The sequence below is a fragment of the Maylandia zebra genome, linkage group LG3, assembly GCF_041146795.1.
Source record: "Maylandia zebra isolate NMK-2024a linkage group LG3, Mzebra_GT3a, whole genome shotgun sequence".
Taxonomy (NCBI): Eukaryota; Metazoa; Chordata; class Actinopteri; order Cichliformes; family Cichlidae; genus Maylandia; species Maylandia zebra.
Window position 1 is genome coordinate 15310747 of NC_135169.1, and position 72089 is coordinate 15382835.

The 72089-nt window shown below is 39.4% G+C and overlaps 2 protein-coding genes, 1 long non-coding RNA gene and 4 other non-coding genes across 8 annotated transcripts; 1 reads left to right on the plus strand and 6 right to left on the minus strand.

Moving 5' to 3' along the window:
* Positions 1-1108: 1108 nt before the first annotated feature.
* rnf175 (ring finger protein 175) lies at positions 1109-12537 on the minus strand. Of its 2 annotated transcripts, XM_024799875.2 has the most exons (9): positions 12377-12536; positions 12004-12041; positions 11673-11814; positions 5754-5908; positions 5128-5235; positions 3535-3655; positions 3095-3228; positions 2325-2426; positions 1109-1995 (listed from the first exon to the last, which is right to left on the minus strand). In XM_024799875.2, the coding sequence occupies exons 1-9, from the start codon at positions 12395-12397 to the stop codon at positions 1875-1877; spliced, it is 942 nt and encodes a 313-aa protein (XP_024655643.2). In that variant the 5' UTR covers positions 12398-12536; the 3' UTR covers positions 1109-1874. The 2 variants fall into 2 exon arrangements, with proteins under 2 accessions (XP_024655643.2, XP_024655640.2); XM_024799872.2 differs by lacking the exon at positions 2325-2426 and having other exon boundaries at positions 12377-12537.
* Positions 12538-13071: 534 nt separating this feature from the next.
* LOC101469815 (uncharacterized) lies at positions 13072-17233 on the minus strand. Its single transcript, XR_013095585.1, has 8 exons — positions 17166-17233; positions 15961-16036; positions 15642-15752; positions 15028-15151; positions 14713-14774; positions 14428-14505; positions 13902-13960; positions 13072-13699 (listed from the first exon to the last, which is right to left on the minus strand). It is a non-coding gene; the product is annotated as an uncharacterized LOC101469815 (long non-coding RNA).
* On the minus strand, positions 13764-13856 carry LOC111500557 (small nucleolar RNA SNORD14). The gene has a single exon (XR_002721159.2). It is a non-coding gene; the product is annotated as a small nucleolar RNA SNORD14 (small nucleolar RNA).
* On the minus strand, positions 14576-14668 carry LOC111500555 (small nucleolar RNA SNORD14). Its single transcript, XR_002721157.3, has one exon. It is a non-coding gene; the product is annotated as a small nucleolar RNA SNORD14 (small nucleolar RNA).
* LOC111500556 (small nucleolar RNA SNORD14) lies at positions 14881-14972 on the minus strand. The gene has a single exon (XR_002721158.3). It is a non-coding gene; the product is annotated as a small nucleolar RNA SNORD14 (small nucleolar RNA).
* Positions 15239-15331, minus strand: LOC111500558 (small nucleolar RNA SNORD14). The gene has a single exon (XR_002721160.1). It is a non-coding gene; the product is annotated as a small nucleolar RNA SNORD14 (small nucleolar RNA).
* Positions 17234-17653: 420 nt separating the features above from the next.
* trim2b (tripartite motif containing 2b) lies at positions 17654-37869 on the plus strand. Its single transcript, XM_024801484.2, has 14 exons — positions 17654-17759; positions 27558-28235; positions 30051-30199; positions 31309-31489; positions 31633-31892; positions 33059-33197; positions 33293-33478; positions 34067-34262; positions 35086-35189; positions 35270-35437; positions 35561-35729; positions 36622-36692; positions 36831-36971; positions 37084-37869. Exons 2-14 carry the CDS (start codon positions 28137-28139, stop codon positions 37234-37236), a joined length of 2016 nt encoding a protein of 671 aa, XP_024657252.1. The 5' UTR covers positions 17654-17759; positions 27558-28136; the 3' UTR covers positions 37237-37869.
* Positions 37870-72089: the final 34220 nt, after the last annotated feature.

The window sequence follows — 72089 nt, forward strand, 5'->3', positions numbered from 1 at the left end:
ATTATTGCAAAATAAGCCAAACCCATCTGTTCTCTGATTGGATTGTTTAATTTGTGATTGACATGACATTGACCAATCAGCTTAAAGGAAGAAAAATAGGGTCAAAATTCGTACTTGTAACTTGCAGGGTTTTTTTTGGGCTAAGTCCACACACAAATCTTTTTTACACATACAACTCTTTTTTACGCATGCACAAATTTTTTTACACATACAAATCTTTTTTACAAGTACAAAACCGATTTACAAATACAAAATATTTATGACCACATTTTGAGCCCATAACTATGAGGACTGCCTCGTTTGTAGAGCCTAAAATGGCCACTAAAGGAACTACAGTGTTTGGCACTTGGCCACTTAATTCATTTTAGTTCTGGAGTTTAATGCACCTAACATCTCATCAAGCTGTACTTATTCGTTTCCATGACAACAGAAAAAAATGTTTTCTTTCAGTAACCACAATCTTCCTTTAATATGAAAATCCTGAATCCAAGAAAACAACTTTTCATTAGGTTTTACAGAACTGGTGGTTGATGGAAACAGTATCACCCCTCCAAGTAAACAACAAATATATAATATAAAGTAGTTTGTGTGTGGCAAAGTTTAACTAGAAAAAAAAAGACATTTTGAATGTGCCAGTGCAATGCGTGTTATATAGCTGGACCACATACTAATTTTTCATGATCCTGGAGATATTTATATGGACATGGCTGCAGGAAAGGGATGCTATTCTTCAGATTTTCAGCTGAAATTTGGAAACCGTTTATAATGGGCCTCCCTAGAAGAGAACCTGGAGGACACAATAAGCTGTTAGGTGATTTGTATCAGAACAAGAGTAACATTAGGTGAAAGCATGATAGAAATCCCAACATTTAAGTGTGCACTTTGTGACTATAGAGGCATGAAACAACCAGAAGACAATGTCAGAAATCCAGGCTGAGAATTCAGAATGATTAATGTCATCCGACTGTGGCTGCACAGTCAAGGGAAAACTATTTTTCATCAAACCTGAACTGTGACTTTGATAAACATGATTCACTTATTACAAGTCTAACACCTGATGAGACCTGTTGAAACTTGGAATGACACATGATCAAATATGCCAGAGAGCTAGTGCATAAGAGCAGATTTATTTTCACTTTCATTAACATGGCAGGATAAATTACAACACCTTATGAATTCTATGAAAACTGTGCAACAAATTGCTACCGAGAGTCACACCAGACCTTTGCGTTTTATCAATGCTGTGGGAGACGTATTCTTTCATTTCTACCACAGTTCAGCATAACAAACAGAATCAACATTGCACATAGTACACAGCGTACTTCAGTAATTTGCATTGGCACAGTCAAATACTGTCATGTTACAATTAATCAATGTGTCCAAATGTTACCCAGAGTTGTCCTTATCATAAGCAATGTGCAAAGAGCTACAACAATCCAATACAGATAAAGTCTAATGAGAAAGAGAAATTTTTATTTAAAAAAAAAGAAACAAAAAAAAGGGGAGTGTGCAAATTAAACACGAAAATCTGTGAGACGGAACAAAGTAAAGCATCTTTCAGCTCAACAGAAACAGCATGCATGACAGCAACACTTCCAGACCAAACTAGATTCATCTGTCAAACTACTGGCTCTGTGCTCCAATCACTCTGTTTGGGTTGGCAGCAGTTTTGGGGTCGTGTTGAGACTCTGACGCTTTCCGTTTACTCTTCAGTAAGTAAACCATGCGAGAGTTTAGTCCGAGAACACGAAGTGAAAAACTTTGAAAGCAGCTGCATTCGGTTCCTTGTAGCGCCTACTGTGACAGTTTGCTATCACACGTGTCCTGAGTGTAACTCGACTCCAGTCGTACTTATGGCGGTGTTCCTCGGGGCTTTACTCCAGGCCCAGGGAGAAATTAATGCCGTGAACGATACCAATGATGATGGGTTGCCAAGCAACCAAATATCTGAGCCAGTCGAGAAGCTGCCCGTAAAGGACATGCGTCTTCTCCCAGCTGGAAATTGAGGAATTAAGGACAAAAATCATGTTTTCTAGACAAATGTCAGGGGTGCACTGTACTGATAAAGAACAGTGAAATCAAATAAGTAAAAGCACATTATGTTGAATGTTACAAGGGCAATGTTAATACTTTATGCTTTTTCAGTTATTTGGAGATGACTTGCTTCATAGAAATCACTTAATATGAAGATCTTAAGAAGTTTCTACTTTTTTGTTCATTAATTCAATGTTATCTTTTCTTAAAAAAAAAAAACAAAACAACATATAACAAACCCCCCCAGCAATACTTCAATTGTCAGCCCTTAATGGACAGCAAAAGGATACGGGTTGTTCATCATCCTCTTCAAGTCAACCTTCTCATTGCAGTAAGGACACGTCTGCTTTTTACCCACAATGCACCAGCCACGGATGCAGAACTCGTGGAACCTATTGGTTGAGGATCGAGTTAAGGCCGAAAGAGCAACCTGTTTACTGAAATAAATCATCATCATATAAACTCCATCTGTGTAACTAAAGCCATTTTGATTTACAGGCGGCTCCCTGACATAGGCAGCTGTAGCTGCTACTTCTCTGCTAAGCTTGGCCAACTAAAGTCACTGAACCAGACCTCGAGCATGTTTTTTCACTTTTGGAGCATTTTAATGTAATCGTATATCAAATAATATCACTTGCTGTGCAGTTAAGAGGCCATCCAATAAATTTGTCCTTGAAGCTAGCAAGCATGAATGTTAGCGTAACACTCCACCTCTAATATTCTTCAGTTCAAAAAGATGATGGAGACGATGATGGAGGACTCAATCCTACCTTTGCCCCATGTGACCTAACAATTCACATGTGAATGGGGCAAGTTAGGGTCTCTCAGGAACACCTCCACGGATGGTTAAATAACTGGGACTCCCCGTCAGCTGTTGGAGTTGAAGAAGCCCTTCAGATTAGAGGTGAAATGTCTTCAAGAACCTTAAAAGAAGTCGAGCTGCCCTCGATTTAAGCACTTAAGATTCCTGGACCTGGGGATCTATGCAGATATACGTCAAGATCTTTTGAAATTATAAAAAGCCTTTGGACCTGTAGGAAACAACAGGACTTTAGGATACAAGTGTCCACAGGAGAGCTGGTAGGTGTCTTCTATAAATCCTTCCTCCTCCACGTTCACCAGGATCCTCTGACCACAGACCGCACAGATGTCATTGGTTAGGCTCCTGCTGGGCATGCCACCCTTGTTGTAGTACTGAAAACACACAGGTGCAACATCGGCAGGCATACACATAAATGTTGTTATTGTTTTGTGTTTTACTTTTATTGATTTATATACACAAACAACAGTCAAGTTTCTGTAGCCATTTTCTTTCAAAACTATTTTTTGATTGTGTTTGTGTTAAACTTCAAAAATGATGACAGACTCTAAGACTATGTGTAATGTTTGCAAGCACTTAGGCTTAAATTTAATTGTACTTTAAAACACTGTTAGCTTTATTTATTCACAAACTACCTGAAGGCAGCCATGTTAAACTGGGAGGGCAAAAAACTGTTTTACCCCGATTGTAGAAGCCATGCAGTCCGAGCAGATCTCAGCAAAGTCTCTGCCCATGACGCCGTAGTAAAGTCCATAAAACAGCATAATCACACCAACATCCATCGAGTCCTCTGCTTTGATCCTGTACAAAGAGAAAAAGGAATAACTCAGTTATTTAGCTGTACTCATGTCAGTACAGCTAATTTAACTGCTCAATGGAACTGAGAGGTGTTTAAATGGAGCTTTGTAACTACCACTTAGCATCTAAAAAGCCACTAAAGAGGCGTTACACTGTATCTGAAGGTATTCTGTCCTGGACATGTAAAAGGTGAAAGGTCAACTGTTTGACAGCTCACTCAGCCAAAATCATATTTAAGATGTTAAGACCACAGTTTAATCAAATTAACCATATCTTCAACTCTTGACCCCTCAGAGTCACCTGATTTATTAAAACTTTAATCTGTTTAAAACATGCAAACATTTACCTTCACAGCATGAATATTTTCTAAGCCAGTTAACCTAGACAAGAGGTGGATTAGCATTTTGTTGCTTTTAATTATGTTTCCTGTATCCTTAGGCCTGCTGGATATCTTAAGCAAGGGGATACCCACATCTGGACTGAAAGTATGTTTGAGGTCTGTTAAAAACCACAAGCACATCAACTGCAAAATCTGGTTTGTATCAGGATCAATGGATGCTCTCTTCATGTCTTGTAGTTTACCTGCCTGTTCAACTTGTGATAAATGTATGGGGACATTCATGTCCACTGTATCATCCTCATATACTGGTTCAGAACTGATTTTTCATAGAGTGACTTCATAGAGCGAAAACTTTTCAATACTTCCATTGAAAATGGTTTATATGTGTTTTGTCTCACTATCTTAAACTCTTCCATGCAGTTGAAATCTCAAATAAAACATAACTCAGGGAAACTCAAGAAGTCAACACTGTAGCACCCTCTACAGTTCACTGCTACACTTGAGTGGCACTGGTAACTTTCTGCATGTTTAGCCCGTTCTGGAAATGAAACTCAGTGCAAGTGAAACTTAATGAAGTGAAACTCAATGAAGTGAAAGTCAGTGAAAACAGAAAGCTCAAAAATAAAATGTATTTACAAAGTACACAACTCCAGTAACTTGAGTTTCTGACAGTATGTGAAGCAGACTGTGTGTCGTTGCTCTAACTGCTCTACATTTGGATTTCTGAATGCTTTTTGTTTTAATACTTTCAGTGTTTAACAGCCACTATTGTATGAACAGTGGCTCCATTCTGCATAAGGGTTTTGTCAGGAAGGGCATTCAATTAAATTTTATTTCTATAGCCCCAAATTACACACAACAGTTGCCTCAAGGCACTTAATATAGTAAAGTAAAGATCCTACACGAATACAAAAACCAGTAAAAAGCCAGCAATCATATGAACCCTTAGCAAGCATTGGAGACAGTGGGAACGAAAAACTCCCTTATATCAGGTGAAAAAAAATCTGCCAGAACTACGCAGATCTACCTGCTGTGGTAACTGCTTGTGAATAAAAGAACAGCCAAAGCTAGCTTTGAATGACCTCTGTGTGATTAAACAAGCTTATTAAGAGCTGAGCTGTCAGCACTGACTCACCTGAAGAAGACGTTGAAGCCGAACATGGTGAACATGATGGCCATGTAGCCCAGAACCCCGACTGCATAACTCAGCTTGTAGATGAGCAGAAACCACTTGTAGACCATCCTGGAAATTCAAAGAGACAAAGACAATAGTTGTCCTGTTAGTTATCATTCACCATGACACACTGTATGTGTCACTGGACACATCTGCTTTGAATAAAAGGGTTTTAAAATTAGGAGCTAAAGTTCTAATTGGTTTTGCTTTGTTAAATTTTATGTATGTATATCTTTTTATTTGCCTTTGTTTTGCAGTTTTCTGTTGGTTTTATGTTTTTCATCTTATTATAAAGTATTAGGCCAAAAAGCCAAAAAGCCAAAAAGGGCTCACAAGTGTATAAACAGAAAATACTTAATTTTAAAGCTTAAATTCTATATTATTTATAAACATAATGACCCAGATGTCTACAACTGTAATGGGTCTCGATTTCTAAACTGTATATTAATTAGCCAAAGGATAAAATAGCGGGTAATTGTTTAAGTTAATTAAGTTGCCATACCTCCAATAATCCGTTGTGAAATCTTTGGTCTTTCCTTTATTTCAGTAAAATAAACTCTTTAGTTTGTCTCCATCGTTCCCCTTACCTCGGCGTCCTGCAGGACAGCGGCTTGCGGGTGGCTCTGAAGATGACGTAGCTAGTGATGACGGAGAACATCCCCCACATGGACAGAAAACGCCACCAGTACAGTTTGATGGTGAAGTAAAGAGGAACCACCCACATCTGGACCAGAGTCACCAGCTGTTGAGGACAGAGACGTAGTCCGTATTCAGTATCAGACTAAGCCTGCTACATACAGTGGTGTGAATGGTAAACGAAAATAGCACATTTCTTCTCTCCCAGAGGACCAAGTCCTTTATACAATATCCTTCATTCACCCAGTCACACAAACTAAACTTTAGCTGCTTTTTCACTAACATTCACACACATTAACAGCAATTTGGAGTCACCATCTTTCCCAAGGATAATTGCCTGAGTAAATACAACATGAATTATTTAAATTATTTCCAAAAGTTATCCAAACCGACCTGGCCATATGTGAAAAACGAATTGCCCCTTATCCACATAACTGGTTGTGCGACCCTTATGGGGAAAAAAAACCCTGCAAACAACTAACTAACAATGAGCACCATGGAGGAATTTTGGCCCACTCTTCTTTGTAGAATTGTTATAAAACAGCCATAATGGTGGGGTTTTGAGCATGACCTGTTTAAGGTGAGGCCAAAGCATCATGTCCAGACTTTCACTGAGCCCAAAACCCCAAAACCTTCAATTTGGTGTTTTTGAATCAGTCACTCGTGGATTTGTTCTGCTGCATAATTGAACTAAGCTTAACTGGACATTATCCTTCAGGATTTTCACCTGCAGATGGGGAAACACCATTGTTGTACATCACTGCTAGCAGGAGTGAGTATATGCTAACAGCTGCAGTTAAGCTTACATGTGCAGAATGACACTGACAATGACACAATAAATGCTTGTAAACAAGTGTAGGGTGACTTGTTTCCTCTAAAGGATTTCCTTTGTGAGAAAATAACATCAGTAATGTAGTTAAGGCTATAAAACAGGCAAGAAGATTAAGTTTTCTCAGGAGCCTGAGAAAACTTAATCCTCAATATTAAAATATAAAAAAATAGTTTTATTACTTTGTATCTACATGAATAACAATGGCACCAGGCAAATAAAGACAAACATCCTGTGCATAAAACCTTGCAGCTTCTAACCACAGCTGATGCCAACTTTATAATAGGTTTCACACAGGAAAAGGTACAGCAGAAACGTTCAGGACGTGGCCAAATTTATTCTCAAACCGCCTCCTCTAGCTTCTTTCCATCATCAGAGGGCAAGAAACTTTTGATTGTTTCTACAACTAAAAATCTGACATTTGGCTTTACAGAAACCTCACCATGTGGCTTGTGCTTGCCAGAATTATTGGGCCATACACCTTACAACTTCCACTGCATGCTTAAACTTTTGTTAGTATGGTCATGATGCACATGGTTAAAGCTGTTAACACTCCTCACTTTAACTGCTCAAATGATTACGCAGAAATCAATTTGAGACCAATTCAAATAAAAATAAAAAATAAAAAAAACAGCAGCAATTCACTACCTCTGAAGTGGTCATACAGTCTAAAAATTGTGGCCTTGACTATTTAACATGTTTTGTTCATAAACACTCAATTATTTTCAATTTTATTTTATTTATACATCATATATACATATACCATCGCAACAACAGTCGGCTCAGAGCACCTTATACTGTATTGTAGGGATGCAACGATACCAATTTTTTCAAACCGATACGATACAGCTACTTGGATCTGAGTATACAGATACAGAGTACAAAAACCGATACTTCTACCACACACACACACACACACACACACAAATGGAAGACAGGTTTTATTTTATTCTCTGCCGATAATAATACTTAATAAAAATGACCACAAAAAAAATTTCAAGTGGAAAATAAACACTTCTGTTAAATTATTGCAGAGTCTCCACATTGTAATTTAACAAAATATCACTGAACTATTGGCACTGTCTTGAGCTTTCGGAATAATAAATAAACACTTCTGTTTGGAATAAAATAAATACAAATTAGGTTTGAGAATAAAATAAATTTTAAATTGTTGCAGAGTGTCCATATTGTAAACAAACAAACAAAATAAAAGTATTTGGCATTGACGAACGAACTTCCCATCTGCCCGTGGATCATCAGTCCACTGTGCCGTTAAACCAAGGACTGACATCGCGCACACACTGCTTGTCTTTACCTCTTTAGAAAGTTTTGGCACCATTATCTCCCTGATGTGTGGGCGGCTGGGAATTTCATATCGCAGCTCGAGTATTATTTGCCTATTTTGCACCACTATGCCTTCTTACTTGAATATTGTATATTGTATATTGCATAGCTTTTTTTTGTTATACGTAAAATTGTATTGTATTTATTTAAATTTTTACTTTTTAATTATTTTATTTGCATTTTTCTAATCACTAGGGTTTGAGAGTAACGCAATTTCTATTCTGTGTATGTCCTGTACATGTGGCAGAATTGACAAATAAAGTTGACTTGACTTGACTTGAGTATGCTGAGAGGAATCCTATGTTTTCCACGACTGGCATTGGCTGGTCATCCAGAACGATACAATGAGTCAGAGCCTCTGTTATTTTAACCGCCTGTGGATTTTCTCTTGACATTTTTCATCGCTTTTCCAAAACCTGAGTTAAAGTTTGCTGTTCCGGTCCACACTGCTGACATTTTGTTTAGCCTAGCTACAGCAGCCTCCAGCTTCTCTTTTTTATCTGGAGCTGCCAGTCTGACTCATCTAACCCTGTGCCTGTTTAGCGCGGGATGTCCCCCTAGTGGCCAATCTAAAAAACTACAACAAAAATGACAAGCCACCATCTGATTAATGAAATAAGTTAGTATCGGTTCATGGTATCGGTTAACTTTTACAAGTATGAGTACACACACATTTTACAGTATCGGCCCTGATACCCGATACCAGTATCGGTATCGTGCATCCCTACTGTATTGTAAAGACCCCACAATAACACAGGGAAACCCCCAACAATCAGAGAACCTCCTATGAGCAAGCACTTTGGCGGCAGCGGGAAGGAAATTCTTCCTTTAAACAGGAAGTAACCTCAGACAGGACCAGACTCAGGGAGGGGCGTTTTTTATTTTATTTTTTGGCTGTTGTACATTGTAGATGGTTCCTTCCCAGATAGAGATCAGTGCTGTTTGTTCAGGTGGGATTCACATGAGCTTGTATCTCACTGTCTGAAAGTAATGTAGTGCACAGACTGCTCTCTCAAAAAATTTTAACCCCATCCCCAAAATTTAAATGTATTATTTAACCCTCTGGGGTTGACAGACGCGGCGGCACGTCATAATGGCGATTTAAGATGACAGCGAGCCAGAGCCTGAGATTCCGTTTGAATTTGTGTTGAAAGTGCAAACTTCAAACTACGTACCAGTTTTTAAATTGTGTTGATAGGCCAAGAAAAAAAGTTATGGTAAATGGTAAATGGCCTGTATTTGTATAGCGCTTTCTAGTCCCTAAGGACCCCAAAGCGCTTTACACAACCAGTCATCCACCCATTCACACACACATTCACACACTGGTGATGGCAAGCTACAATGTAGCCACAGCCACCCTGGGGCGCACTGACAGAGGCGAGGCTGCCGGACACTGGCGCCACCGGGCCCTCTGACCACCACCAGTAGGCAACGGGTGAAGTGTCTTGCCCAAGGACACAACGACCGAGACTGTCCAAGCCGGGGCTCGAACCGGCAACCTTCCGATTACAAGGCGAACTCCCAACTCTTGAGCCACGATCGCCGATTATGATTAATATGATTAATAATATTCGCATACTCCCCGTTTACTGCAAAAAGAGACGATAAACACCAGACAGCGCTCGCATTGCAAGCGAAACCCCACACTCCACCCCACAACATGGCATCCCCGTTCTTACTGGTGAAAAATTAACCACATCAATCAATCAAAAAAAAAAAAAAAAAATGGCAACCTACAACATTTGGTTGCTGAGGCTGAGGGGAAGATTGTGAGAGCTATGGTGGCAAGTGATTGACAGCAATATTGATATTGAGTTTTGAAAATTTGTTGTTAATTTAAGTGTCACAACAATGAGACGGCTACTTAATGTGGATCAGGCATTGAAACCTTTTTTAGGCTGGAAGTAGTTTCGGAGCCAGACTCTGAGCTGGAGAGTGACGAGTATGACGATGAAGTGGAAGACTGCAAGAGGTGTAAAGGGGAAGAGGAGGGGAGGAAGAAGAGCCTCTCACATCCACACAGAGTGCACTAGGAGGTCTGCAGAGAGAGGGAAGGCGTGACACACCCACCAGGTCCAGATCTCCACTGGCCCAGGCAGCAGAGCCACACCTCAGCTCAGAGTCCTGGAAGTCAGAGAAGGATGCTGACATTGCCCCAGAATTTAGCAGGAGAACACCAGGAGTCCAGATAGAGACACTTTGCCCTCATAGTCCAACAGACTTTTTCTTATTGTTTTTTTGCTACTGACACAGTCAATACAAATTTGTGCAAACACGAACAAAAATGCTGCAAATAAATAAATAAAAAATTAATAAACAAAAATCATAATTTAGGCAAAAAATACAAATGCACTGAGACAGAACATCTCTAGCAGTTTTTTGCTCTCCTGATTTACATGTCACTTGTGTCACTTCCAAGTCTCAGATTACTGGAGACAGAATCATATCTTGTCTGTGCCCCTTCCATCCATAGTGATGATGAGAGACAGGTTCTTCACCATATTTTGGAACATCCACCTCAGTGATCCTGAGGTGGATTTTTTTTTAAAAAATGACGCAAAGTAGGGAACACCAGGCCATGACAAGCATTTTAGAGTCAGGCCTCTAAATGATGAGATCCTCAGTGCCTGCCAGGCTCATTACCAAAAAGGAGGGAGTTGTCAGTAGATGAAAGGATGAAAGGTGTCAACCAAAGCAAAAACTGGGATGACACAATATATGAAAGACAAACCAACTAAAAGGGGGGTGAAAATGTTTATATTGGCTGAATCAAGAAGTGGCTACACCATCAGCTTTACCATATACACTGGCAAGAATCAAACTTCAACTGAGCATGGGCTGGCCTATGATGTGGTGATGAACCTCATTCGGCTTTTTTGTCTTGGCACTGGATACCATGTTTACATAGACAATTTTTATACCAGGAAAACAGAAAAGGATGTCCCAAAGACAGGGCAAACGCTCTGAACGGAAAATGTCAGAGGATCTGAGATGGATCAGAGGGCCCACTTGTTTTTGTGAAGTGGATGGACACACGGGAGGTGTCCGTGTGCTCCACCATCCATCCCTGCATTTTCAGGGGAGACGGTGAAGAGAACGGTGAAGGATGGACACTTAGCTATCAGAGAAATCCCCTGTCCCACACCAATCATGGCATATAATAAAAATATGGGCGGGATTGACCTGTCTGACCAGCTCACTCAGTATTATTTCACTCACAGAAAAACTGCCTGCTGGTACAGGACCATGTTGCTGCATTTTGTGGACATTGCGACTACAAATGCATTCACCTTGCATCATGAGATATGCAGCGCCAACCAGGTTCAGTTCATAGTGCACAAAGATTCTATAGTGTTTGTCAGCTTTGTGGGATGGACAAGACAGGTGTTCCCCACAGCAGCAGAGCTGAACACATTCCTGTTCGAACTGTCACCGACGCTGCCCAAAAAGCCACTAAAGGCAGACTCAAATGTAAGCGCTGTCTCCAGGAGGACAACAGGTGGAGTGACACACCCTGAAAGTGTCAAGCCTGTGGTGTGCCCCTGTGTCTTGTGGTGAAGAGTTGTTTGAAAAATTCTACATAGGTTTCTAAAATTTACTGTTTATATTAAACATGATTTGTTAAACATGTTTGTGGTTTTTACCATAAAAAAAGAGACAAATCAGTGCCTTTAGCCTCCCAGCTGGCAGCACTCACATTGTAGGAGCGGTGGTGCCTCTGCTTCCACTGCACCAGGATTATCTGAGCCACCACCAGCGTGGCGATGAGGATCAGCACCATCTCTGCGTGCATGGCCTCATGTCCTCTGTGCTTCATGTGCAGGCGCTCGTGTTGCACCCTGTATAGATGAGGAAGAGGAGGAGGATTAAGAAAGGAGTGAAGCATGTGCCGGAGAGTCAGGACTAAACATGAATTTGTGGGGGGCAAAAGCTGCATTTATTTTCATATTTGTTAAAAAAAAAAGAAAAAAAAAGCAGATGTTTTTGGATATAACGTGTAAAGAAAATACAGAAGAGGGTGTACTCACTTCCAGTTTTCTCTGTGTGTCATTTTCAGCAGGTCGTCCTGGAATGAGGGACAGAAATAGCAGCTGTGAGCTTTGTGGGTCTCACTGGACACTAATGTAGGTTAACACAACTTCCTAAACTGAGAGACAAGCTATTTGATGAACTGCGTTTCCTGCCTCTACCATAACAACATAAGACCTAATGTTTCTGTAATAAGAAAGGCGTTTCCTTAAACATGCCTCTGTTGTGCCACGTCGAAGCCACAGTATTCACAGCTCACCTGAACTACGGAGCTAATTAGCCTCAGTTAGCCGCTGTTTTCTTCACTTGCCACGGACAGTAACGGTCGTTAAAGTTTACAAACAGCTAGACTGAAGAGTTTAGTTCACTCACCTGGGGATGTACCCCCGCCATCGTCTTGCTTTCTGTGCACTTCTGGTGCAAGCTATCCGGCAACCAGCAGCTAGCTAGCTTAGCCCGGTCCCTACTGACCGAGTAAGGAAGGCCAAGGGTGCCAAAATTAAACGCGATTCAGAGCGACCCCTCCTTGTCAGCTATGAACAAAGCTATTATAGTTTCATTTTAAAATCAGATATTATTTAACACTTTTCCAATTCAGTTTAGCTTGAGTTAGTTTCCAGAGTGGGTAAGTTACTAAATTGTGAGAATTATTTTTCTGTCAATCCTAATTTCAATTATTTGCCTGTATGTATCAGGACATTTTGTTAAATTGATTGTTTTTCCCAAGGTAACATCTGAGTGAGACAAGGCTCAACACGGTTGGTTTATGCTTGAAGTACCCCGAGTTGTGTTCAATTTTGTATCCATAACAAGTCCTTAATTGGGGTGGCATAAGGAGGACCCACAGGAAAAATAAAGTAAAGCAAAACTGTCATTTAATAAAAAATAGCTTTCAATAATAGTATTATTAATAGTAACCCATTAGTATTATATGAAAACGTGGTACTGCATAACAGTGTAAAAGTCAGTTGCTTAGAAATATGTAACCGTTTTACCAAGTAGAAAATCAGGTACACCCATTTACCTACTTAATATGACAAACTTTTCAGCCAACACCAACTCAACACTTCATGTATAGCCTGATTTATTCCTAAAATAGTCCTCGACACACTGGGTTTTCACAGTATAGTGAATTAATATAGTTGTTCAATGTCTGAAAACATTTCACAAATGTTATTCTGTAGTGTTAAAATTTACATGATGCAATTTATGTTCTCCGGGATTCTTCTTCACGTCACTGAGTTAGATATTGAATAGTTTTCATCAGTTACAACCTATCAATAATGTAAGCATTTGCCCAAGCAATGCAGCCCAACGAGAAGCAACAGTGTACAGTCTAAAACCCCTTATTTGAATGACAATTTCAGCAAGAGAAGACAGATTAAAAACAAAATCTATTGGATCTTTATTACTTTAAAAATTATGTACAAGTAAAAATACAAAAAACTTTGCCAGCATGCATGGAAAACAAAAATCAGTTATTTCAAAGAACATCTCATTTATAGTCACAAAACTGCTAGCTTGTTTTCTGTTTAAGATTCATTTTATTTTTAAGATTAGATGACAGCCATCTTTCAAACTTCAACCTACAAAAAAAAACAAAAAAAACAAAAAACAAACAAAAAAAAAAAAACAAAAAACCCCTGCACAGCTGACTCATGTTTGATTGCAGGTCCATCAACGTTGAAGTCCGGCCTGAAAGTGAGATAAAGTTAGATCTGGAAGAGAAGAGTTCACAAGCAAAGCTGCAATCTAATGTTCGCTCAGACATCCAAGGAAGATTTGAACCATCTTCGGTGTTTAAACCTCTGGTGGAAACTACGAATGGCAGGAAAAATCATCATCACAGCGATAAACTCTTCAAAGACGCAAGACTTCAACAAGTAACCGTACATACCAGCTTTAACAGCCTGGAGAATCCACAGATTAGCCTTGGTATCCGTGGCAATTATCTCCCTGAAAGGGAGAATACAATTTAGTTCTTAGAACAAAGACATTCAAAAGTAGAGCTACAATCCTCTAATGTTCGCTCAGACATCCAAGGAAGATTTGAACCATCTTCGGTGTTTAAACCTCTGGTGGAAACTACGAATGGCAGGAAAAACATCACAGCGAACATTCCCCTTCCACGTTTTAATAAAGACTGTAGCTTCACGGGCATTTAAGAAAAAAAAAAAAAAAAAAGTCCAAGTTATAGGGGACACATCTACAACACCCCAGGACTTTAAAGCAGAGTACAAACTTGCAGATATAATGATATAATTTATATAGATATACAGATATAATTTTTTTTTTTTTTTAATGGTCAAATGGTGATAATTAAAAAAGAAAAAAAAAAAAAAAAAAAAAAAAGGATCCAATATCTGTTTTTGTAACTACAGTGTCAAACATCATCATAGCCAAGAACAGCTTGTAATACGTACCAGCTTCAGGAACTCTGACCACCAACACTGGTGCTGGAGAGTCTGCAGGTTGATCCTTTACAGAAACATCCATTCAGCCTGAAAGTGAGATCGGGTTTAGGTCAGTACATAAAGCAGAAAGACACAAGATACAACAGGAATTAAATGTTCGCTCAGACATCCAAGGAAGATTTGAACCATCTTTAGTCTGTAGACCTCTGGTGGAAACTACGAATGGCAGGAAAAATCATCATCACAGCGAAACAATTTCAAAAGGTAAAGTCCAAAATATTAACAAATACATACCGGGAGCAGCTTTGGTGACACAACAGGTTTACAGCTGGTGGGCATAACTGAAGACGTTCATCCTGAAACAGAGATTGAGGCAGAGTCAGCTCTGAAAGAAGAAGTGTCAATAACAAGAGTTGTCTGTGAAGGTTCTCAGTCACCAACAAGAGTTAAACTTCAAAGTGTTCGCTCAGACATCCAAGGAAGACTTGAACCATCTTTGGTGTTTAAACCTCTGGTGGAAACTACGAATGGCAGGAAAAGCATCATCACAGCGAACTGTAAACTCCTCAGAGCAGCTGTACCGCGATCAAATGACATTTAATAACTTACCCAGAATCAGGTGCAGTGATGCTGATCCACATCTGCTCCTCTCTGTCCAGAACTCCCTGAACCCAGCATGCTAACCCAGCTGAACAGCTTCATGACTTTTACTGAAGGCCATTCTCTGCAACGACTGGCAGAAACACAAAATATGAATAGTTAGGAGCAAGAAGTGACAATCTGATTTAAAACAATATATATAAATAAAGATTCCCTTCAGTCGCTCAGACATCCAAGGAAGACTTGAACCATCTTTGGTGTTTAAACCTCTGGTGGAAACTACGAATGGCAGGAAAAATCATCATCATAGCGACTGACTGGGGGTTTACAGATTTAAGACACTTTTCCAGGGGAAAAAAAGATTTAGATTCTCTCGGTATTTCAGAGAAAATATAAAGTAATTAAAATTTGCGTTCTCAATTTGTATGTCTAGAAATTAAAGACGTACACTGTACAGTCTACCCTGGAAAAAGCAGTTCAAAGAAATCCTTAAAAACTGAAAATCACTATGCCCATGATGAGTGGGCTAGAGACCAGGCACAGATTTAACTGGTCTGCAAGTATTTTCTTACACTGTACAAGTTTTAGTTAATGCATCAGTGGGTAAGTTAACTGAAACTCACCTGCAGATTTTAGTTCTTGAGGAATTCACCCCATCTTGCATCCTGATGCACCAGAGCACCTTCCACACAGTGCTGTCCCTGTTAAGCTCATTCTCTGTGGCTGATGGGAACCTGTGGAGACAATTGCTGCATTAGAAAGCCAGCATGTTAGCAGTAGCTGCTAATTAGGAACAGCTAGTAACGCTCAGACATCCAAGGAAGATTTGAACCATCTTTGGTGTTTAAACCTCTGGTGGAAACTACGAATGGCAGGAAAAACATCATCACAGCGCAGGAAGACGCTTCATATGCATAACAAAAAGCACAAAGGAAAACTTACCTTGACTGTGCTGGAGACAAACTGTTGTGTGTGTCATCCTCGTCAAAAAGAACGCTGTTGAAGCATCAACATCAAGCTGAAAGAAGAAAACACCATTCAGTTAATAGTTCAAGGCCACGGTGACCAGAGTAACTGGATCTCAAGAGAGTTAAATCAGCACAATTACTACACATTAGCTTTTACACTAGTCTGCCGTTTCATCCAAAGTCTACAGATCTGTGCATCTACAAAAGGGCCAAGATCTTGACATCTTTAGCCTTTGCGATCTTGTTTTACTTAATTTATAAATACAGATTAGGCATAAAATGTTTTCTATGATTTAGCAGTTCCTATGACAATTTAGTAGGTGTGTGCATACCATGTATTTTCTTTTAAAGTAAAGAGTTCTTATTTGATTTTATTCAAGTGGCTATTTTACTGACACTGACAATTTGTAACTTTGCTATGAAAACTACATTTCATTCTTATTAGTCTTAAATAAGTAACTGATTTCAAATCTGATTGCGGCAGACTTTTTTTAAATTATATCATGTAAATTATTCCTTTAATACAGGTTGGCTCTAAATTCGTACTTTTGCACTTTTTGTAGTTAGGAGGATTTTTAAAAATCATTTTATTTTTCATGCATTTTTAGTAAGTAACCCATTCATTAATCGTATACCTAAAATAACTGAGCTTAATGCGGTTTCACCATATCTGATACCAAAGGTCTATTTCCCTGATTATAATTTGTGCAACACCCCCACCACGTGTTCAGCTGATGGAAATTTCTGGATACTCCTTGCTTATCGTTTTAAATAAAGGGCGCGTTTAAAAAAAATAGTAATAAAATTGTAAAAAATTATAAAACAATTGAGCTACTATTGACATGCCTATTGATAAAACTTAAAATTATTACATCTTCAGTCACATTTTAGACCCTCTTCATGCCACCATATGGTTTTAATTTATATATCACTTGTATGTATGACTGACGCAGCGGTGTAACTAACTGAACCGTAATTAACTCTGAATAAACTCTACAGACGTGATGTTACGAGAAAACCACGTGACAAGTTTACAACGACTCCCACACAATCTGCCACCATCCGTGAAATAAACGCCTCATCGCTGGTAAATATCGGCACGTTACATCTCAACACAAAGTAATTAATAAATACAACGTTACATTTATTAAATCAAATAAAGATTAAACGCATATTTACCCAGACGGAGACCAACACACTCCACCTCGACTGCAGGCTCAAATGACGGAACACAGAGTTCCTCACCCTTTTATCTACAGGCGGCGACTAAATGGTGTAATTCAGTTTTACCGCCGCCTGCTGGACCGGAGGCTGAACTGACACAGTTAGTGCCTTCTTTTTAAAATGTTATGTATTAATTTCACGTAAATAAATAACTAATGCATGTCAAACAATTTTGAGTGGATTAAAGGTTGATCAGAGGGAGAGAGACACAGAGATAAAGAGAGAGAGAGCCTCCCTCACTGTCACTGAATAACTGACTAACAGAACAGCCAATCACCTCTGCCCTGTACTCTCCATCTCGCTCCTGATTGGTGGATGCTGCAAAGATGACTGTTTGGTGCGTTCCTCCTCTTCCCCTCCTCTTCATCCCCTCCCTCCTCTGTGTGGTGGTGCTGCTGCTGCAAGCTGCTGGTGTTGCCGTGACGATGATATCCTCCCACACACACACACACACTAAGAGGACAGGCAGCAAACAAGACGCTCTCGTGACGCGATGGCTTCAGGCTGGAGAACAGACAGCAGTGATCGGCTGCGTCTGAGGAAAACATGGTGAGTGCTCTCTTTAATTTCCAAGATGAGAGGACAGACGGACGACTGCGTGGACAGATGGATGGCTGGATGATTGATGGGTGGAGGAATGTGTGAGGATGACAGCAGCAGCAGCTGTAGCATGCTGTGTTTTCTTGATAGGGAGAGAGAGAGGGAAGAGGGGAGGATGGACAGACTGCAGATGGATGAAGGTGGAGGACTGAATGAATGAATGCATGAAGAAACTGATCAGCTTTAAAGCACATACAAGCCTGTGTGTGTGAGTGTGTATGTGTTTGTGTGTGTGTGTGTGTGTGCTGCCAGGCCTGTAAATGCAGGTTAGCATCCTGAGTGCTAACAGTAACAGTAGGTACGTCACTCCTGTGAACCAAAACTGGGCTGATCTGCTTTCATTTCTACAGCCACATATAAACAGACAAACACATACAGATATGGATGGATTAGCAAACAGACAGTAGGGGCAGGGAGCAGCAGGTCAGAGCTTGTTTGATGTTTGAAGTTAATGCTTCTTTATTTAAAGTCAGTCGAGTGACTACAAAAAATAAACTGACCACAGAGATGAAGAGAAGATGTTGAAATTACTGAAAAGATGCCAAATAAGCAATAATGATACAGAAAAAAAGCCAGAAGACATGAAAAACATCTACAAGAACAAGCAAAAATGACTAAAGAAGATATGAAAAAGGCACAAAATCGCTGCAAAGAGACCCAAAACTGAAAGTTAAAAGCATAAAAAAATAACAGAGAAAAAAACACAAAGACACAAAACTACAAAGAAAATCAAACCGACTGCAAAAGAAATGCAACAGTTAAAAATGTGCAAAATCTCCCCAAAGACGCATTGAGTCACCACAAAGCGAAGCAAAGCAATCAAAAATGCAAAAAAAACATATGCAAAGCCATAAAAAAAGTACTCCGAAAGAAGAAAAACAACTGAAAAAAATCACTAAAGAGATGCTAAATAACTTTTAACAGATGCAAACATTCAACAAACAAATAACAAATGTAAAGAGATACTAAATTAAAAAGACAAGACACATCTGACTATTCTCTTCTGCTTATCCAACACCAAGATAAAAATCTAACATCATAAAAAACACAAAGATTTATAAAATGAAAATAAAAGAAACATTGTAAAATTACAATAAAGAGACACAAAATTAGCATGAAAAGATGCAAAACAGCTACAATGACACACAAAACGACCACAACAGATTTCACACACACAAAAATCATCTCCACACAGAAAAAAACCCTGAATAGGAAACAAAAACTGTAAATCACTACACAGACACACCAGCAACCAGAACAGAGGCAAAATGCTACAAAGACGAGCATTAAAAGATGCAAAATCACTGCGAAGGCGAACAAAATAAATAAGAGTCACAAAACATTAAGGATGGACCAGGACTTCATTATCATCACAGTTATTGTGTTACATTTAAGTTTGTAACTAAATAGTTAGAGGTTTTGTAAATGGTCGTATCCAGGACAATCTAACCCTGATAACTGAGCTTAAGTGTTTGAGTTCAAGTATGTTATGACCACATGGTCAGTAGTGACAAGCATGAAAATATATGTCTGCAGGATGAACTGGATGAACTACAAATTACTCAAGAAGGAGCAAAGCTACTAGAAAACACATCAAAAAGATTACTAATCATCCATTTACTTAACAGCTCATCCAATATAGTCTATCCTAGGTGAGTGCAGAGTGACAAGCTGGGTCACAGAAAAGACTTTAAAGAAAAACAAGATGAGAGAAGGAGCCAGAAAACTAAGAAACAAAAACAGAAATTTGACTATAAAAAGAAAAAAAATATGCACGAAGAAGTGCAAATTGCAAACAAGCATAAAGATAGTGAAAAAGAGGTGCTTTGATGAAATCTGTAAACTGGGCATAAAATTAAAAAGCCTACAAAGACAAATAAATAGATGAAGTGATGAAACATTTTCAATAGAAACCATGGAGAAAGAAAAAGGTAATTACAACTTATAGAAGAGAGACAGAGGAGTGATTAAAACAAAGAGAAAAACAGAAACATTCCCACGGGAATACAAAGGGAGACAGATCAGATTACCTGACTCTGTGTGTATGTGTGTGATGCCACACTGTATATTTACTGGCAAGCTCTTCAGAAACTGGTTCCACTGGTACGTTTCTCAGGCTGCAGGCAGGATGTTTTGTTTTTTTTCTTTTGACTTCTAAAGAAATCTCACAATCCTCTAATGGACGCTGCTCTGCTGAGCCAACATGATGTAAGTCTCTCTCTAATTAAATCAAAGTATTTCATTTGTAATAACCAGCCTTTTGTTTAACCGGCATTCAAAATCAAGTGAAATTAATGTATTACTATGTCAGGTGCCCGTGATGTCTATCTTTTAATGAATACAACAACTTTGATTACGTACTATTTCTGATTTAAATGATGACTTTCCATTCAGCGCGTGCTGTTAGCTTATAAAATGTTCATATATATGTAATTAGTTAAGAGTTTCAGTTTCTTCCTTTGGAGTTACTGCACTGAATCATTCACTTCCATCCTTCTATGTCCTCCATATTTCTTGAATGCCAAGCAGTAACTTAGAGTTGCCTTACTTCTAACTTTAAGCCTCAACAAAATCCAAACAAATAAGCTATTAAAAACAAACAAACTTGCAAACAAAGGTTTATGGAAGCTGTACAAAATTTGTACAGCTTCCATAAAGAGAGAAACTAGAGAAACACACAGGCCAAAAGCATTCTTTGTAGCAGGCTGTAAATATTTCTGATGTACACATGGGATTCTAACAGAGCTGTGTATGGAGATCTACTCATGTTTGGAGCCTCTAGTGGTCCATAGAGGAACTGCAGTTTTTTGGACTTGAGCATGACCTTTTAACCCTTGACACTGTAGATGCTTTATGAGCATATTTAGTTTATCGACAGTGAGCGGCCCAAGTTGATCACAATTTATCTTTAAATGGTAAGACTGTGAATGCAGATGAGTTAACAGCAGTTTGAGCTCATCTGGCCAAAGAACCATTGAGGTGAGGCATCCGTCCTTCCACAGTTCACAAGAATCATTCTTCCTCCTACAGTATTTGTCAGATTTTGGTGAAACTTGCACACAATGATCACCTAATAGGTCTTCACCCAAAGCCAAGGTCAAAGTTAAGGTAATAACCTGTGAATAGTGATGAACTGTGAGATCGATGAACTACTACATTGTTGATGTTACTGTTTATAATCTTTTTGAAGAGAGCAAAGTGACTCCTACAGAATTACTTTTACAATGAAACTGTCCATGATAGATATATTTTGGGTTTTTAGTCAGTGCTGTACCTCTACTAAAGTGGGGAACGACGAGAAAATATCTCAGTTCAAGACCACTGTGATCAAAAGATGACGATCATTTTCTTCTGCAGTAATTTACATTTGCTGGGAGTTCCCGGTCCATTCATTAAGATACAGGGAAAAGCAGAAGCAGGGAGATGAGCAGCATGACAAAACATGAACACTAGGAGCTGAAATGGAGGTGGGTTGAAAGCAGCTTGCAGATGTGCACCAACAGCAACTGTGGGCAGGTTAAAGCAACTTATATAGCGTCCTGTGTGAAATTTACCAGCTGGAATTGTGGATGGGTTTGACTTGTAGCTGATATAGATCTGAGCAATATAGTGTAGCTATTCCTCAAAATAGTGTGAGAAGATTAAACACAGACATCAGTGTGAACCCGTGTATGGGAGAACATGCAGATACATGCAAAGCATTGATGAATCGCTGACTCTTCTTTATGAATCTGTGAGGAAAGAAAACAAAACAGAGAGAAAGGGTTCGATTGTCTCTTTGCACTGTGGCAGTTACAGGCAGCCACCACACACAAGTGCACACAAACACCCAAACACAGCAAAAGCATTGTAGAGCAAAGAAGGACTGAGAAGAAAGAAGAGTGGAAAGAAGGGAAATGTCAGAAAAATAATTTCCTTCAATGTGCCACGTTTGTGTGTGTGTGTGTTTCAGACAGACATAAAGTGTGAGCTTGTCTGTGTAAGGTTGCTTTCACATCAGTCGAGGTCGTGTTTTCTGGGGGAGGAGGTGTTAAAACAGGATTATATACAAGATCACAGAGAACTCGTAACCATAATCCCTCCTCTTTATGAATTATTCATGAAAATATTCCTTTTTATATTTTACCCACAGATATGGGAGTGTATATGCTTTGGCTGAGCAAAGTGACAATGAAAAATAAACCTAGACACCAGACACAAAGAGAGAAGGAAAACAGTCAGGCTTCCAAAAACAGCACTGCTCATAACCTTGTTTTGTCAACTAGTTTAAATTTACATGGATTTACAGCAAAAGAAAAGCAGCCAATTACTTAAAACTGAAAACATAAAAACAACATTTTCTCTTATAAAAATGATATTATTTATGGCTTTTACACTTACCAGTTTTTATTTACATACATGTTAATTCATAGTAATATGGTAATTTAACTTACTTTTATTAAAAAGTCAAGTGAGTTTATTTTCTTTAATTCTTCTAGCAATTAAATAAAAATGTTAAATTTATAAGAAAGAGAAAAAAAGAAAAATCAAAAACATTTGCAAACCATAATTAAGAACACAATTATTCATGCAAAAACAACATTTACTGTTCACAAAAGCACACAGTTAGTCATTCGTCACATGTGTAATAAAATATGACATTCATTTTATTTTTTATTGTATTTTGATTTATTTGCAGTGGTGTAGAGTATACACATAGTAGTTAGTATTAAATGTTCGTAAATGTAAAGTTATTTTAATCCTTGCATATGAAACACGTAACATGTTTCATTAGATGCATGTCCCCCCTTAACCCACAGGCAGTGATCCTGCATCTGTTATGGGGTTTCCTGCTTTATGTGTACAGTGCACTGTACACTGGTAGTGTGCATTTAGTTAAAGTGTTGTTGTTTTTAAAGAACTGACAGATTAATGTTTTTTTCTCCATTTTCAGTGGAACAAATTGAGCTTTTTTCTATCATGTGCTGTGGGACCATAGCTAAAAGTCTATTTTTAGTTTAGGCGTTCACACTGATTCAGCATTATTACCACCATCTCTGTGACTTTAACATGATAGTAAAAAGAAAAAGCAAAAAAAAAAATTAACCAAAAAAACAGACCTGGAACACTTTGTGAACCGAGCCATAATCATTGCAGCTCTCAGCACACTGCCAGCTAAATTTAGACTAAATTTCTGGGATTATAGAGGACATGATTGCTTCACTTTTTGGTGTATTTCCTTCTAGCTGGTGAACCCCCTCACCCCAGTCCTATGCAGTCTGTTACTATGGAAACCAGAACCTCCCTCCCCACCCGGCTCCCTCTCTGTTCTCCATCACTTTGAAGACATTTTGTTGACCTACATTACTGCTTCCAGAAGCTCTTCATAGTATTTTACTCCACATTTGCTGTTCCTGGTGGTCCAACAAGCAACAACATGCAGTCATCCCCCTGTTTGTGGCATCTGTCCATGGGCTTCCTATACAGGTTAAGCTTGATGTATCGTACCACTTGGGAGGCTATCCAGTCAGGTGAAATATTAAACCCACTTTTAATGCATTATGTTTACATGATAGAGGGTGAGTAGCAACCAGGTGCAGCCAATTAAATGCATGTGGTTAACTGCTTATCAACACCTCTATAAAACTGAAATTTTGATAGTCGTCAAATGTGAAGCCATCTGTGCAACAGCATAAACTTGGTCCAAATTGGGTCATGCAAAAGGAAAATTATCCCAAGCACACAAGTGAATGTTTAACAGAATGGCTGAAAAAGAAAAGAACCAAGATGCTGCAACGGCCCACTCACGTCCAGATGTCACCCTGACTGAAATGCAGTGGTGGGACATTAAGGGAGCTGTGCATAGATGAACTCTAGCAAACCTCAAACAGCTGAGGCAATGTTGTAAAGACATAAAACGTGTAAAGAAGAGTGGCCATAATCCCTCCACAACAATGTGAGAGACTGATAAAGTCATGGTTCTTTAATGTGCTGAATCATGCAGTGTCGTTTTAAAAGAGTTTTTCACCAGACAACATAGAGTCCTGTGAAAAAAACCCTTTCTTTTTCATGTGAATATATCAGCATTTGTGTATTTTTTCCAGCTAGTACACATAGTACTATAAACACACGTTTATATTGGCAACTGGAAAAACTTTGTCGATATTAATTAGCAGTTCCCGGGAAAGTTGGAAGAGTTTTTAGAGGCAAATAGTAGCCTTTTAACAATAAACCAGTGGACATGTATGTTACCTCTCATAAAACCTCTCAAATGCAGCATTAATTAAATGCATTTGAAATATGGAATCCAATCCAATTTAATAGCAACTTAAAGCCAGGAAATATTAACATAAATCAAACAGCGTCATATCAAAATATTAAAGTGAGACTATGCCAAACAAAGCCGACAGTACTAAAGCTTGATTCATTAGCTAACATTAAGAAAGGCCAGAAAGAGGACCAGGCTGGCTAGACAAGACAATTTAAACCACTTTTATCTACATTTAAATCAAATACAGTGGGGCAAAAAAGTATTTAGTCAGCCACCGATTGTGTAAGTTCCCCCACCTAAAATGATGACAGAGGCCAGTAATTTGCACCAGAGGTACACTTCAACTGTGAGAGACAGAATGTGAAAAAAAATCCATGAATCCACATGGTAGGATTTGTAAAGAATTCATTCGTAAATCAGGGTGGAAAATAAGTATTTGGTCAATAACAAAAATACAACTCAATACTTTGTAACATAACCTTTTTTGGCAATAACAGAGGTCAAACGTTTACTATAGGTCTTTACCAGGTGTGCACACACAGTAGCTGGTATTTTGGCCCATTCCTCCATGCAGATCTTCTCGAGAGCAGTGATGTTTTGGGGCTGTCGCCGAGCAACACGCACTTTCAACTCCCGCCACAGATTTTCTATGGGGTTGAGGTCTGGAGACTGGCTAGGCCACTCCAGGACTTTCAAATGCTTCTTACGGAGCCACTCCTTTGTTGCCCGGGCGGTGTGTTTTGGATCATTGTCATGTTGGAAGACCCAGCCTCGTTTCATCTTCAAAGTTCTCACTGATGGAAGGAGGTTTTGGCTCAAAATCTCACGATACATGGCCCCATTCATTCTGTCCTTAACACGGATCAGTCGTCCTGTCCCCTTGGCAGAACAACAGCCCCATAGCATGATGTTTCCACCCCCATGCTTCACAGTAGGTATGGTGTTCTTGGGATGCAACTCAGTATTCTTCTTCCTCCAAACACGACGAGTTGAGTTTATACCAAAAAGTTCTACTTTGGTTTCATCTGACCACATGACATTCTCCCAATCCTCTGCTGTATCATCCATGTGCTCTCTGGCACACTTCAGACGGGCCTGGACATGCACTGGCTTCAGCAGCGGAACACGTCTGGCACTGCGGGATTTGATTCCCTGCCGTTGTAGTGTGTTACTGATGGTGACCTTTGTTACTTTGGTCCCAGCTCTCTGCAGGTCATTCACCAGGTCCCCCCGTGTGGTTCTGGGATCTTTGCTCACCGTTCTCATGATCATTTTGACCCCACGGGATGACATCTTGCGTGGAGCCCCAGATCGAGGGAGATTATCAGTGGTCTTGTATGTCTTCCATTTTCTGATGATTGCTCCCACAGTTGATTTTTTCACACCAAGCTGCTTGCCTATTGTAGATTCACTCTTCCCAGTCTGGTGCAGGTCTACAATACTTTTCCTGGTGTCCTTCGAAAGCTCTTTGGTCTTGGCCATGGCAGAGTTTGGAGTCTGACTGTTTGAGGCTGTGGACAGGTGTCTTTTATACAGATGATGAGTTCAAACAGGTGCCATTCATACAGGTAACGAGTGGGGGACAGAAAAGCTTCTTACAGAAGACGTTACAGGTCTGTGAGAGCCAGAGATTTTCCTTGTTTGAGGTGACCAAATACTTATTTTCCACCCTAATTTACGAATAAATTCTTTACAAATCCTACCATGTGGATTCATGGATTTTTTTTCACATTCTGTCTCTCACAGTTGAAGTGTACCTCTGGTGCAAATTACTGACCTCTGTCATCATTTTAAGTGGGGGAACTTGCACAATCGGTGGCTGACTAAATACTTTTTTGCCCCACTGTATGTCAAATTGGATTTACATGTAGAAATAATTTTACAGTTTGCCAATATTTTTTTTTCCTAAAAAACATTATACAATCTATCTGTAACACAAATCTAAGAAATTAAGTAAAACAAAGAAAAAAGAAATGTTATCAGATCCAACGAATAATGAATTTTATAAGTTACAAACACAGTTACAAAGTCTAGTTCAGTGAATATAATGGAATAACATATGCCAAGTTTCATTGACTACAAACTCACTAGCCTGGATAATTGTCAGTCAGCTAGCCAAAACTGATTGGAAACGCGGTTCCTCACAACAAGTATTATTTGTCAGATAATAGCATTAAAAATGCTCTGAAAGGGACCAATGGCTCAAACATGGTTGAGAAGTCAAATTCAGTGACTCAGCTCAGAGCAGGTGAAACTGAGCAGAGAACTATCTGCTCTGGCTGATACTTACTTTATAAGTAAGTTGGCCCTTACTTTATACCATCAACAGGCTAAACTGCTGAGTTACATATAAATTTTATCTTTTAGTTGTCATAAAGGGGGAATTAGCTACAGAGACCAATGATGTATTTCTACCAGACGTTTTAATGGAATAAAATGGTAATTTAGCTCACATATGGAGACAGGCTCCAGTGGCCACTGGAGGAACTGCAGTTTTTGGAACTTCTTATGTTTCATTTTTTAACTGGTGACATTGCTGCTTGGTGCTCTTTAAAAGAAAAGCACTCTATACTATTGCTTGTGATTAGATAAAATATCTGAAATGAAAATATAGAAAAGAAACTTTGGGAGCATGAGAAATAACTTTTTTTTTTTAAAATTACTTTCATTCTGACCGAATTTGCTTTGTCCTATAGCATGTTTGCAGACTGTAACCAAGACAACTCAGCTCCACTTTATGGCCAGTAAAAGCAGATCACTGGCTGGTTCATTCAGAGGGAAACTCATACATGACACTTGGTCAAGTAACTGCAGGATTTTGTGATTCCGTGAATGCCTGAAAAGATAAAAGGCATTGCACACTCATTACCCATGGAAATACAGTTTTCCCAATACCATAAAGGTTTTTCATTTAGTGGCAGCGAGAAGAACAACAGTTTGAGGTATTTTAACCCATCCATCCATTCGCTTCCATTTATCCTTTTCAGGGTGACACTGGAGCCTATCCCAGCAGTCACAGGGCGAGAGGCAGGGTACACCTTGGACAGGTCGCCAGTTTGTCGCAGGGCTAACACACAGAGACAGACAACCATTCGCACTCACATTCACACTTATGGGCAATTTAGATCGATCAATTAACCTATCCACATTAACTGCATATCTTTGGACTGTGGGAGGGCGTCAGAGTACCCAGGGAGAACCCACGCAAGCACGGGGAGAACATGCAAACTCCACACAGAACTCATTGAACTCAGGACCTTCTTGCTGTGAGGCAACAGTGCTAACCGCTGTGCTACTGTGCTGCCATTATAACCCACATTTATTAATCAAATTTAATCTACCTGATTCAATCTTAAGACTGAGACAAAAGCAAAATGAAAAAGTATAAAGGAACACAGTCAAGAGTTCGAAGCTTAAGTAAATAATCTCTCTTGTCTCTCTGTGTTTATCTGCTTTTCCAACTAATCCTCATCCCTCTCTCTGTCTCGTTTCTGCAGGACATAGTGTGATCTGCCCACAGCTTGAACCCTATGTGAATCAAATTAACACCATAGTTCATTGCTTTTCACCCAATAAGACCTAAAGAGGATTGACTACTTTCATTCACTCGGTTTATGTGCTTGAAGAAACAACACATGGAAGCAGAAAGATGTTTTAAATGGGATATGTACCTAAATGTGGACACCTGGACACTCTTTCCCCCCATAGTGGAATAACCTATGCCAAGTTTCATTGACTACAAGCTCACAAGCCTGGATTACTGTGCCCTGAAATTACAGAAAAACCAAACCTGCATCTGGATTTCTGGCATTCTTCTTTGTGTGTGAAATGTTGATGTGCTTTTCCAGAGATCTAGCATCCGCCAAGAGTTATCACAAGGAGTTCATATGAACATTTGATCCTTTTTATGTTGAATACACAATGGAATAAAAGGGTGAGACAAGGAGCTTACAAAAACAAACAGTACAAAAATACATCTGGAACCTTGTATCCAAACATAAAGCCCCTTCCCCTGGCTGCAGAGTGGAAAAAGGGGTGTGTTTGGAGGTTTACCCTCACCAGGCTGCCACTTGCAGATGGAGGCCCACCAACACTCCCCAGATAGCAGCAGTGAGGAGTGCACCGTCCTGGAGGCTCCACCTGGCAAAAACGCCTGCCCACAACATGCAGGGAAGGTAGGTATTCAATAGGTGTGCAAATGTCCTGAACTACATATGAAAAGTGACATGAAAGCAAGCAAAAACGTGTCCACATATCGCACAAAGCCAAAATCAGCTTAAACCTTGGAGGTTAATTTCAGTTGGCTAAGAATAAACCTTTCTGTTAAACATCAGTGGTACAAAAGGAAACCAGAATTCTTCCAATACCATACAAAGTTATGCCTCGCCTGTAATTCTGTTCATATCCATTTATGTTTATGCTTAACCTCCATATTATCATCCTTATTTATTTTTATATTCAATCCATATTTATTTATTTATTTTATATTACCTCCAATATAGACTGTCCCTGCCAGCTAAACTGAAACTGAAGCCAAAGATAGGACATCTACCTACAACACATGACAAGCGTCTCGAGTTTTACACAAACAAACGATAACTCTTTGATTTTTTCGGACTTGGGTTTGGTAGTATATGCCTATATGAACAAAATGAGAATAATTCAAATGCCATTTAACTTGAATATCGGATGTTTTCACAGATTATGTGTGCTGATGACATCAGGAGTTTTTATAGATCATTTATGCTGATGTTAGCATTATTCATATGGAAATTTAGTAAAGCGTATTAATCTTTTGTGTCATTGTGAATTCAAGCAATACTGTATTTTTTTTAAAGAGCTCAAACAAAGAAAGTTTCTAGCTCCCCCAAGGTTTTTCTTGATTCGTGTGACCCAGACCTTTGACCTATGGCCTTGAAGCATTTCGTACTAAAACGGTGTATTTAACATATATTTTTACGCAGTTCGTGATTCTACAAAACTCTATGGTTTCATTGTAATATCGTATGGAATAGTATTGCCAAAAAAAGTGCATGGTACAGCACACTCTGTGCCCTTTCATAGTGTATATATCACACTCAATATGGTTTCTTTAAATCTTGTCTTCTATGTCAACTTTGTCCTTTGGCACTAACAATGAAGGTCTAAGTCAAATGCTTAGCCATCCTAGGTACTCATGTCGCCCAAGGCCTTGTATATACCTGTAAAGTTTAAAGATGAGCCATAAAAAAATTGGGGTAATATACCATTTTTACTGATTTTCACTTTTGGTGTGACCTTGAACTGATTTTCAGCAAAAATAAAATCAACTTGAACTTTAATTGGTATCTACCATCAGACTAAATTTGAACATGATATCTTGAAAACTGTGGCAACTAGCCTGCTAAAACACGGCCAGATAAACAGACAAATGGAACCAATTACATACTTAGTAAAGACTGGACTCTAAAAGACTGGGTGGCTGTAGCTCATTAAGTAGAGCAGGTTGTCTACAAACTAGAAGGTTTAAAAAGTTGCAGTTTTATAGGAGGTATGTGTGCTGCTATTTCTTGGACAGTTTAAGTGACTATAACAGAAAATAAAACTGTGCCCTGTGATGAAATATGATGCAAAAACAAAGTTTATAGGACAGATATGAGCAAGTTATGGTTCTCAACAGTAAATTTTGAATTCACATTAGAGATTAGATAAAACTTTATTAATCCCTCGGGTGGGTTCCTCCGGGAATTTCTGTAACATGTATTTTCAGATTCAGATTCACTCATACATATAGAAATGACTGAATCATGTACTGCAAAGTGTAAGCCCAAAGCCTAATCCATGTTATCTATATGTTGTTCCTGTTTAATCCAGTTACTGATTAGCAACTGTACAACAATGAGACTAAACTAAAGACAAACAATATCTAGGCTATCATGGGGCATTCAATTCTTAATAGTGTAGCTTCTCTCTCCTCTTTCCTCCCTTCATGTAAACCGTTCAATTTGCAGGTTGCTGACTTGTACTGCTCTGCCTGCAAGTGCGCTCTGTGTGAGGACTGTCTTCCCAACCATGCAGAACACCCTAAGGTGGCCCTCAGCCAGGCCCTCGAGCAGCACCGCAACAACCTGCAGGAAAGACTGGGCACTGTTCAGGACAGGTACAGGTTGAAATACTTGATACAACATTAAGAAACTTTATTCAGTCCATTAATCTGTGCCCCCAACAAACCCTTATGTTAAACTGTTGTGCAGTGGTGCTAGTTTCCATTTATCAACAAAAACACACACAAACCCCCCCAAAAATTTTAATGCTGAATTACTTTTTTTAAAATATGTATTATAAACTGCAGAAGTAAGCCAATGATAAATATCAGCTGGAGTTTATTAGGATTTTATTATTTTTATATATTGTATATTTTTTAGTAATTCCCAGAGACCAGGAGAGGGCTCTCTCATTAAGCAAGATTCATTTAAGAGTCACTTGGGCAATGCTCATTGATTGTTTTTTGCAGCAAAACACAGATGTTCCCTAAATGCCTCACATTTGTTAAGAAAAAAAAGATGGAAGAATAAAATAGAAGAGTGACAGTGTTCTGGGCCAAGGACTTTTCTCAAGAAAGACAAATAATCTCTGGAATTTAATTTAAATGCTACTGTGGGAATGAGATAGTCAAAAGATTTCTTAAAAGACATACGGGCTTGGGTAGAAAGTTAAAGAAGTTACTAAGTATTTATATTGAAAATACCCATCCATTCATGTAGGGAATTATTAGTAAACAGGGAGCAGTAAATGTAGGTCCCACATTCAAATTGCACTTAAAATACTAAAAGTCACATTTTTTCGTTTGCAAAATTGGAAAAAAATAAAATACAAATCAGCTGATAGCATTTCATTCTTGTAGATCAAACAGGTACAGATGTATTTGCTGTGGAGAACAAGTTGCATAACAACTGACATATTCAGTTAAAGTATAATGTAGGCATACTTAATATAACTCAGTCACAAGTAACTATTGACAGACAGTGGATGGAGGAAAGAAGAGATGCTGACATCTGGTGGACAGTGAGCAAAATACAGTACAAATGATTTACCAGACTATAAAATCTTGACATTAACAATAACATGTTATTAATTTTTCTCAATTAAAGTTACAGGTTGCATATGTAAACATTTAACAACATAAATGTAGCATAAAGAAAGCTTGCTATTGTTGTTTTGCAAATTAGATATGTAACTGCCTTTCTCTTTTGTGCGTGTCCTCTCTAGACTCCCTCAGATTTCAGATGTACTGTCCTTTGTTAAAGAGATCCTCCAGCAGCTGACCAATCAGAGGGCTTCCATTGAAGAGGACATTCAATCGAGCTTCGAGGACTTACACAAGCAGCTGGATGTTCGAAAGAGTGTACTGCTGATGGAGCTGGAAGTTACATACGGACTCAAACAGAAGGTGAACAGAGTTTGTTCAATTTTTCCTTTGATTCTTTGGTAAAAGTACAACCTCCTCAGTCACTGGTATACTTCTTTAAATAAAACAAATCAAATGAAAAAGTCTGAAACAGTCTAATGAAACTTTTCTTTTTCTGTCTCCAGGTTCTCCAAGCCCAGATAGACAGCCTTCTACGGGGAGAGGGGGACATCACAACCACCTGTACCCAGGCAGAGGAGGCTCTGGCTGGAGATCCCTGTGTGGCGAGCCTGCAGGTGGAACGAGAGCTGTGGGAGAGGCTGGGTGAGCTTGCTGGTCTTGGTTTGCCATGCCAGCCGGAAGAGAACGACCAGCTGGATCTGGTGATGGAGACAGATGGGCTGAGGAAGTCCATACACAACCTGGGGACTATTGTTACAACCAGGTGAGACAATTCAAATCAAGTTCAACTCAGTTTTATTTATTTAATGCCAATTCACAACAACAACTGCCTCAAAGCAATTTATATTGTAAAGTAAAGATCCTACAATAGTACAGAAAAACAGAATAAACCCAAAAGTCAGACAACCCTGTATGAGCAAGCATAGGGGAAGGAAATGGAAAAGAAAAACTCCCTTTCAACAGGAAGAAACCTCTGGCAGAAGCAGGCTTAAGGAGGGTCAGCCATCTGCCACAACTGGTTTAAAGTGAAAGGGGAAAGACAAAAGACTGTGGAAGAAAGCCAGAGATTAATACTAACTAATAATTACATGCAGAGTGGTGTGTAAACACATAGTGAATAAAAAAGGTGAAAAAAAAACAAAACAGAAACACTCAGTGCATCATGGGAACACCCCAGCAGCCTAGACCTACTGCAGTGTAAAGATTAAAAAGTTTTAAGCCTAATCCTAAAATCAGAGAAGCTCATTGAGACTTGTTTGTATCATTTATGCGCAGCTCCCTATAAGGTCCCACCACAGCATTTCAGTCAGGCTGAAGACTGGAACGGGCCATTGCATCACCTTGATCCTTTTCATTTCCAGCCATTCTGTTGTACATTTGCTGCTGTGCTTGGGAACATGACTCTGACTCTGAAGAAAATAAGAGCAATCTATAAAATCCGCTGTATACCAAAGTATTCCAATCAGCGATAAATAGCGAGATGTTTTAGCTGTATTTTTTTTAGAGAACAACAAACTGTTTTTCCAGGCTACATTGTCAGCTTCTAAATTATTAAAGATTATTAAGCACCCCAGCTTATCAGCTATCTGCTTTAAGGTGCATCTTTGAAAGTTATACCAGGAAGGCAATAAATTCTGATTTAAGTCTTTCTTTGTCAGAGGAGCTACAGTATCCAGAGTCGTACGCAGTGACGATATAAAACTATTAACAAGATAACAAACTCTGTAAAAGCAGCGTTCAGGTAACTGCTCTGCACTGTGTTGGTATAAGGCACTGAAGAAGATGCAGCTGAGGAATTATATCCATGGCCGACACCGTCTCTAAGGGGGTGGGGTTTTGGGGCATTTCAATGATGATGAAACATATTGAACCCTGTGGTTTTGGATTTAATGCCATTTCATTAACACTCGTCTTTCTTCTCATCCTCAGTGCGGTGGCAAGCCAGAGCGAAGCCATGGGTGCAGGTCTTGAGCAATGCATTGTTGGGCATCCTGCCTCTGTTACCATTGTAACAAGAGACAAGTCAGGGGGAGCCTGCAAGAGTGGAAATGCGATCCTCTCTGCTGAGGTTCATTCTACACCTAAACTCCATGAAATTAAGTTCTACTCTGTGTTCACACTTCAATGCAAACAGTGACAAAATATTATGATGTGTCGATGTAGGTATTCACACCAGACGGCAGCATAGTAGATGGTGAGATAGTGGACCACAAGAACGGGACATATGAATTTGTGTACACGGTGCCAAAGGAGGGTGACTTCTCACTGGCTCTCCGTTTGTATGACCAGCACATCAAAGGAAGTCCCTTCAAACTGACTGTCACCAAGACTCTAGAGGCTGAACTAGACGTAGGTGGATCTTTCTTTCAATATTAGTACATTTCTACTATCCATTTGGCAAATAATGTCTAAATTCCTTTAATATCAACTGTGATATACACCAACAGCCTATGTACGGCTCATTCATGTCCAGTGTCCTTTAGCATCTGTGCTGAAGGACACTGGACATCAGGACCTGAAACATCAGCTTATGACATTACTGTCTGACACTCACTTTATAATTATTGTTATGAAGGCCTAGTCAAGTAGTTTTGCCTAAACCTAAGAGGTTGTTAATCCTCTTCCCATCAAACGAAACTTGCATCCAAGTATGTCCAATCTCACTGCAAAACTTTGTGCTAATGTCCTCACACAACACAGAAAAGCTCGTATTGTTGACCACGTCGTGCTTGTCTCTTGAAGTTCAGAGTTCTTGAGCAACAATGATTCAAGCAACATGACTTAAGCAATTATAAAACCTAAATTTATTTGATTGAGCTTACCCTAAATTCATCGATACATTGACTTTGGCAAAGGATGTAGGAAGCTTTCCAAATAAAAATCATATAACCTTCATAGTTACTGTGTATTGTGTTTCCCTTTTTGCTCTCTCTCCAGGTTTCTCCCTCTACAACAACGGCAACCAACTCAGCAGCCAATGCTACGCCATCGACTGGCTCATCTGAAGGAGCAAAGAGACGAGGAAAGTCACCTGGTCAGAAGAAGAAAGGCTCAAAGAGGGCCAGCAGTGCCCTTGGTACCCCACGGCGCAAAACTCAGAACCCCATTGAGGACGACCTCATTTTTAGGATCGGTGAGACATTTAGCTGGAAGAAACGAATCGTACAGACAGACTAGGATATTGTACACTTGCTTTTTTAAAGCTAATATATTCTCATTTTTGTGACACTGAAAGGCCCTTTTAATGCTTCAATCAATTTGGGCTTATTTCTCCCCATCATATGCATCACTTTTTCCAACATGGTGGAATTTTCATCTGGCTGATTTCAGTGTCTGTTACCTGTTTCATGTTACAGTTTATGAAGGGACTAAAGTAATGACATTGTGAATTTTAAAAGCTCAGATTCACCAAATTGTCAGTATTGTAGTATTGTTGTTGTTGTTTTTAATTTTTTTTATTTTAGCACACAAGTATGATGGGACTGTCAGAATAATTCTAGTATTGACATCATAGCTAATCTTCTCCTACCTTAAACACTTCATAAATTTGTCCTGGAACAAAAATGTTCGTATGTGTGGTGCACCACACATACGAACATTTTGTGTGGAATGGTGAAATGCCCAGTTTTAGTCTTGATAATAATATTCCACTCAAATGTCTTTTAGACCTCGCTTCAATTCATTCAAAACTTAGGTAAATGTGAAATGGTCTTCCCATAGAAAGCCTTTCTTTAAAGTCAGTAACACAAAAAGAAAACATGAATTTTCACCTTTTACTTTCCTTCTTTTTAAAATAGAAAACACAATCCATGGGTATTTTGTGTTTGAGGGGGTAGGTCTAGTCCAAATGTATGTTCAAGGAAACTTGAACTCAAATTGAAGCTTCATGCAAAAGGTTGTTTATGAAAACATTTCTATGTATAATGGAATTTAAAATCATATTTTGAACTATTCAGGAACAAAGGGAAGGAATAAAGGAGAGTTCACCAATCTTCAAGGAGTAGCTGCCTCTTCCAATGGTAGGATACTGATCGCTGACAGCAACAATCAGTGTGTCCAGGTATGGCCTTCGAAAAGCTGCAGGGTTCATATAAAAACCCCAAATTTATATCGAAAGTTAAACAATGTATATATGTCCAGATTTTCAGCAATGAGGGAGAATTTAAGAGTCGTTTTGGAGTGCGGGGACGATCGCCAGGTCAGCTACAGCGTCCGACTGGTGTAGCTGTGCACCCCAGTGGTGACATCATTATTGCTGACTACGACAATAAGTGGGTCAGCATTTTCTCCTGTGAGGGCAAATTCAAGGTATGTGTGCTGATATGTCAGGGTTGAAGGGGTATTGTACTTTATTGCAAGCAAACCCTCATTCTAATGTTTTCAGTGTTGATTTATGCAGCAATCTTATTGTTTGTATTTGTTGTTCACCAGGCAAAACTTGGCTCTGGCAGACTCATGGGACCAAAGGGTGTGTCTGTGGACCAAAACGGACATGTTATTGTGGTTGACAACAAAGCTTGTACTGTCTTCATCTTTCAGCTGACTGGAAAGCTTATTACCAAGTTTGGAAGCAGGGGCAATGGTGACAAGCAGTTTGCAGGTAATGTGGACTAAATTATATTATTTCACGTAATTTAATTCCCAAAAATCTACTATGGGCTGTAAAGAATAAATATATATAAAGAAGAAAAGGCAAATATATGAAGAGAAAATGTTTGATTCTGGATTGTCTTGAGATTAACGGCTCTTTAAAAAGTTAGTACTATATAGAAACCATTGATGTTTTTAACCCCATGAGGTCTGAGTCATCACTGGTAATGAAAGCAGTGCTAGCTGCCCTGACCCCATTTTTTGGTGACCAGCACAAAGTATAAGAAATATAAATAGTCAGTTAGAGCAATTAGATTGCGTACCCTTTTGTCCCCTGACTGCCAAAACAATGAAAATGATACGTCCTAAAAGTTAAGGATTGGGACAATCACCACTGATGGCTTAGATCTGAGAGGGTTAAAGCATTTTCCCCCCCAACTTTTGGCAATAAGGGAACAAACAACATTTTAACTTGCATTTCTCTTTTGTCCCAGGTTTTGAGGCTAGGGTTGTAGTTATCACTGATGACCTCAGAAGGTTTACGTGCGCTAATAAACGTATTTAGGTGATGGTTGGCAGTTGCTAAGTCTGAAAATTGATTTAAGAACTGAGTACACTTGAAATTCTGTTTAAAGTTTAACCCTATGACCTTTAAATCACTTGATGACCCCAACCTTTAACAGTAAAATATTGTACATTTAATTTTTTCTTTTCTTTTTCCCCCTTTTTCTTTTCATTCTAAGAGACTTCAAAAACTATTCAGATATACAAATACCAGTGTTACCTTTCTCTAAAATACTTGCGAATTGAAAGTGTTAAAAGAGGCTAAAGCTAATTGAAAATACATTGTTCGTTGTACAATGTACAACCTATTTCTTTGTTCCTGTTTTTCTTTCCTAAAGGTCCACACTTTGCAGCAGTGAACAAAAACAATGAAATCATTGTGACAGACTTCCATAATCACTCTGTTAAGGTACAGCATTTTACTGAGCTTAAAGGATAGTTTTAGTGTAATGTTATGGTAAAAAAAAAGCTAATATTTCATATCAAGTCCAAGTATGGTTTCAGAGGATTCAAAATAATAAATCTTTATCATTATTTCTCGGATTAGGTTTTCACGCTTGAAGGAGAGCTTGTACTGAAATTTGGTTCAAATGGGGAAGGAAACGGCCAGTTCAATGCTCCCACTGGTGTAGCAGTGGATATTAATGGGAACATCATTGTAGCTGACTGGGGCAATAGCAGAATACAGGTAAAACGTTAACATATGAAAAAACTTTTATATACGGTCAACCTTTTATATATGAAAGCCCTGCTGTGTAAGGTTTTTATATATAAATAATACATATCTTCGACATTTCCAGGTGTTTGATGGCAGTGGCTCCTTCCTGTCCTATATCAACACATCAGCAGACCCTCTTTATGGACCCCAAGGTCTGGCTCTGACTTCAGATGGACACGTTGTAGTGGCTGACTCTGGCAATCATTGCTTTAAAGTCTACCGCTACCTACAATGATGGAGGCTTGGATGACGATGGGGGATGGTGACGTGGACGCGATAGACAAGTTGAGGTTTAAATGAAGCGATAGAGTGAGCACTGTCAAATAATATGAATTACTGCATGAGCCTCTAACTGCTCCCTCTGAATGTTGAAAATGGGATAGAAGGGATGAAAAAGTCAGTGAAAAAGTGTTCAGTTCCCATTCTGGGTTCCAACCAGAACTCATGACGGAAGTACCTAATTTGAATATTTTTGGTGATTATTATTAGGTAAGATCATAAAAAAATTAAATGAAAACAAAACATTGATAACAGATGTTTTGTCTCAAGAGGGCTTATGATCGGCTCACGTGAAAATCTCAATAATTTCCAGCTGTCATACAGACATTGCAGAATGGGATGTAGATAAAAGTTATGCAATACTGGTTCAGAGATGTCAAATTTGAGAGGTTCAGTGTCTATAAATGGACTAATGAGGAAAGCTTTAGATAATAAAATGAAAAAACCAAACAAAGGCTGCAAGAGAGATGACAATGATTTCTTCAGAAACAACTGCTTACTAAATTTATGATGTGGTCAATGAGACATAAAAAGGAGCAAAGGCATTAACATGGACATAAAGGGACATAATGGAAATAATGTGGAGAGAATGAAAGACTGAAAAGTTTTCTAATGTTCTGCCTTCTTGTGCTGTATGTAATACACAAAATAATTGATTATGAGCTAAAAGAGACCTATGTCTTCCAATTTCATTACATAATTAGAGACTTCCACTGTGGATTTGGTGCCACACTTTAACATCCCTTAAACAAAGCACTTAACTTAAAGGTAGCGCAGCTGGAGAGGACAGCAATTGTGCTGAAGCATACAAGATTTTATTTCTAAATATGGCAAAAAAATTCCAAATTTATAAGACATAGACCACTTTTAGTCCAAAGTGCATTGTTTGTACATTAGGATTGTTTGAACATGGAATGTTATTTTGATCCCATATAACAGTATTCTTTACAAATCTTAGGTAATAGATTCATTATTAGAAATGATTGCTTGACTCTAATTCTGACTGTCTGAATTAATGACTGATTGACTTGATTTGACAAAAAGCATTGTGTGTCTATGCTTGGTTTGAGTGTTCAGATATTTTTTTCCTGATAAACCTGTTGCAATGAGGGAAAAGTGAAAAATTTATCGTATATATTTGTGAAGATACGTTTAATAATATTGCATAAGCTGTAATCAACACATTTGGACTCAGTAACAGCAGCCGTCTTTTGCAGGAACATTTACAGGTCTAGTGCCCTCATGAGCCCTTTGAGCCATTTTGTTTCCACTGCATTTTAGGATCAGTTGATTTTATGATGTGAACAAACCAGTTTTACAATGTCAAGGTCTGTGATACCAATTCACAACGCATAAGTTAACAGAACTGATGTCCCATGAAATCAAAACAACAACAACAGTGACAACAATGGAGGGGACCAGGATGGCTGTTGCATTTACATTTGATGTGCTCTCCAGAACTCCTCACTATGTCCTGCAGTTGAAATGCCCTATTTTTACATATTTCTCTATGCTTGTCACCATGGCAACAAAATATCAGAAGGATATTTTGGGGGAAGGAATTCTAGAATGTCTCTATTCATTCTTCCTTATTGACAAGGATACAAGAATGCTTTAAGAATTCTGAAAAACTGCTGTTGCCCGCTTGTAAAATTCCACATATTCTGTCAAAAAAGAGAATACCTCAGTGTTCTAGAAGCATGCCTCTGTTGTTATGTAACTGTTGACACCAAACATATCAGACATCTACTGCGAGCTCCCATTTTACAAGTCTAACCTAAAAGACAATTTACAGTAACATCAGTAAAGTATAGTTAAAGTAATGTTAAAGTCTCAAGCATTAGCCATTTACATTTGGAAAAGTGCTATATGCCAGTAATAACAACACTACAAAGCATTTACATAAACTGTTGAATAGGTAAGAGAAGATTTTATGTTATTTCCATCCGCGACGAGTTGGGGAGATTTTACATGCACTATTAATATACTGCAAACTTCTTTGTTGATTGTGGTAGTTTAAGTGGCATCACATCAATTACTTACACATTTAGTCTTTACTGAAACAGGAATTGAGAAACTCATCATTATGTTCACAGTTGGTCAGAGATTCTCTAAGTTATATATTTTACTACTTCTATTTATTGCTTATTATTTATTTATCTAATTAGTTATTTTCATCTTGCCATTTGATTGTGTTACACCATGTGCATTTAAATTCATAAGTGCCCGTTACATTTCATCTTACTAGACATTTCAGTCTTTAGGCTGTATTGAAATGGGACTGGAATTAGAACTGCTGTTAATATTTTGTCAAGTTTCCTTTTTTTTTAAAATCTTTTGTTAAATTAAAAAAAAATCAAGCTCATCAGTTAGCAAAAATAGCTCATTAGCACCTTATTTTGGGATCAACAACACGTTTAACTCAAAACTAATAAGTTAGCTGTAAAAACAGTGCAGTACAATGACCAACCTTATGAAAACATTAGCTTTAAATGGCTAATACTGCTTTTTTCTTACATAACTGATTACAAGCTAACCTATTAATTTTGACTTGTTTGTAGCCGTCAGTTTTGATGTTGAATGTTGATCATTTTTTCACATAGAAACAACAAAATCACTTTTAATAACAATGAAACAACTTCATCTTCAATACAATGACAGTAATCATTATTCAGTCCAGTAAAAAAAAGGTTGGCGCCTCCTCGTTTGTGTAATTTGTTAGTCTGTTCATGGATTTGCTAAGACTATATTTTCTAACATAAGCATCCTGTAATGCTGCTAAGTGTCAGATTTTGCTCATCAACTTGAAATAAGATCTTTTGATTTGTTGGTACTATTGATTGTTTTAAAGAAATTCGACTGTGTTTCCTAATGTAACCTGGGCTTTGTTTACTGAATATTGAGCCTTATTGTTGGTATTACATATGAATGTTGTTTGATCTGGTAGAATTGCCTTCTCAGTAATTTTGAAGTAATGATTGTTTTGGAAAAATACAGTAAAGAAGATTTAATTAGAATTTCAGACACAAACAGCTCATTTGTAGCCAACACAGCCATTGCAAATTTTCTTTTGGAAACCTGAAAAATAAAAAAATAAAAAATGCCATTGCACATATGTACAAATGTGGGTGTTTTACGTGTAAGATTTTTAGCAGAAAATGCAACAGCATTGTGTATTGCACTGGTTTGATTTTTTTCCCCCCTGCAATCCTATTATGGTGTTTTAGAAGACAGCTTTTAAAATACTGATCGCTTTCATACAGTGTCACTTTCAAGGTCTTTCTTGCTCTGTAACTGCTGTCATGTCTGTTCACTGTTATGGGCTATGACTTAATATTCACATACACTCAACACTGAAAATAAAGCATTGATTCCTGAATAGCAGCTGTTACTATGGCTTGGTTTTGTCCAAAATGTGAGCAATGTCAACTAATTTACCATCTATATACTTGGAGAGCCTTAGTCACAAATGTTAGAAAATATCAAAGGTTTACATGATGGCATGGGAAAGTATAATGCCTGTCATATTAAGAAAGCAGTGTTAAATATCTCTACACTAATGACAGTCTTGTATTCTCATTTCTTTGAACAACTGCAAAATGTTTATATAACATTCTTCAAACATCACTTAGTCATTTTTTAAAGATATGACTACTTTGTGCTTGGAACGGTTCACAGCCAAGTGTGAAGCGGTGGGAATGAGGATCAGCACCTCCAAATCTGAGGCCATGGTCCTCAGCTGGAAAAGGGTGGAGTGCCCACTCCGGGTCAGGGACGAGTTCCTGCGACAAGTGGAGGAGTTTAACTATCTCGGGGTCTTGTTCATGAGTGATGGGAGAAGGGAGCGGGAGATTGACAGACGGATTAGTGCAGCGGCCGCAGTGATGCGGACGCTGTACCGGTCCATCGTGGTGAAGAGGGAGCTGAGTGTAAAAGCGAAGCTCTCAATTTACCGGTCGATCTACGTCCCTACCCTCACCTATGGCCACGAGCTGTGGGTAGTGACCGAAAGAACGAGATCGCGGATACAAGCGGCAGAAATGAGCTTCCTCAGAAGGGTGGCTGGCCTCTCCCTTAGAGATAGGGTGAGAAGTTTGGCCATCCGGGAGGGGCTCAGAGTAGAGCCGCTGCTGCTCCACATCAAAAGGAGCCAGCTGAGGTGGTTTGGGCATCTGACAAGGATGCCTCCTGGGTGAGGTGTTCCGGGCATGTCCCACCGGGAGGAGGCCCCGGGGCAGACCCAGGACACGCTGGAGAGGTTATATCACTCGGCTGGCCTGGGAACGCCTTGGTGTTCCCCCGGATAAGCTGGAGGAGGTGGCTGGGGAGAGGGAGGTCTGGGCTTCTCTGCTTGGGCTGCTGCCCCGCAACCCGACGCCGGATAAGCGGAAGAAAATGGATGGATGGATGGATGTTCTCTGCCTGTGACAAAACTGGAAGGTTAAAAGGTTAACTTTTGCTCTTCTGAGCATTTGAGTACTAGGGCATCACAGTTAATGTTTGGCTCACTCTTAATATGTGTATAAGGGCACTTAGTGATGAATATGAATCAACTTTACAAATTTAAGCAGTTTATTTATTTATTTATTTTACTTTTTGGTTCAGTTATTTTTTGCTAAGTACCTGACTACCTGATTTACCTTTAGATGTCAGCCTAACATTGAATACAAGATGTAAAGATTACATTTGGTGTTTGTCATTCATGATTTCATCTGGTCTAGTTCTCGAATTCTACACTGCAGCACTGTTTAAAATATTAATCTACAGGGAGTGCAGAATTATTAGGCAAGTTGTATTTTTGAGGAATAATTTTATTATTGAACAACAACCATGTTCTCAATGAACCCCAAAAAAACTCATTAATATCAAAGCTGAATGTTTTTGGAAGTAGTTTTTAGTTTGTTTTTAGTTTTAGCTATTTTAGGGGGATATCTGTGTGTGCAGGTGACTATTACTGTGCATAATTATTAGGCAACTTAACAAAAAACAAATATATACCCATTTCAATTATTTATTTTTACCAGTGAAACCAATATAACATCTCCACATTCACAAATATACATTTCTGACATTCAAAAACAAAACAAAAACAAATCAGCGACCAATATAGCCACCTTTCTTTGCAAGGACACTCAAAAGCCTGCCATCCATGGATTCTGTCAGTGTTTTGATCTGTTCACCATCAACATTGCGTGCAGCAGCAACCACAGCCTCCCAGACACTGTTCAGAGAGGTGTACTGTTTTCCCTCCTTGTAAATCTCACATTTGATGATGGACCACAGGTTCTCAATGGGGTTCAGATCAGGTGAACGAGGAGGCCATGTCATTAGTTTTTCTTCTTTTATACCCTTTCCTGCCAGCCACGCTGTGGAGTACTTGGACGCGTGTGATGGAGCATTGTCCTGCATGAAAATCATGTTTTTCTTGAAGGATGCAGACTTCTTCCTGTACCACTGCTTGAAGAAGGTGTCTTCCAGAAACTGGCAGTAGGACTGGGAGTTGAGCTTGACTCCATCCTCAACCCGAAAAGGCCCCACAAGCTCATCTTTGATGATACCAGCCCAAACCAGTACTCCACCTCCACCTTGCTGGCGTCTGAGTCGGACTGGAGCTCTCTGCCCTTTACCAATCCAGCCACGGGCCCATCCATCTGGCCCATCAAGACTCACTCTCATTTCATCAGTCCATAAAACCTTAGAAAAACCAGTCTTGAGATATTTCTTGGCCCAGTCTTGATGTTTCAGCTTGTATATCTTGTTCAGTGGTGGTCGTCTTTCAGCCTTTCTTACCTTGGCCATGTCTCTGAGTATTGCACACCTTGTGCTTTTGGGCACTCCAGTGATGTTGCAGCTCTGAAATATGGCCAAACTGGTGGCAAGTGGCATCTTGGCAGCTGCACGCTTGACTTTTCTCAGTTCATGGGCAGTTATTTTGCGCCTTGGTTTTTCCACACGCTTCTTGCAACCCTGTCGACTATTTTGAATGAAACGCTTGATTGCATTAAATAATCACTTAAGACTTATTCTCTTTTGTTTCTTCATTTTGTTGGGTCTACTTCTGGATCTAAAGTGTGGACTTGGCCCCGTATTATATTAATAATACTACTGAAACTGTTAAAATGTTTTAGCATACCATACTCTTTCAAACCATTTAACTCTGTAGTCTCAGCTATACTCAATTCTGTATGCAATACTTGTCTTTACTTGTTGTTATAACAGGGTTTTCCTGCCCTATGCAGATACAACAGAGGTAACACCAAACAGCTGGGCAAGTTAAACCAGATGAGACACATTGACGCCAAACATTTCACAGTGCTGCTCACCAGAGGTGAGTCGTTAAGAGCATTTGATACAAGCAACCCAACAAACCATAGCCACACAGCACAGGTTATAGCTGTGATGGTGTAGAAAACTCTCAGCTTTGATTGGTCAACCTTTTCCTTTTCCCTACCTCCTTCCCCTGGCCCTGGGCGAATCAGAACAAAGAGAACAGAGAGGCTGCAGAAAGATATGATTATAATGGATGGAGCCAAAAGGCAGAACAGTGGGGCAGATTGGTAGTTAGGAGGTAATAAGAGTGCAAAACCCATCAGTCCAAAGCTCAGCAGCCAAGCACAGCCGATGGTGATGTTTCTGATCCTGACCCCACGAGCATTTCTTAGGCTCATGTAGGTGATGGGGTGAACAACAGCCAGATAACGCTCTACACAGGTCAGGACGTGGAACAATAACTCTCCATAATAAGCAGTAATAGAAGCAGATGATCCTACTGCCACACTCACTAAGTGATTAGTGTATGTGCCACAATACATGACCAAACACCCTAAGATCCAGATCAGCTCCATGGCAGCCATGTGGTAGGTGAAGATGTCAGAGTGGGTTGCTGTTTTAATAGAGCGCTGCTGCCGCCATCTTTGATAACCAGAAAAAAAGACGAGAACAAAGACAGTGAGGAGGAGGACGATTCTCAATGTATGGAAGGGAATCAATTTGGATGGATTTATGGGGCAGGAATTGTCCAGAAGATCGCTGGAGGTGGAGTTAAGTGACATAACTACTGTATGATGTAGGTCTGAGGAGAAAAAGAAACAGTCAGTGGGACAGACAGTGGAAGTGCTGATAGTTCACAGTTATAATGCACCTTATTAAGGAAATGCTAGAGAAGAATTCTGATTACTACAGTGCCAGATGGGACAGGCAAAAATGCAGCTTAATACAGCCCTTAGTTAGTGTAGCTTTGGGAGTAATAGTGGGAGTAATGACTGGTCATTGAAATAGTTTTTTTCTGTCAACAAACACTCTGACATGGAATGTTAATTGTAAACCAACATTATATTACAAAATCAAAATGAGGTGCATAGGAAATTTGTAGCAGTAGAAAAAATATTTTCAGAAACTAAGAAAAACAAAATGCCAGTGTGTTGCTCACGCATAATATCCTATTATCAGGCTGGTGGAGTACAAAAACAAAGAACTTATCATTATCCTCTGTTATCTAAAATGTTATAAAATTGTGGATTTTTCCACACTGGGCAAAACATAAATCAAAGCAAACGTCTATAAATGATACTTAAACAAAAGTTCATCTCTCACTGACTATAAATATTCTCAAATTCAAAGCACATTTTTTTCTTTTATCCTTGAAATTATATAATTCTGTAATCCCAGTAAATTGTCTCTGATTTATCAGAGACTATCTTGTTTCACAATAGTTGCCAAGTGGGAGCAGTTATGAGTCCAGACAGAATATACTATGTTTGCTTCATCACAAAAAATCAACTGATTCCCTGAATTAATCTAGTGAGGATTACTGCTCAAAGCTGTAATAAAACAACAGCGCTGTGACTTGGACCAAAGCAAAGTCGGGCTTTTTAGAGTAATGCTGAAAAAAAAGTTCCAAAATTGTCACTGAATTAGCCTTTACAACACTATTAATAACAAGCACCCAACATATAAAGGAAGTGATCTAATCACAGAAAAAGGAAAGCAAAAAAGTAGATCATCCATCGAATAATAAATTAATGTATAGTTAACACAGATTAAAACACTTTCATCTCCCTGGAATCAGTATAAAAAGATAAATAACAGATCAAATATTTGTGAAAAACGGCATTAAAAAATTAATGTTAATATAATCAAATATTAAATAGCACCTTTATGGTTGAATTGTTTCCTCTGGTTTGCGTCTCCAAACTGACCGACTGCTCTTCACTCTAAAAGTGCTCTGATGCTTCTGCCGGTGTTCAGGTTGCTCGCAGTTCACACAGCAGGACTTTTGCATAATTCAATAGGTGGTACTTACTGTAAAATACACCATTAAATTATACTTCAGCATTTGGGTCATAGTGCTGCATTACAGGGTACATATTTATTTTCTAACAATTATAGATAATATATGTAGTAAAAATCAAATTCTTATTTCCACCCCAACATGTAGGAAACCAAACTAACATGGAGTTTGTGTAATTAGTGCAACTGGTTTAGGTTGAGTTTCTTGTATGTGACAGAAAATAGCATACAGTTTAGGACTTAAAGAATTTTAATGTCCATTTTTTACTCTATCAGTCCATTACATGAGACAGTATTCAAATGGCTTGTAATCTAAGACAGGTGTTCATTCAAACTAAGCAATGTCATGCCGCATGTGTATACTAAGAGCAGTTTGATGGGATCTAATTTACAGCATGTACGTGAGGATTTTAAAATGCATAACTCTAGCTTCCATTATTATTAGAAGATTACCCTGATACATACTGCAACACATAATAGTGAAATACAATGTATATCCATGGTTAGATCATGCTTGCACACACACTAGTTTCATTCACTAGACCCAACTTTGAGTTTAGATAAAAATAAAAAGAGCTTTTGTGTGTCATTGAAAAAAAAAGAAAGTTTGTTTTTAATGTGAAGCAGTTATGATGATTATTTTATTTGTTCTCCTTTTCCTATGTCAAGAATTTGAAAACCCATCCATCATCCCATTTTCTTTCACTTATCCAGGGGGCAGCAGTCTAAGTAAAGAAGCACAGACATTTCTCTCTCCAGCCACTGGCTTCAGGTTATTAGGGAGAACACTGAAGCATTTCCAGACTATTCATGAGATGTAATCTTCTCACTGTGTCCAGGTTCTGCCCCGCAGCCTCCCTCTGGTGGGACACACCCTCTCCCAGAAGGCCCCCTAGTCAGATGCCTGAAGCACCTGAACTGGCTCCTTTCGATGTGGAGCAGTGAATCCACTCTGACTGAACATCTCACCGTATCTCTAGCGGAGAGGTCAGCCACCATTCAGAGAAAGTACATTTTTGCCACTTGTATCTGTTTTTAGTAGCATGGAAAACTAAACCCCATGGGTCTGTTAGTTATAAAGGACTGGAGTAACCTATAAGTACTATTACTGTTGCTGAGTAATACTCGGATTTTTACCTATAATCTTTGATGAAGGGTTAAAAAGAGAATATCCACAATGTCCAAGACTCAGAATGTCTCATACTTATGTTCTCCTTGTGTATATATGTCTATTTATATATGCTTTTCACAGCTTAACTGTTTATTCTATCATTACATATATAATTCATTAGATAATAAGTCAAGCACCATTTGAATACAGCATTCAAATCTAATGTTTATTTACTGTGTGTGATGCTGTTTTTCTGAGGACTAATTTAAGTCTTCATAGTGGGGATATAGTGGTCTTTTGGAGGTATGTAAGGACGACACGAGAGCTTATCACATTTATTCTAACTTTAATCTCAGCTTCACTCACTTAGCTTTCACAAGACCGCAAAATATCTCCTAGAACCCAGAAATATTACTCCTCTCACTTCCCTTCTTTCTGGGTGTGAAAGAAGCGATGACAAACAGCAATGAAAAACTCATTTTTAATAACAATGAAAAAACTGTTGTTCAATACAAGACAGTAAACATTGAGTCCATATAAAAACTCGTGCCATCTTCCCATTCATGTAATGATCTGTTAACAGTATATTTTCTGAGTTTTCTTACGCTACGTTCACACTGCAGGCGAAAGCGGATCAAATCAGATTTTTAACCCAATGTGACCCATATCCCATCATGGTATGACAGTGTAAACGGCACAAATCCGATATTTTCAAATCAGATCTGGGTCACTTTCGTATGTGGTAATGAATCCGATACATATCTCTTGCTGTTTGAACGGTCATGTCACATCCGTCTTTTACGTCACTGACACAAGACTGATGCCAATTATCAGAGAAGCGCCGGAGAAGACATCGCGAACGCTTCCTGGCCATCCAGTGTAGATGTCAGTGAAACTGTCGGGAAGACAACGTGAACATTTTATTTGTGCTGTATAATCTGCAGATTCTGACAGAAATCTGCAGCTATCCTTTGAAGCACCGCTCCTCTAAAACAGCAATAATGATCATTATTAGGTTATCTACATTATTATGTAAATAACAAAATAACTTAAAGCAAAAATTGGGAAACATAAAGTCCAAAGTCTTTATATTAAGGGCCATCAGTCAAACAATATTGTTTGCTCTGGGTCTAAACAGAGCGCGTTGTGTGTGACGTCTTCTTTTGCGCATGCGGGCCGCTTTGAGCGTTCACACTAGAGCGCGTTTGCTGTCACATTTTATTTGTAGTGTGAACAAGCAGATTTGATCAAAAAATTGGAATTGAGCATTAAGACCTGCAGTGTGAACGTAGCCTTAGTCCGTTTCAGTCAGTTAGTCACTTCACAGATCTTTCTCGCTCTTTCTACTCTGAGCACTCAAAGCACTTTACACAACTTGCGTTATTCACCCATTCAAACAAGCAGTTTTTTTTAACCCTCTTTATATGTAAGTGAAACCTGGGGTTAGTATCTTGCCCAAGAATATTTAGCATGTAGACTTGAGCAGATGGGGATCAAACCACCAACCTTGCCATCAGTAAGTGACCTGCTCTACCACCTGACCTACAGCCACCCCAAACTTTCATGTATGAAGATGTAGAGAGGGTTTTTGTCGGGTTTTATGAAGTTTTCTTTTTATTTTGCATGTTCAGAAATTCTGTTTTTCCTTTTGTTGCCTCAGAGCAATGTTGTGCAATAAGGGCTTATGTTCCGAGGGAGACTTTTATAACAGTGTGTTTGTATGTAACGCTACATTATTTCATGTATTCTTACACAATTTTTTACACATTTCACATGTTGCTGATGTGATACCTCTCGCACTAATTAAGGGATTAAAAAAATTAAGCGACAGTTGCCAGGCCACAAGGCATATGGGTGACTATGATAAGATTCAACCTCTTCTAAAGCACATTCTCGTGAAGCTGAAACATTGTGGATGAGCCAATGGTGTCATTTAAATGCAGGAGCTAATTAAAAGAAAGAAAATTGGGTTTCAAAATGTTACTCCTAGCTGAATATTTTCAATTCAACTCATTGCAATTTTATTTATATAGTGCCAAGTCAGAGCAAGATCTGATGGCATTTCACAGAAATTTGAAGGTACTGGGAAAGATGTCCAACCACCTGAGCTTCCAGGTGTAGGGGAAATTCGAAATGTGGCCTCACATCATAACTGAACAAAGTCAGTGCAAATCCAAAAAGTGAAGTAAGTGAACCAGTAATGAGACATTTCAAATGTATGAGCAGAAGAAGATGCAGAGACCCACAGTTCTGATTCCAAATTATGATCTCAACTTGGACATTACATAACTTTGGCCAACAATATGTGAAAACCTCATCAGCCCCAACTGGTCACGACTGATGCCTGCCCTTCTCTGAGCCTAATAACAGGCCTTTTCAAGTGTTTTCCCAATCTTTATTTTAAAATTTGTTGACATGTTTGAAAGAATTACCTTTGTCCTTTAGATGCAGGTGCACACCTGAATCTTGCACCATGTTGCACCATGCGTTTATGAAGTGGCTGTTCCAATGTAGAGGTCTGAGCACTCTGCGCTGTGCTCCACAGCACACACTACGTTGTCTTTGGAATGAACCAGTTTTTAGTCTGAGTGTGTGGCTGGATCTGAAGTACACTGAAGTGTCATGGTTGGAGAAAATTTTTTTCTGATAAACTGGCTACATAAGGGATGACGATGTTGTTCCATTATTAATTTTGTTTCTCCCTGGGTAGTGTCTGAACAAGGGAATGTTTTTTATTGTTACTCTCTAACACTTGTGTAAAACAGAATGGCCCAATGTGAGTCAGCAAATGATGTTGAATAATTTTCAGCATGTATCATCAAAATGTGTGCAGTAGAGTATAAAAATGTAAAATGAGTTGCTTGAACATGTGCCTGTCAAATGTATGAATGTTTCACTTGTTGACCAATAGAAGAGTATGAGAAGCACTGATGACATAGATGCAGATTATGTTTTTGAGCTGTTTATTTTCGCCAGCTTATCAAGTGTGCTCTGCATCACAACAAAGTTTAGCGATGAAATAGAAATTGCAGGATGTACAGCTCAAAGAACCACATTAATTTATGCTGTAGATAAACATCATGACAACTATAGGCTGATTCCTGCACATTTTTACTAACATAAATGTAAAAAAAGAATCTACTGATAATGAAATGCATTTTAACGGGTGTGATGTAGATGCTTCTTGTCTCAGCTAAATATACTTTTGAACTTGCCAGTGAACCTAATCAACATAGTCACAGTAAATATCATAAACATGCACAAATTATTCGCTATATTACAAAATGTGAATGTGAAAACATATATAGGAGCTACAATTAATTTGGCTTTAAATAAGCATAGACTTTATTTTTTAAAGTTGTTCATCTGTACAGGGAAGGTTTAAAGTTAAACTTTATATGCAAAGACACACAAAGCACAAATAAGCATTGTACAAACAATAAAGATGATTTGTGCTGTCATTTGCATGGCCAGCAGCCATTATTCTGCATGTGACATGAGAACTTTTGGAAGACACGTCATTAAGTCAGTTTTGCATTTTTTCCCAATTCAAACAAGGATGAAAGCAATGTGGTTAAAATTTCACTTCAGTCCAGAACCCTTTTCAAAGATTAAGATAACTATGACAGCTGACCATATCTATGATGTCACATCTAGAAATAACAAGTGATGGATCAAACATGTATCTTATGATTACTTTCTTTTGAGTACAAAAAGGACACTTTTCGCCCTTGAAAAAACACGTTAGGATTGGCCTTGTAAGCTTTTCGAACAAGCTGCCTATAAGCTACTGGAACCAGTTCATAAGCTAGAAGGATAGCACTTTTCATCATAATTCAGACTGTCCTAAGCTGACAATGAGGAACAAATTTCCTGGGCTGGTTGATTCTGTTACGTCCAAATGAACAGAATCAACCTTTTGGGAGATATTCAAAATAGTTTCTTTAAATATTTTCTTCTATGTCAACTTTGACGTTTGACACTAACAGTGAAGGTCAAAGTCAAATGCTTATTCATCCTAGGTACTCATGTCACCCAAGGCCTATTATATTCTTGTAAAGTTTAAAGATGAGCCATAAAGAAATTGGGGTAATATAAAGTTTTTACTGATTTTCACTTTTGTTGGATGTGAGTGGGCGTTAAGGCGTCTGGGGAAGTATCTCAAAACTGGATTATAGATGGCAGACAGTTGGTGTCGTAAACCACCGCCTCTGTTCAAAGATGGTCGCTCACAGTGGACATAGATGGCTTCTTTCACTCCTCTTTCAAACCATCTGTCCTCTCTGTGCCACAAACCAGCCAATCACACACTTGGATGCAAAAAAACTGATTGGCTGTTTTGGTCTCCAATCAGGTCGAAATGACGAAATGCAATATGCCAGAATCCATTTAGTCCAAAACTCAAAAAAGGTTGTGGCGGAGGAGCACAGAGTGGCGGAGTTTGAAATATTACTCTTTCTGGGTCACAAAATAAACTTTTAAGATATTTTCATGTGAGAATGGTGCTGTGTGAACTTCAAATATCTGCTCGACCTATCAAGACATCACATATTTGTATAAGTGCACTAACGTTTTTGAAGATGCCTGTTACCCACCAATAAATTTCTCCTCAAAATGCAACACTTGCACCTTCAAATGTTTTTTTTACGTGCGCTCAGAATAGTGGCACAAAAATAACGCCATAGGTATAATGATAAATGACGTGACAGAGACTGTATCTCAGAAATATTTATTTTAATTCAGCTTATCATGTGGACTCTCCATTACAGAAAAGTATCATAAATAAAAAATAAAATTAAAATAAAATTGAAATTCCAGTATATACAGACCAAAGGACCACAGTGCAGATTATTTTGTGCTGTACATAAACATCATGACAACTATGGGTTGATTCCTACACATTTTGACTTTTTGCTTTTTATTAACATACATGTAAATAAAGAATGTACTGATGGCACAATGAAATTTAACTAGCAAAATGAAGATGCTCCATGTCTCAGCTACACATTTTTGAACTTGCCAATGAACCTAATCAACAGTCACAAAAACATACAAAAATTATTTGCAATATTAGGAAGGCACGGCATGAAGAGAAATATTTTAGAGCTATACACCACTAATTCTGTAAAAGGTTAATAAAATAAAAAGTTAATGCTGTTTTTAATTTTCTCATGTATGTGTGCTTACAGTACAGCTAAAAAAAACCCCATACTGTCCAAAGCAAAACAACCTGCCGTATTTATCTCTACCTGGTGAATTTGATACAAATGTGTTTTCAACATTCTGTTATCCATATGGAAAAGATATATATAAATCTTATAAAGTTTTTATCTGTCTTGTATGAAACTTGTATGGAAAGCATGCAAGAGTGAAAACAGATATAAGATCCCTTGAAAAATTATATAATGAAGCTTGTATGTTTTGGATACTTACTAAAAAAATATATGAAAGTAATGAGAAAGTGGCCACTTTCATGAGTAAATCATATATGTTTTTACTATTTCTTTTCCATATGGGTAATGATGAAGTGAAGGTTCTGTTTTCAAGCTTATAAATACTACAGAGTTTAAATAAATCGTTACTGACTGCCAGGCCTCATACAATCTCACACAAAGGAAAAACACGCACAAATAATTTATTCTGTGTTGCATCCATAAAAAGCAAACACATGGGCATTTGCTCAGTTACATCAAACTTCATCAGTGTGGACAAATGCTGAATAACTTGTGTCCTCTGTTAAAAACTCTCCAAAAGACTAGAGTTCTGTTAAATAATAATAAAGCCATGAAAACAAATTTGATCATCATTATCTTCAGGACACAGGGCAGTATCAAAAGCCTACAAAGTTACATGAAACGAGTTAAGAGTTATTGATCAAAGTCTTTTGTTATTATAGTAATACAACAAAAATTGTTCCAAATGTTGTAGTCTACTATACTTTTTCAAACCATGTAGATCTATAGTCTCTGCGGTACTCAATCCTGTATCCTGTATTCTAAAGTATTCTGATTCTGATTCTGATTCAATCCTTGTTCTTCATTTGTTGGTATAACAGCAACACGACAGTCTTCCTGCCCTATGCAGGTACAGCAGAGGTAACACCAAACTGCTGGGCAAGTTAAACCAGATAAGAAACATTAACACTGAACACTTGACAGTGTTGCTCACCAGAAGTGATTTGTAAAGAGCATTTGATACAAGCCACCCAAAAAACCATAGCCACACAGCACAGGTTATAGCTGTGACAGTGTAGAAAGCTCTCAGCTTTGATTGGTCAACCTTTTCCTTTTCCCTACCTCCTTCCCCTGGCCCTGGGCGAATCAGAACAAAGAGAACAGAGAGGCTGCAGAAAGTTATGATTATAATGGATGGAGCCAAAATGCAGAACGTTGGGGCAGATTGGTAGTTAGGAGGTAATAAGAGTGCAAAACCCACCAGTCCAAAGCTCAGCATCCAAACACAACCAATGGTGATGTTTCTGATCCTGACCCCACGGGCATTTCTTAGACTCATGTAGGTGATGGGGTGAACAACAGCCAGATAACGCTCTACACAGGTCAGGACGTGGAAAAATATCTCTCCATAATAAGCAACGTTACAAACATATAATCCTACTGCCACACTCACTAAGTGATTAGTGTATGTGCTGCAATACATGACCAAACACCCTAAGATCCAGATCAGCTCCATGGCAGCCATGTGGTAGTTGAAGATGTCAGAGTGGCTTGCTGTTTTAAAGCGCTGATGCCGCCATCTTTGGTGACCAACATAACAGACGAGAACAAAGACAATGATGAGGAAGGTGATTTTCACTGTATTGAAAGGAATAAATTTGTATGAATATATGGCGCAGATATCGTCCATAACATAGTTGGAGGTGGAGTTAAAAGACATAACTGCTGTATGATGTAGGTCTGAGGAGAAAAAAAAACAATTAGAGGGACTGGAAGGGATTGACAGATCACAGTTATAATGCATCTTAAACAGTCTCTGACAAATTAGTAGCGCTTTAGGCGCAATACTGTGAGAGATAACTGGCATTTTTTTGTCAACAAATACTCTAACATAAAGTCTTAATTGTTAATCAACATTTAAAAACAAACCACCATAACATGGGTATGAAATTTTTGACAGTAGAAAAATATACTCAGAATGAATTAAAAATACAATATTTTGCTCATTCATAATATCATATTATCAAGCTGGTGGAGTATAATAATAAATAATTTTCCATTATCCTCTGTCATTAAAATCTGATCACATGTAATTCATAGAGTTGTTCACAAATAAATCAAAGAAAAGGTCTATCTATGACACTTAAAGAAACGTTTTCATTTTTAAATGAATATAAAAAATTTCAAATCCAAAACACATTTTCTCTCTTAATTTTAACAATTCGGTAATCCCATTCAGTGTTCTCAGATTTACCTACAAATAAGGATCTTCTCATTGTAGTGACTCGATTTCACTACAGTTACAAAGTGGAAGCAGCTATGAGTTCCACACAGAATATAATGTGTTGACGTTATCATTAGAAATTATCTGGTTTAACTTAACCTGACCCACTAAATTTAATCACTTCCTCAAAGGTGTAATAAAACCATAGCGCTGTAACTTGATCAAAGAAAAATGGGCTTTTAAGAGTAACCTTTGTTTTGAACAGGTTTAAAAAAAATTAATGAATTCATTTTTTAAAAACTATTAATTACAAGTTCCTAACATATACAGAAAGTGAGGCAAAAAAGGTAGATAACCTACATCAAAATTTAAATTAATGTATAGTGAGCACAGCTTGAAACACTTTAATCTCAGTTGCATCGGTACAAAAAGATAAACAACAGATTAAATATTTTTTTGAAAAAGAAAGCATTTAAAAATTAACGTATCACTATAATCACCTTTATGGTTGAATTGTTTCCTCTGGTTTGCGTCTCCAAACTGACCGACTGCTCTTCACTCTAAATGTGCACTGATGCTTCTTCTGGTGTTGATGGTGGTCAGAGTTCCCACAGCAGCAGAACAATGGGGGCCTTTTGCATGACTCTATAGGTGGTTACTGTAAATTACAGAAGCAAATACTTGACCATTTGCGTCACAGTAAGGTATTGCAGGTTACATCGGTATTTTCTAACAACTATAGATAATATATGTAGAAAAAAAACAAATTCTCTTTTTCACCCCAACATGTAGGAAACCAAAAAGTAACATGGAGTTTGTGTAATTAGTTCAGCTGATTTTGGTTGAGTTGTATATACGTGACAGAACAGTTTAGGATGTGTAAATAATGGAAAAAATCAACATGCTTAGAATTGTTAATGTCTATGTTTATTCTATCAATCCATCACATCTCACAGTATTCAAACGGCTTGTAATTTAAGACAGGTGTTCATTCAAATTAAGCAGTGTCATGCAGCCTGTATGTACATTGAGCAGTTTGATGGGATTTAATTTACAGCATGTGTGTGAGGATTTTACTATGCATCCAGTATCAACTCTACTTCCATTATCATTAGAAGATTTATTGTAACCCTGATACACATTGCAAGCCATAATTCTGAAATGCAGTGTATATAGTGTATAATGTCTATGTTTATCAATATTTAAACCTCTCTGTCTTAAATATATATGGTTATATCATCTTATATCATCTTATATCATCCATTATAGAGATCAGAGCACTCTTCGTTGCACTCCACAGCACACACTATGTTGTTTGGCTTGTGTTTTGCCAAGTGCACTTCTATGTTCTGACCTGAGAAATTTCTCCTGAGTTTCTCTGCTTCTTTATAAAGGAAGACAATATTGTTCCGTTTGTCATTTTGGCTACGTTCACACTGAAGGTCTTAATGCTCAATTCCAATTTTTTGAATCAAATCTAATTTTTTTGTCTGTTTGTTCAGACTACAAATAAAATGTGACAGCAAACGCGCTCTAGTGTGAACCTTCAAAGTGGCCCCCAAGCGGACCATTAATATTATTATTGTTATTATTAGAAGATTTATTGCAACCCTGATACAATAAAACACAACACGTTCTGTTTAGACCCAGACCAAACAGTATTGTTTGACTGATGGCCCAAAGACTTGTTTCTGACTTTATGTTTCCCAATTTTGCTTTAAGTTATAAAGTTATTTTGTCATTTACATATGGCCTAATAATTATCCTTATTGCTGTTTTAGAGGAGTGGTGCTTCAAAGGATAGCTGCAGATTTCTGTCAGAATCTGCAGATTATAAAGTACAAATAAAATGTTCACGTCTCTCCAACGTTGTCTTCCCAACAGTTTCGAAACATCTACACGGGATTGCCAGGAAGTGTTCACAATGTCTTCTCCAGCGCTGATAATTGGCGTCTGTCTTGTGTCAGTGACGTAAAAGACGGATTTAATGCGACCTGACCGTTCAAACAGCAGTCGCTTCCTAAAACATCTGATATGTATCGGATTCAGTACCACATACGAAAGTGACCCAGGTCAGATTTGAAAATATCAGATTTGTGCCGTTCACACTGTCATACCATGATCGGATATGGGTCGCAGGGTCAAAAAAGCCGGACTTGATGCATTTTCGTGTTTGAACTAGATAATGTTTTTATTGCTTTAACAATTGTGTTAAATAAAATAGCCTAAGGTAAGTCAGCAAATGATGTTGAATAGGTTGTCACGTTTACAAGATACAACAAGACTTTCATGTTTCTATGGTAAACCCAAGTGAATCATGTCGGATCTGCATGAAACGCAACTTATTTTATTCTTGTGTAGATGGCATGATACAATCTAGTAAGAGTGGATAGTTGCCTGGAATCACAAAATGTACAAGACCACTGGGGTTATAAGAGGCAGACAACCATACAGACACAATTACAAGTTAATTTAAACATGTAATTTTGTTTTTAATGTAACAAACACCCAATTTACTTTTTTCAGTATACCAAAAAAAGTAGTGGAGGCTACTCGATTTGACTGAGATGGATGCCTTCCTGAAACCACGATCCAAAGCATACGAGACTGAAAGTTATTGACTTACTTCACTCGAACATGATATGAACAATTTAATCGAGCCTCTCTGCATATCATGTAGTTTCTACACTATATAGTTATGCTTAACTTTAAAGCATGAGGCACTTATGTTAAATACACGCAAGATGCTTACGTAAATCCAAGAGTTGGCCAATCCCTTTTTTTCAGTGTATGAGCATGCACCTTAAAACATCCTGCCTAGTACAACTGAACAACCTGAAAAAAATACATATATAAACACATGCAAAGCACAAACAAGCATTGTACAAACAAAAAAGTTGATTTGTGCTGTCATTTGCATAGCCAGCAGCCATTGCTCTATATACGACATGAAAACTTTTGGAAGTCAAATCATTTGGTCTGTTTTCCATTTTTTTCAAACAAAGATGAATGCCTTTTCAGAGGTTGACATAACTATAAGAGCTGAGCATGTCTATTAGGGCTGCCACAAAAACATATAGAACAGAGAGGCTGCAGAAAGTTATGATTATTATGGAGGGAGCCAAAATACAGAAAGTGAAGCAAATCTGTAGTTAGCAGGTATTAAAATTGTAAATTTGCAAAAGAACAAACAATAAATTAGAAAATAAATATACACTTTTGGAATGGGGGAAAAGGATCAAGAACATTTTTAAATAAAATTTACAGTTAGATGCTTAAAGTCACCTTGGAGTGGTTTAAATGAACCCTTATGGAAGGAGAGAAAAGAGTCCAAATGAGGGGTCAAGCACAATGCAGGAGTCCTTACTGATGTAGTGCTTGTGGAAGATGTCCTGTAGCAGAGGTAGAGATGTTCCAATTTTCTTGGTAGCTGCTTTAACAATCAGCTTATGCGTTGTTGCTGGCTGAGGTTGCCGACTTTGGTCACCTGCTTCAAGCGTCTCGATACACCACACTAACAGCCAAAAAAAAACCTAACACCTACTCCACTGGTGATGGAGTAGGTGTTAGTGGTCCAGGTGAGGTCATCTGAGATGGGAACGTGATACTGTTAACAGTCTCTACCGTGGAACCGTGGATGCTGAGTGGTGTGTGGGTGGAGCTGGCGTTCTGGTGCACCAGAACGCCAGCTCTGTACGCCAACTCGTCGTTGCTGCTGATGAGTCCAACCATGGTTGTGTCATTGGAGAACTTGATGATGTGGTTAGAGCTGTGTAGGGCAGTGCAGTCGTGTCAGGAGAGTGAACAACAGTGGGCTGTAAACACAGCCCTGAGGAGCTCCTGTGCTAAGTCTGATGGTGTTAGAGGTGTTGCTGCCGATTCAGATGTACTGAGGCCTATCTGATAGGAAATCTACTATCCAGTTTCAGAGAGAGGTGGAGTTTATATTGCCACTACCAATATCAACCCACAATCTTCGATCCTCACTCTGAGACCTCGGTAGCTTTAAGGCCTATGGCGTTATTTGTGTGCCTCTATTCTGATGTTGTATTTTGAGGAGAAAAATATAGTCGATACTGCTCATGAGGTTAGCCTTAGTTAGCTTTTTCCACTCCCGTATGTGTTGGTTAATTGTGTGCTGATTATATACCCAGTGGTCTACAGAACGCAGCCCCGTGTGTTTTCTGTTTGAATTTTGCAATAAAACCTTTATTTCACTTAGTTACTCGTGTGAGGACTTAAGAAAGAAAGTGTACTTTATTGGTCCCCGAGGGGAAAATCCCTCTCTGCATTTAACCCATTCACTCAGTGAAGCAGTGGGTAGCCACTGGGCGCCCGGGGAGCAGTGTGTAGGGACGGTACCTTGCTCAGGGGTACCTCAGGGTAGCTGTTCAGGGGAATCGAACCCCCGACCTTCCGATCATGGGGCCACCACTCTACCTACTGAGCTATCCCTGCCCCCTAAGTATGTTGTTACTCCCTGTCCCCTAGCAGAGGGGGTCGTAACAATCCACATACACACACAATAACAGCCCTTCTTGCTCAGTTGTTGGCATTTGCTCTTGCGCAGATCTCTGCTTTGTGTGCCGACAGACATCTGCGGACCTGCTCTCAGTGTGATTATAGCTACATTACCAATTAACACAATCAGATCCAAGTAACACCGAATAATAACTTTTATGAGTTACAAACAAAGTTGAATAGTCTGTTTCACTGGATATAATGGAATAACATATGCCAAGATTCACTGACCACAAGCTCACTAACCTGGATTATTGTCAGTCAGCTAGCCAAAACTGACAAGTTTTGGGGTTCCTCACAAAAAGTCATATTATTTGTAACTTACCAAGGGACCAGTGGCACAAACATCCAAGTCCAATTCATTGCCTCGGTTCAGAGCAGGTGAAACATATCAGACATCTGCTGTCAGTGCAAACCAGACAGGAGATATTTCTTACTTTATACCATCGAACGGCCAAATTGCTGAGTTATATAAAAATGTTCTCTGTCTTCTAGTGGTTATAAAGGGAGAAATTAGCTACAAAGACCAATCATATATTTCCTAGCAGGCTTTTTAATGGAATAAGATGGTAATTTATCTCACATATGAAGACAAGCTCAAGTGGCCACAGTTTTTGGAAACTTCTTACATATCATTTTTCAATTGTGGTCATTGGTGCCTGGTGCTCTCTGTGCTGTTCCTTGTGATTACATAAAATTCCTGAAATGAAAATATAAAAAGAAAGTGTCAAATTATTTGAAAAAATAATTTCATTTTTTCTCTGACCAAATTTGTTATGTCCTATAGCATGTTTGCAAATAGTAACCAAGACCCCTCAGCTCCAATTTATCGCCAATAAAAGCAGATCACTGGTTGGTTCATTCAGAGGGAAACTCATACATGAGACTTGGTCAAGTAACTGCAAGATTTTGTGACTCCATGAATGCCTAAAAAGATAAATTAAAAGGCATTGCACACTTACTAACCATGGAAATACAGTTTTCACAATATCCATAAAGGGCTTTATTTACTGGCACCGAGAAGAGCAACAGTTTGAGGTAATATGACCCACATTTGTTAATTCAATTTAATCTACCTGATAACACTTATATGTACTTCAATCTTAAAACTGAGACAAAGGCAAAATGACAAAGTATGAAGGAAAACAGTCAAGAGTTAGAAGCTTAAATATACAATCTCTCTCGTCTCTCCGTGTTTATCTGCTTTCCCAACTAATCCTCATCCCTCTCTTTTTCTCGTTTCTGCATTACAGTGTGATTTGCCCTCAGCTTGAACCCTTTGTGAATCAAATTAACACCATAGTTCACTGCTTTTTTACCCAATCAGACCTAAAGAGGACTGACCACTTTCATTCACTATAATTCTTTTGGTTTATGTGCTTGAAGAAACAACACATGAAGGCAGAAGGATGTTTTAAATGGTATATGTATGTAAATGTGGATGCTTGGAAACTCTTTTCCCCATTAGCGGAATAACGTACACCAAGTTTCATTGACGACAAGCTCACAAGCCTGGATTACTGTGCCCTGAAATTACAGAAACAAACAAACCTGCTTCTGAATTTCTGGCATTCTTCTTTGTGTGTGAAATGTTGATGTGCTTTTCCAGAGATCTAGCATCCGTCAGGAGTTATCACAAGGAGTTCATATGAACATTTGATCCTTTTCTTTTGAATACATAATTAAATAAAAAGGTCAGTGTAACATCCCCATAAATGAGGCCTGGGGGAAGGTGTGGGGAACAATAACAAACAGACCTAGAAAGAATGAGAAGGAAGCCAAACACCGGAGTATGGAATATATTATGGTTTTATTATGAATTCTCTTAACACAAAGAGATGGCAACGCCGCTTTATAAATAAGAACAAAAAGGAAAAATGGTCACAACTCAGTCTTATGTTTCTAATGAAAGTGGAAGATCAAACAAACAAACAAAAGCACTTCTGAGGCCCAGAGGCGCACCTTGATCATTAGCAGTGGCACACCGCACTGCTGCCCACGACACATTTCTTCCCTAACTTATATAACATCTTAATATCTTAAATGCCAAGTCGATCCAAGGGCGAAACGAGTGAATGAGCAGCAGCTGCGTCCTGGGCAAAGAGAGAAAGAGAGACAGAGGCTGTGTCCCAATTCAGGGTCTGCACGCTTGAAGTACGCACACTACGCGTACTACGTACGGTGCGTACTATAAGTATGAGAAGTGCAGAAGTGAGAGGCTTGTGAAATGGGACGGTCTAGTCTTCGTCGCGCTGTTCAGGTTGCCTAGTAACCATGATACTAACCGCGAGAAACGTTAAATACAGCTTTGTGTGACAGAAATGAAGGAGAAAAAATGTTTTGTTGGTCATTCATTTTTGTCATGACATCACTGTGATTAGTTGAGTATCTGAGGCTGAAACCATGGGACTGTAAAACATGATTGTTGGGCTTCATTTCTTGGCTTTAAAAACAAAAAAGCCAAGAAATGCACTATGCGCCTCCAGGTGTTTTATCAGATTCGAGGTGTTACCTCCTTTGCACAGTATCACCTTAAAGCACTTGTTGCAGGCTGCTGAGTTTGCATCTTTTGCTGTGAAGTACAGCCAGACTTTTGACTGCTTCGCCTCGGGCATTTTTCATCTGTAGGTTGAAATAGCTGATACAACATTAATAGCCCCACTGCGAATTGCTACCTGGGACACAAAAACCCCTCCACCACAGGTGGGATCCCAGGGGTTATGTTGTCTGCGGGCATGGAAAATTGGTCCTAGTTGAGGGACCAGACAAAGAGTGACACCGGTAGGTTTCCACAGATCCTGTGTGAAAACTTGCCTGTTTTTTTCCTGTCTTCAGAGTTGGCTCTTGGAGTGGGGAGTAGTATTTTTCCCGGCCCAGTTTCCACCTCCCCACTGACACAGCTGTTCTGCTGCATTCTAGAGCTGTCTAGTTTACCTGAAGTTTGTCATGGTCCCTGTGCCTCACCAGCTGATCCTGTATTAGGCAACATGTGTTTTGTTGTTTTTTGCTCTCCCCCTCTCTTTCTCTCTCTCACCGCAGTGCTCAATATGGGCTCCCGCCCCTGGCCCACGCAACTGACATCTACACACCTGCTGCCTATCTGTATAATCGCGAGGCCTACTTAAGACGGCAGCACTGTGTTACTCGTCGCTGGATCGTTGAGCAATCAGCGTCAGTCACTCAGTCGTTAGTGAGTGAAGTTGTTCGTCGTTAACTCTAGTTTCTGTGTACAGATCTTCCCCGGATCTTTCCCTGCCTGCCTGTCATCCTGTGGACGAGTGTGTGGATTTGTGTTACCCAGTTGTGGAGAGAGGAGAGAGATTCTTTGGAGTGTGTCTGATTTCCGTTCTTCCCCTCACATACCCCGGACTGCACTTTTGTCCATCCCATTTACCCCGTGCCACTGGGCCGTGACAAACGCGGGCAGTGCCATAGCCAACTCTGAGTGCCTTGGCGCTGATTCTTAATCCAACTGTGGTCACCTCCCTCTGCCAGGTCGCGGTCAACTTTGGAGGTCTTCCTGAGTTGAGCCCAGCAGGGCGATGTCATCCGCGAAGTCCAAATCAGTGAGATTATGCGCTTCGTGCCAAGAGACACCGATGCCAGCTTGGTCAACTGATCATCGCATGATATAGTCAATTACCAACAGGAAGAGGAAGGGGGATAGCACACATCCTTGTTCGACGCCAGTATTGACCTTGAAGAAATCTGTGCAGCTGTCATCCGTCCGGACGCAGCAATGGGAGTTGGAGTAGAGAAGCATCTACAAACAGCTGAGGGACTCTATAGTGGCGTAGGATAGCCCATAGAGTCAGCCGGTGGATGCTGTCAAGAGTGAATGAAATTAATAGAAATCTTCCTTTGGTATTCCAATGTTTGTTCAATGATCATGCGGAGGGTGAAGATTTGCTCGACACACGACCGGCCACTCCACAAGCCATCGTTCGTGGCAGAACACTTTCCTGGGTACCAACAGTAACGTGATGCCCCGCCAGTTGTCACAGTCACCCAAATCAGCTACTCTGGGATGAGCTAAAAGAGGCTGTGGTCAGCGCAGCAGAATCGAAGATTGGTCACCGACAGGGCAGCTTCAAGAAACGCTGGATCTCCGACCGTTCATGGGAATTTATCGATCACTTCTCTGTCTGAAACAGTCTTATGGAAGTTTTCTTTTTCTGTCTCCAAGTTCTCCAAGCCCATATAGACAGCCTTCTATGGGGAGAGGGGAAAATCACGGCCACCTGTACCCAAGCAGAGGAGGCTCTTTCACACCTATGCGGAATTTAGACTAACCAATTAACCCATCCCCACAAACTACATGCCTTTGGACGGTGGGAGGAAGCCAGAGTGCCCGGAGGGAACCCATGCAAACATGGGGGAATATGCAAACTCCACACAGAAAGACCCCGGCCTGATGGTGGAATTGAACTCAGGACCTTCTTGCTGTGCAGCAAGATACTAACCCTGACTTGCTCTCTGATGCATCCATCAGAGTATGAATGCATATTAATGATAGTTAGAAAAGCACTCACCGTATAGATATGTGCTTGTGTGAATGGGTGTGTATGGGGTGAATGCAGCGTGTTGTATAGAGTGCTTTGAGTACTCCAGGAGAGTAGAAAAGCGCTGTATAAGAACCAGTCCATTTCCCATCTGATATATACATATATATATATATATATATATATAGTCACAAATGTTAGAAAATGTCAAAGGTTTACATAATTGTATTGGAGAGTAAAATGTCTTACCCATTCTGTATCATATTAATTAACCAGTGTTAAATATGTCTACTCTGATATTCTCATTTTTTGAACAACTGCAAACTGTTTATAACATTCAACACTTAATAATTTAAACCTTGCAGTTTTCTCACAGATACAGTAGTAGTCATATCTTTAATAAACTGACTAGAGCATCTCAGTTTATATTTGACTCCTTATTAAGTTGTGTATCAAAGCATCATTGCCAAAAATGAATCGACTTTAAAAACACAAGTTTTTCTTTTACTTTTTTAAATGTTGTTATTTTTTGCTGATTACCTGACTTTATCTGATTTGACATTAGACATCAGCCTAGAATTGAACACAAAACCTAAAGATGCATGGAATTACTTTGTACTAAGTGTAATTCTATTCTCTAACACAGTTTAAAATATCAATAGACACATGTTCCATTAATGTATAATGAACGGCTAAAAATGTGTTAATAAAATCTATCCATTTTTTACAAATGCAGCTAGAATGATTGACAATATGACAGAGACTGCATCTCTGAAATATATATTTTCATAAAGCTTATCAAGTGATCTGTCCATTACAATAAAGTATCATGATAAAATTGAAATTATGCACAGGCCAAAGGACCACAGTGCACATTATTTTGTGCGTTACATAAACATAATGACAACTATAGGCTGATTCCTACACATTTTTACTGACATAAATATAAATCAAGAATGTACTGATGATGTAATGAAGTTTAACTAGCAAAATGAAGATGCTGCATGTCTCAGGTACATACTTTTGAACTTGCCAGTAAACCTAATCAACAAGGTCAGTAACAAATATTATAATATTTACATAGTATCACAAACATACACAAATAATTTGCTATATTACAAAGCCAGAATGTGAAGAGAAATGTTTTGGAATTAAAAAAATTTAAAAAAGTCATGAAAAGTAATTTGATCATCATTATCTTTAGGACACAGGACAGTATCAAAAGCCTACAAAGGGACATTAAACCACCAGTTAAGACTTATTGTTCAAAGTTTTTTGTTATTATAGTAATACAACTGAAACTGTTCCAAATGTTTTAGTATACTATACTCTTTCAAATCATGTAGATCTATAGTCTCTGCTGTATTCAATCCTATTGTCATGGCTGTGTGAAGGCAGACAGGAATGGTGGACCCAAGCGCAGGACTCACTGAGCTTTATTACTGGTTCCAGGCAAAAAAGAAAACTAGGCAGGCAGGCAGGCAGGCAGGCAGGCAGGCAGGCAGGCAGGCAGGCAGGCAGGCAGGCAGGCAGGCAGGCAGGCAGGCAGGCAGGCAGGCAGGCAGGCAGGCAGGCAGGCAGGCAGGCAGGCAGGCAGGCAGGCAGGCAGGCAGGCAGGCAGGCAGGCAGGCAGGCAGGCCACACAGTGAAGGCCGAGTGTGAGCAGACATTAATGACACGACAGAGAGCAAGGAAAACAGGGTTTATAAACACAGGGGAGCAATCAGGAATGGGAGACAGGAGGGGAACACACCTGGGAGAAATCAGTGCTGACGAGAGAGGGAAAACATAAACTGAACACACTGGCATCAGACACGGACCTTCAAAGTAAAACAGGAAACTCAAAACACATGCAAAGACACAGACTCAGAGACGCGGGTTTTACAAAGAGACCTGACTACACTGGAACAGAGGGAAAACAGAGAATCATGAAGGGCAAACAGATCAAAACCTGGGACCTAGAATTAACAAAACTAAAATACAGGCAGCAATAACATCAGGGAAATAAATAAAACTATTCAAATCACTGGGTCACAGACCCAGGACCATGACACCTGTATTCAATCCTTGTCTTCATTTGTTGGTATAACAGCAACATGACAGTTTTCCTACCCTATGCAGGTACAGCAGAGGTAACACCAAACTGCTGGGCACGTTAAACCAGATAAGAAACATTAACACTGAACAATTGACAGTGCTGCTCACCAGAAGTGAATTGTGAAGAGCATTTGATACAAGCCACCCAAAAAACCATAGCCACACAGCACAGGTTATAGCTGTGATGGTGTAGAAAACTCTCAGCTTTGATTGGTCAACCTTTTCCTTTTCCCTACCTCCTTCCCCTGGCCCTGGGTGAATCAGAACAAAGAGAACAGAGAGGCTGCAGAAAGATATGATTATAATGGATGGAGCCAAAATGCAGAACGTTGGGGCAGATTGGTAGTTAGGAGGTAATAAGAGTGCAAAACCCATCAGTCCAAAGCTCAGCAGCCAAACACAGCCGATGGTGATGTTTCTGATCTTGACCCCACGGGCATTTCTTAGACTCATGTAGGTGATGGGATGAACAACAGCCAGATAACGCTCTACACAGGTCAGGAGGTGGAAAAATATTTCTCCATAATAAGCAACGGTAGAAGCGTATGATCCTACTGTCTCACTCACTAAGTGATTAGTGTATGTGCCATAATACATGACCAAACACCCCAAAACCCAGATCAGCTCCATGGCAGCCATGTGGTAGGTGAAGATGTCAGAGTGGCTTGCTGTTTTAAATGAGTGCTGCTGCCGCCATCTTTGGTGACCCACATAAAAGACGAAGACAGAGAAGGCCAGGAGGAGGATGATTCTCATTGTATTGAAAGGAATAAATTTGTATGACTTTAGAAGGCAGATGTCGTCCATAACATTGTCGGAGGTGGAGTTAAGTGACATATCTGCAGTATGATGTAGGTCTGAGGAGAAAAAAAACAGTTAGAGGGACAGACATGGGAAGTACTGATAGTTCACAGTTATAATGCATTTTATCAAGAAAACAGTTTCTTGACCAATTAGTATAGTCAAGGACTGTGTAACTACCAATTGTACTAATTGTACAAGGATACTGAAACGCAGAACTGACCGCCACAGGAAATCCTTTGTACCGGTGGCAATAAGACTGTAAAACTCTTCCTCGCTCTGTAGGTGATTTTCCTGGGGATTAATAACAAAAGTTATTCTGTTCCCATTCAGACCGTGCAATAACACCCAATGTTTGTTTCATCTCCCTATCATATGCTGCTACTTTCTTTTATTCAGTTGCACAATACTATGTCACTTAGAATCACCTGCACTGATAGCTAAGCTATTTATTTTTCAGGATATAGCTTTATTGTTATAAACAGCACTGTTTTGACTGCACTAATTGGACTGTTTTTAAAGCTGCGTCTGAAAAAATGGACGGACACTGTGACATCTTACATCAGTTTTTGTGAAGATGTGTGTATGCCAATAAAGTCATTTTGCACATACAACAACAATAAACCATGGTTCACTCCTGAACCCCAACATCTTCGTAAGGCCAAGGAGGACGCCTACAGAAGTGGTGACAGGGCCCTGTACAAGCAAGCCAGGAACACACTGACCAAGGAGATCAAAGCAGCTAAAAGGATCTACTCCCAGAAGCTGGAAGAACGGCTCTCAGCCAAAGACCCTGCTACAGATGCCCCCCACCCACTGTTAAAGCAAACAAAGGCATGGCCGACAAGTTAAATACCATATTTTCGCAACTATAAGGCGCACATAAAAGCCTTAGATTTTCTTTAAAAAGTGCGGCGCGCCCTATAGTGCAGTGCGCCCTGTGTGTTGTAAGGAGGACGTAGTAGAGAACACCATGAGAACGCTAAAGGGTGAAGTGTGGGCGTTGATCGTATATACTGGGACAATCGCACATACCTGTATAAAAGGACAGGTATGTGCATTATGCGGAACATCGTTGTTTTAACAACCCTGAAAATGGCAAAGAGACACGCTTATGAAGCACAGTTTAAACTGAAGGCCATCAGCTACGCGGAGGAACATGGAAATCGAGCAGCCGCGAGAGAATTTAAGATTAATGAATCGATGGTTCGCAAGTGGAGGAAGCTGGAAAACAAGCTCCGACAGGTCAAGAAGACGCAGCTGAGTTTCCGCGGACATAAGGCGAGGTGGCCCGAGTTGGAGGAAAGACTCAAGCAGTGGATCATCGAGCAAAGAAAGAGTGGGAGAAGCGTTTCGACGGTCACCATTCGACTAAAAGCAGTTTCGCTAGCAGAAGAAATGAAAATTGAACATTTCCAAGGAGGTCCGTCTTGGTGCTTTCGTTTCATGAAACGGTGCCATTTTTTCATTCGGACCAGGACTACGGTAGCGCAGCAACTTCCAGCGGATTATAATGAAAACCTGGCCATCTTCCGCTCCTATTGCAGCAAACACATCGCCGACAAACACATCCAGCCCAGCCACATCACTAACATGGACGAGGTGCCGCTCACTTTTGACATCCCGGTGAGTCACACTGTGGAGAAGAAGGGGACCAGCACGGTAGCGATACGCACAACAGGGCACGAAAAGTCTTCTTTCACTGTTGTGCTTGGCTGCCATGCTAATGGACGGAAACTGCCGCCTATGGTGATTTTTAAGAGAAAGACTTTGCGTAAAGAGAAGTTTCCAGCAGGAATCATCATTAAGGCAAATGAAAAGGGCTGGATGGATGAGGAAATGATGAAAGAGTGGCTGAGGGAGGTGTATGTAAGGAGACCAGGTGGTTTTTTCCATGCATCACCATCGCTGTTGATCTGTGACTCTATGCGTGCCCATCTCACAGTCGATGTGAAAAAACAAGTGAAACAAATGAACTGTGAGCTTGCTGTCATTCCGGCAGGCCTGACAAAGGAACTCCAACTGCTGGACATCGGTGTGAACCGGCCGTTCAAAGTAAGGCTGCGAGCGGCGTGGGAGCGATGGATGACCGATGGAGACCACAGTTTCACTAAGAGTGGAAGGCAGCGCCGGGCGAGTTACGCCACAATTTGCCAATGGATTGTAGATGCTTGGGCTAACATGTCTGCTGGCACTGTTGTTCGAGCTTTCGCAAAAGCCGGCATCATTTCCGAGGAGCCGCACGGCACGGAAAGTGACTCTGACAGTGAAGAAAGTGAACCTGGCATGTTTGATGGAGATTTAGCGCAGCTGTTCAATTCAGACACAGAGGATGAGGACTTCGATGCGTTTGATTGATGACAACTACCGGTAATAAAAATGTGAGTACCAAACTCAGTTTTGCTCCCGCTTTATTTTTAAACACGCATACTTGTATGCGCCCTATAATCCAGTGCGCCTTATGTGTGTGTTAAATACAGTAATGGCACACATAACTGAGACTGCGCCTTTTAGTACGGTGCATCTTATGGTCGTGAAAATACGGTACATTCTACTGCAGGTTTGAGATGGACAGACCCTCACGCTTCACCCTCCCCTCCCCCGAGACATTGCTTCAGACATTGACCCCCAACACACCTCCCACCCCTCCTCCCTTCCCCCCTTCCCAATCAATCTCAAAGACCACCCCCACCCTCCCCATTCCAGACTCGACAACCACCACCACCCTCTCCAATTCAGACTCAATGACCTCCATCACACCTCTTAGCCCGCTTTCCTCCTCCCTGAAACTCAGAATACACACTGAGGATGTGAGGCGACTATTTCAGAAACAGAAGCCCAGGAAGGCCCCCGGACCAGATGGTGTCTCACCCTCCTGCCTCAAAACCTGTGCTGAACAGCTGGCTCCCATCTTTACTCGCATCTTCAACAGATCCCTGGAGCTGTGTGAAGTTCCCTCCTGCTTCAAACGCTCCACCATCATCCCTGTTCCCAAGAAACCCACCATCACAGGAATGAACAACTACAGACCTGTCTCCTTGATGTCTGTGGTCATGAAATCCTTCGAACGACTGGTGTTAGCACATCTGAAGGACATTGCAGGCCACCAGCTGGACCCTCTGCAGTTTGCCTACCGGGCAAACAGGTCGGTGGATGATGCATTGAACATGGGGCTGCATTACATCCTGCAACACCTCGACCGCCCGGGAACTTATGCCAGGGTCCTGTTTGTGGACTTTAGTTCGGCTTTTAACACCATCATGCCTGAACTTCTCTCTTCTAAACTCTCCCAGCTCAGCGTGTCACCAGCTACCTGTCAGTGGATCACCAACTTTCTGACAGACAGGAAGCAGCAAGTGAGGCTGGGGGAGATCACCTCTGAAACTCGGTCCCTCAGTATTGGTGCCCCTCAAGGATGTGTCCTCTCACCACTACTGTTCTCCCTCTACACTAACGACTGCACCTCCAAGAACTCGGCTGTTAAACTCCTAAAGTTTGCAGATGACACCACTGTCATTGGCCTCATTCAAGATGGTGATGAGTCTGCATACCGGCAGGAAGTTGAGCGGCTGGTACTCTGGTGCAGTCAGCACAATCTGGAGCTGAACACTCTTAAGATTGTAGAGATGACAGTGGACTTCAGGAGACATCCCTCAACTCTTGAGGGGGGAACATATCAGACGGCTGTCTGATATGTTCCCCCCTCACCATACCAGACAGCCGTGTCGACTGTGAAGATCTTCAAATTCCTGGGTACCACCATCTCCCAGGACCTGAAGTGGGAGACCAACATCAACTCCATCCTCAGAAAGACCCAGCAGAGGATGCACTTCCTGAGACAACTGGGGAAGTACAGTCTTCCACAGGAGCTGCTAATCTAGTTCTATACTGCAATCACTGAGTCTGTCCTGTGCTCCTCCATTACAGTCTGGTATGGAGCAGCCACTAAACAGGACAGGAGCAGACTGCAGCGGACTGTACGGGCAGCAGAAAGGATCATCGGCGCCCCCCTGCCCACCATCCAGGACCTGTACCTCTCAAGATCCAGGAAACGAGCAGGGAAAATCATCACAGACCCCTCACACCCTGGACACAGACTTTTTGACCTGCTGCCCTCTGGCAGATGGTACAGAAGCCTGCAGACCAGGACCACCCGACATAGGAACAGTTTCTTTCTCCTCGCCATCTCCCTCCTAAACAGTTGAACTGTCACACTGCTCCCACTGCCAGACTGCAACTGCACCTTTTGTACATTCTGTGGTATTCATTTCACCTCATTTGATTTCTGTATTTTATGTATATAAGTTTAGATAAATAAATAAAGTTCTTCTTATTTTATCTTATAGATTTAGGTGCAATACTGTCAGCAATAATTGGTACTTGATATAGTTTTTTTTGTCAACAAATACTCATAAATAACATAAAATAACATACAATCTTAATTGTCAACCAACATTTAACAACAAACCAAAATGACATGGGTAGGAACTTGTTGACAGTAGAAAAAGTATACTCCAAAATAAAAAAGAAAAAAACAACAACACCAGGAAATAAGTAAATCAAAGCAAATCAAAGAAAAGTTTTCATTTTTAAATGAATATAAAAAATTTCCAATCCAAAACACATTTTGTAATTTGTAAAATTTCTTAATTTTAATAATTCTGTAATCCCATTCAATGTTCTCAGATTTACCTACAAACCAGGATCTTGTCATTATAGTGATACATACTGTTTTATGTTATTAAATATGAACTGATTTAACTGAACATGACCCACTAAATTTAATCAAGAGTGGATTACTCATCAAAGCTGTAATAAAACCATAGTGCTATAACTTGGACCAAAGAAAAATGGGCTGTTTAGAGTAATCTTTGCTTTAACAAAGAATAAAACAAAAATAGGTTTTAAAATAGTCACTGAATTAGTTTTTTTCAAAAATATTAATTACAAGTTCCTAACATATAAAGAGAGCGAGGTGAAAAAAAAGTAGATAACCTACATCAAATTTTAAATTCATGTATAGTTAGCACAACTTGAAACACTTTAATCTCAGTGGCATCAGGATAAAAAGATAAACAACAGATTACATATTTTTTGAAAAAGAAGGCATTAAAAATGAAGGTGTCACTATATAATCAGATATTAAAGAGAACCTTTATGGTTGACTTGATTCCTCTGGTTTGCGTCTCCGAACTGACTGACCGATCTTCACTCTAAATGCGCTCTGATGCTTCTTCTGGTGTTGATGTTGGTCAGACTTCACACAGCAGCAGAACTATGTCAGCTTTTTGCATGACTCAATTAGTGGCACTCATTGTAAATTACAGCAGCAAATTATACTTCAGCATTTGGGTCACAAATGCTGAAGTATAATTCATCATTTGTCAGTACAGGTGTACCCTGCAAATACAGGGCTGTCAAGAATATGTACATAGCAGAAAAAATATGTTGAATAAGATTTTTAATGTCTGTATTTTACTCGATCAATCAGTTAGATGTGACAGTATTCAAATAGATTGTAATCTAAGACAGGTGTTCATTCAAAGTAAGCAGTGTCATGCAGCCTGTGTGTACACTGAGCAGTTTGATGGGATCTAATTTACAGCATGTACGTGAGGATTTTACTATGCATGTAGTATCAACTCTAACTTCCGTTATTATTAGAAAACTTACTGTAACCACGATACATATTGCAAGCCATAATACTGAAATGCAATGTATGTAATGTAGAATGTTTATGTTTTAACCCTCTCAGGTTAAATATACATGGTTAGATCATCTATGATCATCCACACCAGGGGCGATTCTAGGATCAGAGCTTTGGGGGTGCTGAGCACCCAGAGAGCTGCCCAGCCAGGCAAGATAAATTTTACTCGTCATGATGAGACTTCTTCCCTGTCTCTGTCAGTCCCCGCATCCTTAAATGTCTCCAGTTGTCCCAAGTTCCCTCTGACTGTCTCCTCTGTGCATTTAAACCCCTGTTCCTCCTTCCTGTCCTCATTGTCTGTTGTCCTCGTCTCCGTTATCAGTCATCATAATTTTACCATCTCTGTGCAAGTCTGCAAATTTCTTTATTAAATCATAAGATTC

Excerpts from the sequence above, each read along its gene's own strand:
- trim2b (XM_024801484.2), top strand. The coding sequence starts at position 28,137 with ATGGAGGCCCACCAACACTCCCCAGATAGCAGCAGTGAGGAGTGCACC. Across the intron at positions 31,893-33,058 it reads GGGACTATTGTTACAACCAG|TGCGGTGGCAAGCCAGAGCG; the intron begins GTGAGACAATTC and ends TCTCATCCTCAG. Across the intron at positions 36,972-37,083 it reads GGGGCAATAGCAGAATACAG|GTGTTTGATGGCAGTGGCTC; the intron begins GTAAAACGTTAA and ends CGACATTTCCAG.
- rnf175 (XM_024799875.2), bottom strand. The coding sequence starts at position 12,397 with ATGGCGGGGGTACATCCCCAG. Across the intron at positions 11,815-12,003 it reads ACACACAGAGAAAACTGGAA|GGTGCAACACGAGCGCCTGC; the intron begins GTGAGTACACCC and ends TCATCTATACAG. Across the intron at positions 3,656-5,127 it reads GGCTTCAACGTCTTCTTCAG|GATCAAAGCAGAGGACTCGA; the intron begins GTGAGTCAGTGC and ends CTCTTTGTACAG.